This window comes from Marmota flaviventris, chromosome 6 (assembly GCF_047511675.1).
Source record: "Marmota flaviventris isolate mMarFla1 chromosome 6, mMarFla1.hap1, whole genome shotgun sequence".
In the NCBI taxonomy this organism is placed as follows: domain Eukaryota; kingdom Metazoa; phylum Chordata; class Mammalia; order Rodentia; family Sciuridae; genus Marmota; species Marmota flaviventris.
Genome location: NC_092503.1, coordinates 129,514,445 through 129,586,533, shown reverse-complemented (window position 1 = coordinate 129,586,533; position 72,089 = coordinate 129,514,445). Strand labels below are relative to the sequence as shown.

General features: G+C 36.7%; 1 non-coding gene and 3 pseudogenes across 1 annotated transcript; 2 read left to right on the top strand and 2 right to left on the bottom strand.

Annotated features, from left to right (window-relative positions):
- Window positions 1-38,274: 38,274 nt before the first annotated feature.
- LOC114080561 (apoptosis-stimulating of p53 protein 2 pseudogene) lies at window positions 38,275-40,618 on the bottom strand (annotated as a pseudogene).
- Window positions 40,619-48,659: 8,041 nt separating this feature from the next.
- LOC114081995 (U6 spliceosomal RNA) lies at window positions 48,660-48,766 on the bottom strand. Its single transcript, XR_003580889.1, has one exon. It is a non-coding gene; the product is annotated as a U6 spliceosomal RNA (small nuclear RNA).
- A 12,513-nt stretch (window positions 48,767-61,279) lies between these two features.
- LOC114080560 (glucose-induced degradation protein 8 homolog pseudogene) lies at window positions 61,280-62,177 on the top strand (annotated as a pseudogene).
- A 3,733-nt stretch (window positions 62,178-65,910) lies between these two features.
- On the top strand, window positions 65,911-67,149 carry LOC114080551 (adiponectin receptor protein 1 pseudogene; annotated as a pseudogene).
- The last annotated feature ends 4,940 nt before the right edge of the window (window positions 67,150-72,089 follow it).

Below are 72,089 nucleotides of genomic sequence, written 5' to 3'. Positions count from 1 at the left end.
TGGGTGGTACATCCCAGGCCATCTGGAGTGGTGTTGAGAAGGAGGGTGGGATATGTGTCTCAGACAGTATTTGGGACATATTTGTGCTAAAAATCATTCCTTTTTGCTTATATTAACTATCACTGGGAATCCTATGGTTCTTTTGGCACCCTTGGCTGTGTTTCAGAGAGACATTGTGGGACTGAGGACTAAACACGTGTGGAGAAGTGATTGGCCAAACAGAAGCCACAAACCTGCAGGTGGATGAAAGCTCGAGGTTCTTTAGACTTTTTGTATGAACTTCACAGTCCCAAGTTCTCTAGAGGACAAGAAAGCTCCATAGCAAGGTAACTATTTTGGACAGGCTCACCTGGACAAGGTGGCCTATGCAAGGACTGTGGCTGTTAGAGTGCCTCCAAGAGGTGAGGCCAGGATGGAATGAGATAGAAAATAACAACTGGAGTTGGAGCTGAAGCTGACACTGATCCTTTTCATCCTAAGTTTCCCATTATAAGATGAGAAATTTCTTGCAAGACAGCACATTAGCAGTTGAGATTCTGGAAGATATTCACAGGACATGATGTTGAGCTCTCAGAAGATATCTAGACTCCTGGGACATGGCTGGGTCTGGCAGGGATAAGGAGAAAGTGAAGAAAATTTGGAGTGTGTCACAGGCCTTGAGACAGGAGGAAAGGATGAATGTGTACCCTGAAACTCAGTGCTAAAATTAAAAAGTTAAATCTTGGGATAACTTGTTGATTTTAGTAATACTTAATTTTTTTTTCATTATATTTGAGTATACATTTGGGCTCTATCTTCAGTTTCCATAAATTCTTTCATAAAAGAAGAATCAGTCAAGAAAAGGAACACAATAACTTAATATAGTTAATTGGGGAAAGCTTGAATTTAGTACAATTAATTTCTAATTTTTTTTTTTACAATTTGACATCTATGATCTTTGAAGTGTGCCACTTCTCAACTAAAACCTGAAAGAAAATATATGTGAGTTTGCATCTCTGTCTCTTTTTCTTATGTAAATATCTTTATACTTTAACCTTTCAGCTTTTGGAAGAAATAGAATGAAAGATGGGCTGTGGATCTCTCAGATATTGTCTGTATTAAACACACTGGTATTTGAATGTAAGTCTTAAACAACTGTCCTTCCCTCTGCAGAAATCCCAGACTCATCTCAGCTGTTGGGTGATTACATGCTTACATTGTCAATAAAAACAGTCTCAGCTTCCACACCTGCTCCTTCACATCAATGGAGTTCAGTCTGGAAAGACAAAAAGAGAAGAATTTGTAGATAAATATTAATTAAATGTTCCTAAGAGGTTGGAAGAGCCTGAAGCATCCACCTTCTGGAAGCTTAGCTGCTTCCCTGGGAGCTGGTTCTGCCCATGTGGGTACAGGGGAAAGAGCAGAGACTTGTTCCTTGGACATCCTCCTATCCTGAGACACTTCTTTAGAGGGATCTTGGAAAGCAAGACAAAACACCACCACATCACTCTACTTAAGAGTAGCTTTTCTTCTTCACTTTTTCATTCCTACATTAAGTATGAGCTAACCTTACTTTATAACAGGCAGTTATTCCTGAAAATTGTACTCAATTAACCAATGTGTATACTTCAAAAGTTTCCTCAGTAACCTCCATTATGATTGCATTCCAACAGTTCTTTTTTTTGGTTCAAATAATAAAAACTTGCATACATGGACACACTTATGTCACAGTTGTATTCATTTTGTAAATGAAAGAAGGTTTTTGCTGTTATTTCCTTTGGTTTGTGCTAACCTCAACTTCAGTGTTTCTATTTCCATCCAGGCAGGAAAAAGACCCCTCCTGGGTTCCCAGAGTTTCCTGGGTGCTGAAGGAGAATGCTGCAGCAGGAGTGCATGCATGGATGTGAACTCCCTGCACCCAGCACAGTATCTCACACATTCACTGTCTCTACATAAATATATGTCAAGTGAATAAGTCTGAGCATGAATATCCATAATCATCGGAGATTGAAAATACTAAATTAGAATATGATTGGGTTTTTTCCTCTTTTTTAAAGACTTATTTATGGATTAGAATTTTTGATAACTTTGTCAGCCTTTTAGTATTCCAGTCTCAGGTAATTGACATGTTAGGATGTGAAAGATTCAACATAGTATAAGGGGGCAGTGTTATTTTTTAACAGGTCTTTCTACACTTAACTTTAAATATTTTTTTTGATTTTTTTAAGTTGTCAATGAATCTTTTTAATTTTATTTTATTTATTTATTTGTTTGTTTGTTTGTTTATATTCAGCACTGAGGACCAAACCCTGGGTCTCACGCATGCCAGGCAAGTGCTGTACCACTGAGCCATGATTCCAGCCCTTAAGATTTAAATCTTAACTTCTGTAATCATTTTCTCTACTTAGGCCAATCTTACTATGTGATGACAAGCAGTTGCTCACCCAAGCTGATCTAGAAGATTTTTCCTCTACGGGTGAAGATTTGGTTTACCTTAGCCCAACATTTTTTTAAGGAAATATTGTTACTTTTGAGTCACAATTAATTTTATTAAAAGTTATTAATAACTTTTAATTTTTTAAAGTTCCATGAACATTTACAATAGATTTCCATATAAAAATAATTTATCTGAAATTAAAGAAAAGGAAGAGCTGGAATAAAAACAATGTGGCAATTTGTAGGAGCATACTTGTTCTCCATGAAAGCCATCTAAAGCAAAATAAAGGTTTCTTTCAGGATGTCTGAATTTTGCATACCATTTCTGACTTTGTTTAAAAAATATTTTATAGTTGGTATTTTCCACCTCTGTCACACTGGGTGGTGAATTTGCTGCCACCATCATTAAGCACCTTTCCCTATTGTAGGATGCCCTTTGTACTAACACTAGCAGCCATGCTGACTCCAACGTAGGGAGGCAACACAGGCCAAGCAGGCAAGGCCTTCCTTGGGCACAGCCCTTGGTTCAGGTTCACAGTAAAGTACAGGTAGAAGCTGGGGGTTGTTAGATGGCTTTCAGGTATGAGCTCCCCTGCCTCACCCAGGAAGGCATGAATGAAGAAATGTGTAACCTTTCTGGCTCCTGGCAGCCATTGTATGCCCAGAAGAAAGCTAGCCACTTATTTCAATGTGTGCACAACAAACCTGGTTCATGTTTTTGATTAAGCAATGAAAATATGAAGCTTCTTCTGTTTGTATATTCATGTTAAGACAGCACCTTCAGAGAAACCAGATAACCTTTCAAAACTTGACCTTTCTATATGCTTTAAACACAGTACATGTACATCTTTTTCCTAACATTGTCTATTACTTATAAGATCTTTGTGGAATTGGCAGAATTCATCAATACAATGATTCATCATTGTATTTGGTCCTAATGCATCAGTGTAGATCAACAGAGGAACAGTAAGAAAATAACTAGTATAAAACACTAAGGTGAAAGGCTTAATTGGCCTTGCTGGGTTCAATTTGCCACTCTGGTGACACTTTCTGTTGTCTGTGTAAACAGAGTTTCAAAGTACTTTCCCACTAAGCCTGCCACTCTGTTATTTATACAGTTGAACCACCAGGGAGGGAGGGATAAGTTTACCAGCTGTGAGGCCTTTTCTTCCTCCTTTTCTGCCCACTTCATGCTTTTTTCTCCAGCTGTTGCCTCCTTAATCATAATCTTTCCTTAGTTCTTATGATTTTTTTTTAAGTTTTTTTTTCCTCTTATACATGAATTCATGTGTATGGATATTATACCTGGTTCTACTGAACTGTATGTAATTATTTCTCACATCTATTCTAATTTTAATCAATTCATACCTCAAAACTTACTGAAACTCTGAAATATTTTTTCAAGTAACATTTTAAGGATCGAACCCATTGCCTCATGCATACTAGGCAAGCATTCTGCCGCTGAGCTACAGACCCAGCCCTACAAACTATATTTTATACTGTATATCTTAGTCTGCTCTGTGTTATGTGCCCAGAAGTGGATTATTCTGGATCATGGGCTACATAATATTTTTTTAGACACAGCCTACTTTTACAAGTGGCAATGCTAATTTATACTCTCCACATACTAATCACTATTTAATATTCTATTAGACTTTTACATTTTCTATATTCTTGAGAATATAACTTCTTTATACTAGAAAGTATTAAGACTTATCCAGTTGACAGATTAGTTCTTGAAAATCAAATGAAAGCTAGAGAAACTTTTACCACCATAAACTTTTCTAACATTTTTCTTTTCTTTCTTTCTTTTTTTTAACATAATAAGCACAAAACCCTGTGGTCTTGGTAATTACTAAAAACAATTTTATTAGTGTTTTACTATTTGTCTCAAAAAATTTTTAAAACAAAATATCAATATTTTCAGGTTCATAACATATTTGAGGAATACTGATATCCCTCAATATATGAATTTAATTAATTTCAGTAAAATTCTATCATACCTATTTCCTCTATTGTAGAAGAGCAGATGCTAGCCAAGTGCTAGGAAATATTTCAGGACTTTGGTAAAACCACTATAGAATGAAAGAATCCCCATAATGGATAGAACATTAGAACATAATTTAGGTCTAATTGTTGTTGGTTATCTATTTTTGGCTCACATTTCTTTGATAATGGAGATATACTCATTTCCTTTAGGTTGTTAGTGGTTATTAAAATTTAACCATATACTTATTAGTTTCATTCATTTGTGCTATATGTGTCCTCATAAGTAATGTAGGAAAGACTATTCCTTTAATTATGACAGCTCAACTAAAGATTCTTCATTAGTTGTGGGAATTTTGATTTTTACAATAACAAGTAGCCCTATTAATTGGGTAGTGTGCATATAAATATATACTGTATATACTAATTTCATTTTTGGACTTAATACTTCCTTAAGGCTTATTCTGTAAGTTGCCCATAAATAACCACACTAAATCTTAATATCTTAAATAATTAAGCCATCCTAAATCTTAATATCTTAAATAATTAACAAATAATAAAACACAAACACTCAGAAATATATTTACAAAAGCAAAGCTCCTGATATATCTAGCCCATAAGGGTTCTTGAACTAGACCAAGACACATTGGCTCCAGTGGTTTATTTAAAGAGGTACATAAAAGGCAGTGGGGTAAGTTTTCAAGGGCAGAGTCTTGCTTTGTGATGTCTTGCAGGTAGCAGGTTGACTGATATCTTGTCAGGTCACACCCATCTCAGGTGCTGTGTAGGATCTTAGGCAGAGCTTGAGGGGGAAGTTCACCTGCATCAGGCAGTCAATCCCTTTGGGAATGCCCCAGGGAGTTCCCAGTGCCAGACTTGTCCCCTCAGGAGGCTACTATGTGCAACATAGTTGACACACAGCCCACCGATGGCTCAGCAACTGAATTTATTTTAGACTTAAAACTTAAAACAAAAACTTAGAGCATATTTAACACTTGAATAAAGCTTTAACTACTAATTCTTAATTAGGGTATTTTTAATAAATGTTCTTTCTTAGTCTCTATTGGAGAAACATTGTTCAAAGTGTGATCTCTCTGGACTGGTGCAGGTTTGGAAATTGTAACTTGTTTGCAATGATACAGAAATTGAGAGTAAGAATTTAAAACATTTTATATTAGCTTGGCAGTTATTTTATAACTATTGAATCTAACAATAACAAAATTTGAAGATATGTCTAGTTTCTTCATTTCAGTGTCCTAATAATTCACTTGTAACTTACAAATTCTCCCTGAAAAGAAAACAAAGACTAGGTAGGTCACTCCCCACATTAGTGAACCACAACAGAACACAATTCTTAATTTCACAAAAAAATAGCATAAAATAAAGAACATATAAGGGAAAATGGTGTTAAAATTGTGGTTTTTAATTCCTAAAAGTTTTCCATAGAACCGGAATTTTTTTGTATCAAAATCTCCTATTTTCATAATATGTTCAGTTGTATTTTCTTGTTTACTCCTAATATGCTCTATAGTTATTCTTTTTATGGAAAATAGCTGATTTTTATTATTATCATGAATGCCAAACAAGACTTTAAGTCAATTAAAATATTTCATTAAGCATAAAGTTCCTTTCACATTTGCTACAATCATAGTAATTACATTTCTTTGTATAAAGGCATAGCCTTTGTTTGGAGTTTAAAATATCACCAACTGCAAGATTATGTACATAAAACTCCCATTGTTAATTATGTAATAGTGCATTAATCAAATTAAAATTTATCCTATCCTATCTAGAATAAAATTACACAAAAATAATTTACTCATAAAATTCATATTTAAACAATCTTTATTTACAAAACACTATCCTAAGAATTATAATTCCATTGAGCTTCAATTGGAGTAAAAGTATAATCACTGAAGTAAAAGCAGTTTCTTAAACTAAGTCCAGCCTCTGGATTGTGTGTTGTGTTTCTTTTCATCCAGGGTATGCTTGTTCTGTAATTACCACCTGGGGTGTGATCCCTGCACATAGCATTTGTCCCCCAAAGTCCTGGCACTCTGAATGGAGTGAACTTCCCATCATTCAGACTCAGGCACCATGTTACTCTGGAAGTCCTTCCCTGGCCCCCTCCTGCTCTAACACTCTCCTGTTTCATGTTCCTTTGCTTCGTCTTGCTGATGGCCTGCTTGCTAAAGTAACATTGCTGGCACAGGACCCTCTGCTCTACAAGGGCTCACAGTGTCTCCTCAGGGTTTGGCAGGTGGTACGGCTTGCATTAGGGATCTTTTAAATAGCCCATGAATTAATGAGTGAGCCATCCTTATCCTGCCATCTAGAAGCCTGAAGTCCAATAAAAGAAGATAGAAAAAGCAGACACAATGAGTGCTATGAATTTGCAAGTGTTTTTACAGTCACAAATAGCCAAAAGAAGAGTTTATTTTTTTCTTGAGAGTTTATTTAAGAATATGTAGTATCCAGTTATTCTATAATGTATGCACATCTTAGCTTTATGGTTTATGAAAATTCTTAAGGAACTTACAATGAAAACAAAATAACATGTGATTAATGACCCTTCAGATGACAAGATCATTAAATTCCAGCAAGAATAATCCTTTCAGTTCAAAGAACTAACCATCACAAAATGTTTCTCATTTGTGGTCTCTTTTCATTTTCTAGTTTTATGATAAATTTTTCAATGTCCTAGTAAGGCACTGAATCCTCTGGACTGCTGAGGGAACACAGAGAGTTTTGAGCAGTGTATTGAGTCCAGGAGGGGTGGCTGGGTTTCCATGCTCCAACACAGGGACTTCCAGGAGTATTCTCAAAGCTGCATTTTGTATGAAATGATCATCATTTTAGGACTTCTGGTTTAGTCTTACAGCAACCCTAGAACTCAGCCCATGACATCATTAATCTACCATATATGCCACTATTAGCTGCAGGAATGTTGAATAAGATACCTACCTATATGTTTAATATGAAGTAAGACTATTTTTAAATTTTCATGCTTTTCCCCCAGGCAAGTTTCTGATTTAAACTAGTGCACCATAATCTTACTGTTATATTTTTAAAGGTTTTAAAAGTAAATAGTAAAACAGAGAATACTTTCAATGGCTCCCTCTCCCTGATTCATACATTAGTAAACTGGGTTTCCATTGACAGTTCTGACATTCATTCCACAAGCCACTCATGCATTTAAATGGTGACTGTCATCCCATTGTAGGAGATACTAGAGAATTAGTCTATGTTTATATTGTCCCTAGTGATATTCAGAGTGTGCTTGCTTGTTGGGTAGAAAAGGAAAATAATATGATGTAATGAGAATCTGATGTAATGTAATCTGAGGATTAGTGCCTATCTGAGAATTAAATGTGCCTTCACTTCGAGCATTTAATGGTTCAGTTATGCACACACAGTCTGCTACTAATTGCTGGTCATTGTTATTCCATAATTGGAGGATCATTAAGATTTTTCTGTTATTTAAAATTTGCTAGTCCTGTAACAAAGACAAGAGTATTTTAGATTTAACTTGTTAAATCTATGGGTCAGGGAGAGAAAAATAATCCTATAGAGAAAATAATTCTTAATAGAAGCATATAAGTTTAGAAACATTGGAATCAAACACTTATAATAAAAGTAGCATCAAAAGATAGTATTAAAACAGTATAAATATTTGCTTTTCTTTCCTCTGAACATAAAATCATTGAAGAATTTTTTTACTTTGGACAAATGAATATAATACTTAATTATCTAAATTCTCAGCTTAAGTGATTCTGTCTAAATTAGAAAACCAATAATTTTACTCTTATCTGTATCACAGAATTCAGAAGTGATGATCATTGACAGTCTTCTCTCTATCCCCTCATAATTTTGGTAGAAATTTATATCTGCCAGCATAATTTTATTTCAATTACTAACAAGGGTTCTTCCAAGTTTACTCATCTCTTCAAAGAAGAGAATATAATGAGACACTATTTGAAGATTCATGTTAGAAAAATAGAGAGGAATAATTAGACAACTTCTATTGCTAGTTCCAGGGGAGGAAAAGTCAATGTTCTGAGAATCCTCACTACATCAGATGATGAGACTGCAGTGGTTCATGTCAGGTTGAACTTGAGACAGCTTGATCTGAGAACTCCTGAGTTACAGATATTTATATCAAAAAAAAAAATTAGGGATGAAAACAAGCCTACATTATTTATCTATGCTAATTTACATTATATATTTAACTTTGTTATTTTCCTTATTTAGTGAGTTCTACTATGAGAGTTGTTACATTGTCTCAGACCCAGTATTATCTATTGTTACTAGAATCAGGACTGAATTGTAATTTTAATTATGTACCGTATGTACTCACACATACACGTTTATACACATACACACAGTCTTAAACAGTCTTAAAAACATGGACAAACTTTTTAAAAGCACATAAGCAGTCACATAAGCTTAAATGCATGAAAACCCAGCCACCCCTCCTGACTCAATACACTGCTGAAGCTTATGTGAATGAGGGAGCTTCAACACCCCCAGGGGCTTTAAAGAACATCTTTTATTTAATGGGCACTGTTAAACTCAGCACAGAGCACAGACACTGACCATCTGAAATAACCCACAGTAGATCAGAGAGGACAGGACAGAGTGAACTGTGTGTTTTAGGAAGAGAATGAGGGACAGTTGCATAGGCTGTCACACAGCTTTGTCCCCTTCCTGATCAGGGCCCTCTCCTTCTCATTTTTTATATAGCATCTTTCTTACCTTCTATACTCTCAAACCCTGGAACTCTTTTCCTTCTGGACTTATCTGGTGAATTTCACTCAACCCCATGTTTTTTAAGATATCTCTTTCTAATGTCCAGATGTGTAGCTCCAGCTGGATCTTTTCCTTGCATTGCAGTTTTTTATCAACTGCCTATTCCAGGGCTCCTGCTGAGTCACTAATGCTTTACATATCCCAAGCAGGGGGCATCTCCCCACTCTGCTCCCCCCTCTCCTCCCTCCAGGGCATTATATGGTACCGACATTTGTCCAGTTGCTCAGGAAAAAGCCTGGGCATTATCCTTGACTACTTTTTCTCTCTCTTCACATTCAATCTGTAAACAAGTCTGCTATCTGTCCTTAAAGCCTTCACCACTAATACTCACATTGAAAAAATATATGCATATATATACACACATACACAAGAAATGTATGCACACACAGACAGGTATTCACATATATTTTGTGACTCAATTTGTATTTTATATATATACACATCTGCCCACATACACAAAAATAATTATACTTGTGACTTGAGATTCTATATATGTATATTCACACATGTAGACATATATACACATTGTGACTTGATCAAGATTTTGTAAATATGTATACACACAAACATCCACATATATACATAGAGTACAAATACATAAACACACATGTATTTTGGGACTTTGTATTGTGTCACATGTTGATTTTGGGCTTAATTGTTCCTTATCTATACTTCCATTAAATCCAAGATGATGAGGACTGTATTTTGTTTATTACTGAAAGTTTAAGAATACCTGGTATTTAAAAAGTTAAGGGCTGCAGCATAAGTCCTAGGTTTGGCATCTGCCAATACATAGGGAGATAACAAATTCTGCCTTCCTGCGCATTTTTCTTTATTTCTCTCATTTCTTCTAGAAATTCTGAGATTTGAGTCACAGAGTAAATGAGACATTTTCTTAAGGAACTCAAAGTCTCAGTAGTAAATATCTTTTTTATATTTCCGTCATATTGCTAAATCATGTCACTAAACTGGCTTACTCTTTTTTTTTGTATCATTATTAATTTCCACCTGCATTTCAATCATTTTACTTTAGGATTATTTTTGTCTGAAGAACATAACACATTCAAATGTTATTAAAATTTCAAATAGAAGTTGTCACACTCAGGACCCAAAGGTGTGTGTGTGTGTGTGTGTGTGTGTGTGTATGTGTGTAAGAGATGAAAGTAGAAAAGGAGCAGCTAATGATGTCAACTATATTTTAGCAGTCAAATTACTTTGTTTCTTTGGATTCATCATTTTATTTATTTACTTTTTAGTATACCTACCACAAAGCAAAATATATGCAATGTTTGTATCACTCCTAGTTCTGTACTCCTGATAAAATAGTCAGAATACAGGAACTCCATTACTTACTGGAAGAATCAGTCCCATTTCAAATATATGATAGGATGATTACTTAACTTTTTCAACCTCTTTTGTTGTTTATGAAATGACTTGGTACTTACTTTTTGCCAAAAACCAACAGAATTCAAACAAACCATCTTCAATCAAATTCAGACATATTAATGCTTCTTAAGACAATTGAATGAATAAGAAAGCAGAGACACCTGGGTCATTAACACAATTAGAATGTTAAACTTTTAGCCCATCTCATTTCCTAAAGATATGAGCTAACTTTAAAATTTCACATACAATATGACTTAAAATTAGCTAGCATGGGGAGGGAACATTCTGGAAGAATTCAGTCAAAACCCTTTCAGCTTTTTGCAGTGCTTGAATGTTTCTGAGCATATTGGCTATTTGATGAGATATGCTTTGTTCTTTCTTACTTACATTTGCATAACCACTTTTAAGCAGAAAAACTGCATGATTTTAAACTGGATGATTAAAGTCTTCAGTTGAGTTTTAATAGTGAGTTGTGCCATTTTTTGCAGTACAAAAATTGATAGGAAGTGGGGAAATTTCTCAGGGCAAATCATACAGTGTCTCATTTCTTCCCCTTTAGGAAGTGATGCAAGTCAGTCATCAACTGTCTCCATATCTGGAGTCAGACATCGGATGCAAGGTAAATGGACACAATTTTATCTAAATAAATCCATATAATAATGGTATATAAGAATGTTGAAATGGACTTAGGGTCTTGATTTTATTCTTTGGAATTGTAATAAAGACTTTAGATAAGGAGAAAGATTTTTGTCAATTACTAATACAGTAGTAGACTGTATTAATACAGACTGACTCAGATTATTTAAATTTCAAGTAATTTCTGTAGCAGCATGGATTGTAACTGAAGGTCATCCTGGGAATGTAAAATGAGGAAAAAATGGTGGTCTCATGATAGTAGAGGCCTCTGAGCCTCTAGACATGGTACTTGTGCTTAATATTTATAGCAACATTTGGTTTTATGGAAAATAGGATAGTTTTATTTTCTATTTGCAAATGAGTAAGTGCTGCTTCAGATTGCACATAAGCACTTGGGTAGATAAACAACCATGTCCCTGTGCTTTCTACCCTGCCCTTCCTCAACTTGACCAAAATCCAGCATGTGGACCAAATGTAGCACCTGTTTATTTAGCATTATAGAGCCTGCTGTTCAGCCATGCATTTAATTCATATATCAGCCCAGATAGATCTAAAAAAGTTGCTAAATTTTTCTGGCAGAGAACATTCCATGGTAGCCTTTGCTTATCCATTCTGATGTTTCAGGTCTTACTTGAGATATTTTCTGTAGTGAATAAAGAAAGGAGACACCCTATGCAATCCACTCCCTATTAAAAATGGTACCATTAGGGTGTCACCTGTGTACCAAGGTGAAAAGACTCCATTGCTAACCCTGAAATCACAAAATATTTATTGTATATGACTTAGCTGGCTCTAATGTTTCTTCCACACTCGTTGCCTCAGGTTTTGTTCTCCTTACTTCATTACAACACTAAATCTTCCTGAGAGAGAGCAGGTAAGGCAAGGACCTATGCAGTGCTTGAGAAGAGAAACAAAACTTGACATCATTTATGGTTTTCCTACAGCAGTTCTCAGTGGGCCCTTTTATTGAGAGTCTCCACTGCTCTTTGTTCTGAAGGGCTGGTAGTTGGCATTATAGTGTTTTTTGTTTTGTTTTTGTTTTTGATACTAAATACTCTTTCCCTCATGTTCCTGAAAGAAAAATATGTTTAATTGCTCCCAAGTAAATGAGTCACAGACAAATCAATACCCTCAAGAATAAGACCAAGTGATCAGCAAATATAGAAAATATACATCAATCTGATTTCCAGTCCAGGTATCTCTTGTAGTCAATTGACAGGGGCTAACTTACTCCTCACATCTCTGGATTTGTGCCTTTTGTTATCCCTTGTTATCCGTCATTCACTAGATATGTCTAAATCATCAGGATCATTTTATTCCATGTGGGATTTTCAAATAGTTTAGTTTAACTTTGATCATTGAAAAAGCTGAAAAACATAAATTTAAAACAATTGGTCATCACACTTAATTTGTATGCATAGCCCTAAGACTCAGGTGCCTGGGTGTACAGGGTGAATACTAGCTGTCCACACATATGTTTCTGGCTTCATTGTTGACATTCACTTGGGAAAATATGATGATTTGCCCAGTTGAAAAGCCTTCAACAAGTATTAGTCAGGATGTCAGTGACTGGTCTTTAAGAATATAATTGGAATTATTAACACAAATTTGAATTGAGTTGGATAAGCAAATAAAGTGGGTACTAGATATTCTAGCCAGTGCCTTAAATCAATCAAAGCACAATTCTCAAAGCATGGACATTACACAAATGCCCTCTCATAGGATTTTCTTCTGTTTGATTTCTAAGTCTGATAAAGTCTATGGTGTCTGGGTTGTTTCCTATTAGCCCTAAAAAGTTCTCAAAAGGTGGCAAGGGCCACTTGCTGTTTGCAAACACTCACTTCTTTCTTCAGGCACTGTTTCTCTGTAGTTGATGTGTGTTAATGGGAGCTGCTGGCTACTTATACTGATTTTATAGTGGATCTCATGAAATAAAGAGTCTTTTAATGAATTGCATACTGTTATAATTTTCTTATTATAATAGTGGCAGATAAAGCTAAAGATAAATTTGTTGCATGTGCTTTGTAATATTTTCCATGTAACTTCTACAATACGTCTGTAATTAGCAAGAAAAAGTTAATTAATCCTCTGTGTAAACACATAAAACATTGTCTCATTAAGACTTTTTGATACCTTAACACTTTTCCTATGAATCAAGCAGGAAGTAATGTATTATCTCTGAACAGATAAGAAAATATACAAGGCAGGTAATTCATTGCTTAGTTTCTATAACAAATCATCTACATAACTAAGTAGAGGAATTGGTTCATCTTTTAGTCAGCTTGTAGACAAAGAATTTTGTGATTTGAATGGGGGTAGGTAGAGGAGATGTGATAGAAAGCTGAATGAGATTTGATGCTTTCCCTCAGGGAGTTTTTCCTTGCAGTAGAGGCAGAGAGAGTGGTGAATGTGATAGAATGGGGAAATAGGATTGGGTACATAAAAAAACAGTTTTATTTGTGAACAGCTAAAAAACTTCACATAGTGGATTCAGGATGACTTTTAAGATTAGGAAGACTGAAACTCTGTTACATTGGCAAAACCTCAAGCATTTTGGCTTGGCTGGAGACAGGTTTGAGGAGAAAAAGAGTGAAGGATGAAGGTAAGAGAGCAAAGTCACAAAGAAGTGGCCTGGCTTTTTGTCAGGAAAGGGGAGTAGACTGCACCAATGGTGAAGGATTCTTTTAGTACCCTTGAAAACAGAGTAACTTGAATAGACTTGCATTTTAAAATTCATCCTGACAGCAGTAAGGTGGATACCATGAGGCAGTTTTTAGAGAGCTATGGGGCTGGTTCAGAGGTAAGGCCATCAGGCAAGGCCCTTGGAGGGAGTAGACAAGGAAAGGAAGTCATGGGAGATTTGCTGGAGGTAGGATCATCTCCGGTGTGAGGCTGGGGTGCCTTGTAACCTGGAGGTTCTCCCAGGTTTGCAGACTCCCTGGCTGATTGGATGGTGTCCTCACTGCATCAGTGCATGCTCAAGAGGCAGGTTGGTGAGATAGTCAGATTTTGTCTGAAATACTTTATAAAGAACAAGGTAGAGGATGAACCATTTATTTTGGACTCATGGCTTTAAAGGTTCAGTCCATGGTTAGCCTACTTCATTGTTCTGGGCCTGAGGTGAGAGAGAATATCATGGGGGTGAGGACATGGCAGAGAAAAGCTGTATACCTCATGACTGCTAGGAAAGATAGAGAGAGAGGTGGGGGAGATGGGGAGGGAGGTAGTGATGAGGAACCCAGGGAAAAGATAGAATTCATAGGGTCATTCCCACAGTGACACACCTATGCACAGTTACCACCTATTCAAATCATTAATCCATCCAATGGATTAATCCACGGATTAGGTCACAGCTCTCATAATCCAGTCATTTCACCTCTGATTTTTCCCTCATTGTCTCACATGAGCTTTTGGGTGATACCTCTTATTCAAACCACAACAGTTGAAGAGGAAAGAAAGAGTTTAGATTTAAACCCAGTTTGTTTTGGTTTCTTTTGAGACATCCAGAAAAATAATTAAAGAAAACTGGCTCTGAGACTTATTAACTTGCAGGAAAGGCCCATAGAAGTGACAGGAATTACCTAGACAGACATGTATGCTGAAAAAGAGAAGAGAGCCAAAGATAAACCCTCAAAGAAACCACTATCTAAGAGTTCAGCAAGGAGAAGAGAGTGAGGAAAACACTGGCACAATTCAGAAAAGTCTGGGTCCATTGCCATTTAGGAAAAGGGAATTTGGTCAGCGGTGCACAATTCCTCTGAACAATGAGATAAGGGTTTTAGAGAATAAATTCTGTGAGTGGTGGAAAGTAGAAGCTACACTCAATGTGTATATGTTACTTTTTGGTGGAACTTCTTTTAATAATGACCTGTTCAAGTTTGGAACTCTTATTAACAACTCCTAGTGCTACTAAATAAGAGAGCGGTATTTTGTGGACAGACATGATAAAATGAAAAAATTCTTTGCAGTGTCATAATTACACAGCCAGAGGATATCTCTCTCCTAAAGAAAGGGATGGGAAACCTTTTCCATTTTGGGGACTTCTTCGTTTGAAAATAATTAATTCCCAAAGTTAAGGAGATTTTTCTTTCTATTCAAAATTAACTCAAACTTTTTTAAAAAAAACATAAGGACACATATTTAATTCAATTCAGTAATTTTGGGGGGTATCAGAGATTAAACCCCAGGGTGCTTAGCCAGCCCAGGTCACCAGCCCATTTTTATATTTTATTTGGGTACAGGGTGTCAGTAGCTTAGTGCTAAGTTGCTGAGGCTGAATTTGAGCACATGATCTTCCTGTCTCAGCCTCCAAAGTAATCATTTTTGAACATTAACTATGCAATTATATTTTGGACTAGAAAAAAGGCTGGAACCTGGGCTCTGATAGTCAGAAGCCAGATGCTCTAGCACCCTCTAGGAGGTAGGGTGTTTGGTTGTTCTCAGTTGTCATTACAATCCATCTTTGTGTGAATTCATGTTTGTAAAGAGCAGAATTCTGATGTCTGATTCCACAGTGTTTTTCCAGATGATTAAAGGAAAACCTCAGCTCTTGAAAACTCATTTCTTACTGCTGATGGAAAAACTCAAGAAAAAGGCTGCCATGGTGGTAACTGAGGAAGCTCACCTGAAAGCTGAGGCCAGAGGGGACATGTCAGAGGTCAAGCTCCTTGATCAGGGTAAGTTCACTATGCTGGCCAGAGATCTCTAGGCCTTCTACCCTCTCTTGATTAGATTTGTGAACTATAACAGATAGACTCATCCAAAGTAGCTGTTTCCCCGATCCATTCCTAACCCTCTCAGCTCACACAATCCTATGAGCTGCTTCTTCACAAACTGCTTGCCCAGGTGCTGCTTCATTGTTTTAGCAAAATCAAATATGTATAGATAGGTTAGCTTTCACCAGGCACCTAAAACTTAAAATCAGAAATCCTACTTTGAAGTATTCTGCTTTTTGATTGTGAAAGTTGGCAGTTGAACACTTATTTACATGTTTTTAAAAGTCACTGTTGTACTTGAGCCATCCTGGGTTCTGTAGTCAGCAGATTTAACTGTGGAAGGAGGATGACTTTTTTAAAAAATTAACTTGAAGAGTAACTGAGAAGCCACGGTATGTATTGTTGGATCCAGGATCAAGTGGCTGAAGGAACCCAATCTAGAAGCAGAGGAGCTTTTCCACTTGGTGGCCCAAGTCTTCATCTACTTGTTGAAGTCCCACATAAGTGTGATGCTGTTGACAGACAGTGTCTATTGCTGGAATGCAATGGCTCTTTAAACATAATCCAGTCCTCTCAGAAAATATCTGGGGGATTATTCCTCAAACCTGTACTCTAGGTTCATTTGACAGCTGGGGAGAGATAGTTGGTGCCCCTGGGGACCTTGAAGGAACAAAAGCCTACTTTTGAGCTTTGTAATTTATCTTTGAAAGGTGACAGATTTTTAATGGCATTGCATAAAAACATTTTTAAAATTTGTCCCTAAATATGAGTGTGATATTGGCATTACCAAGGACTGTGCCATTTTCCTTTAGTTTTCCCTGTCTCTGGGTGTTTCACTGCCTCCCCAGGAGTACTGGTGTCTGAGTAAGTGCCAAGACAGGCTGGTCTCGAAGGGACCAAAGCCTTCCCCTTGTTGGTCTCATCACATACTCATTTCTGTCATAGTTTAGCTTTTCTCACATTTTACAATCAAGCTTTCCTAGGAAATTCTGAAGTACATCTATAGTGAAATTTCATTTTATTTTGAATGCTATAGAATCTATAGTTTTACATCTGAAAAAGGATCTTAATCATAGGAAGAATTTTAGGGCATTATGTCAATTATTTCCAGTAACTTGCAGTGTAAATATGGGCATTTATCGTGGTCCTGAATTGCTTAAATGCCTAGAATTTTTGTATCAGTTATGATTCTGTGCCACTTTGTAAGTGAAAGATTGTGAAAGTAAAACTAAAAAGTTCAGTCTGTTTCATCAGCTGAGAGATCTTTCTATTGCATTATTGGATTGTTGGACAAAGCAAATAATTTTGAACATGTAATATTTAAAAATTCCTACTTAATGATAGGACAATGAATATTGTTGCCTACATCTAAGGAGCCTTATCAAATTTAATACTGAACTTTATAAAAACATGTCACACAGAAATGTTATATAAAATAATGGTTCTGCTTATACATAAATTTGTGTGTCCACATTGACATTCTTTATCTGTCTTGTCATAACAAATTATTTTAGATTCTTTATGGTCCTTTAGGTAAAAGCCAGTGACCTCTTATGTTCTGTGTAACTCATTTAAATGGATGTGTTAGATAACTCCAGGTATCCATCTTCAGTTGCCAAAGTGCAATATGGTTTGGGTCTTTGGTCCTTCATTTCCTATGTTGAGTCACTCCACCTGTGATGACCAGTGGACAAATAGGAGTTTCCCAGGAATAAATCACTTAAAACAGCATTTTTTCCCCTCAGGGAATAGAGAATACTCAACTATATCAATCACTAACATCTCAAAGATGCCTCTTTAAGTTTATATCCAAGACAGAATTTTGGAACTTATAATCAGCAGGTTTATAGATGGATGCCTAGAAAAAAATCAGAATCTCATATAATATTTAAAACACAAGCCTATTAGTATCTAGTGTATTCTTTCCCAAATATTTAAAGACAAATTGACTTTTCCATTTTTTATATTTTCAATTTATGTAAATAAAATAACATAATGATATTTTTAAAGTGGGTGAAGTATTTGACAATAGAAAGTTGTGCTGATGTTGTAGGTGTCCTAGAAAGCCCTGTTTACCTTGGGAGGCACTGCATATGGCTCACCAGCTAAACTCAGGCTGCAGTACCCATCATGTCACTGGGTGACATGTGGCCAGTGACTTAAGCTTTCTAAATCGGGCTGTCCCATCTTGAAGCCACACACATCTGCCTGTGGTTCCTCTAATTGTTAGCCTTAGCCACACCCCCTCATTACACACTCAACAAATACTTGCTCCCTTTCTTTATAGGTCATGTATGAAATTAATATCTGTTCACGAGAAAGTTTTGGCTCTTGTGTAACCTTGAAGTACACACTTCTTACCTAAGTGGTATAAACTGGAATTTTCTTTGCAATTTCTTAGAATTTCAAGAGAGAAGAGCAGAACTTTGTTGTGCAGAATGAAATAATCAAAGTTTTATTCCTCATTGCTGACACCAACTCAAAGGTGTCCAGGTTATTATTGCAATCTATTTCATTGCTCTCTCATGGATGGATATTTCTTAGATTTTTTTTGAAGATTTATAAGTGGATCTAATGGGTTTGATAATGTTATTCACTGATGAAATCACACATAATGTTTTAGAGTTCCCAGAACTCTTTTGAGTCAGATCTGATAAGATATACAAACATAGACATAACTCACAGGAAGGACAAAGTTTCTACTCACAGGTCCCTAGAAACATGGAGCAAACCTTGCAGAGGAATTATGCAGACTGCAGACTAACCATCTGGGAGAGGGTGGTCTGGAGCCCTGACTGAAGTTTCCAATGGAGACAGGGAAAGCAGCTGTAGGACTGGCTCATTGCTGTAATTTTCACAGGCCCTGGGGCATCTAGGCATCTCTAGTTCTCTGGTACCTGGCCCTGGCATGACTTGAGCAAGTGGATAGTTACCCAGAGAATAAGAGCTTGCTATAGGAAGAGCTGTTGAAATGTAGTAAATTGCCTTGGTCATTTAAAACCAGGCTCCCTTTTGTAATTAGAACATTTACCATACATTTTTTTAAAAGTCTCCTTTTTGTCAGGCTGTTTCAGTGTCAGAATATCAAAAAACTCTTTATAAATCACCACTGAAAGTTTATGTGATCAATACAACAGAGTAAAAATGTACTCCTGTTTACAGTGTGGTATAGAAAAAGACTCAGCTTTGAGAGGAGGTTAACTTGAGTGCCCACCCTGCCGCCTTATAACTGCAGAGGCTCAGCTAACCCTAAACATTCCCATCCATTTTGGGAAAATGATTGTCAAGTTAATTCCTAGTCAGCTGGTTGTAAGGATCTCAGTGGTGTCTGTGGACTGCTTCAGAGATGGCAGGTACCCAAATGAATCAATATTGCTATCCTCACAAAACAAAGGAGTTAAATAGAAGTGAATGACTACCGCTCATAGAGATGATAAGCACTGAGAAAATTCACTAGAGCAGGGAGTGGACAGAATGGTCTAGGATTGAAATGATAAATGAGGGCTTGAATTTAGTATTAGAAAGTGGGTAGTGTCTAAGTGGCCCACAAGGAGAGGTTAGAAGAAGACATTGATGTCCAACTTCATGCCAGGTGATTGTTAAGCCTGTCATTTTGGGACAATCCTCAAATGATAAAGGAAAATTGCATGAGAACAGAGTTGCCACTGAAGTGGAGGATTTCAGCTTTTCATGTTCTGCACTAAAACTGTGCATAAGAGTGTCCTCAGGCAAGTTTTGAACACTTACAAGTGTAGGCTCACCTCTGAAAATCTAGATAAAGTAAATGTAATAAGGCTTGGATATTCCTATTAATATATGTATTATATATTCCTAATAATTGTAGAAATATTATATATTCCTATTAATATATATAATGTTACATATATAATATACATTCTTATTTATATATATGAAATATATATATGTATATGTGTGTGTGTGTGTGTGTGTGTATATATATATATATATATATATATATATATATATATATACACACACAAACTTCAAAGAGATTCTGATAGGACTCCTAGATAAGAGGCTCTAAACAAATTCGAGTCATATATGAATCCTAGTTATCCAAAGGTGATGAAATCTCTAGAAGTGTGGGATATTGTCAGGTACTCCTTCCTTAAAACCTCTCCATACCAATAATGGTAATCTAACTTTCACCTGCCTTTTGCCAGTTCTGTGATTGGTAATTTGAAAGAAGTGTTTTAGGCTTTATCTATTGACCTGCAGAAGAGCATTCTTTTCCTTCCAATCGTTAATCATCACTGCCATTCAGAAGATCCTTAGAAATGGGTTTATAGATGCTCTCATAATAAGTAGAGAATGAGGATTTAAGTATTGTATACCTCCTTGTTGTCTTCTAGGTCATTTTGACAACAAATGTTGTGCATGCTGTTTTTTCCAATAGAATAGTAGAAAATCATGAACCCCTGTTCAGTGGGAGTTGTGCAGTAGAATGTCTCAGGAGGTCTGTTGAGTTCCCAGAGTCCTGGCATTACCAACCTAGCATTGTTCAATACTTCAAACCCTGAAGTGAATGAGAATACCGATGTGGATCCCATTGATACTTCATTTTCAGTAGTTCTAGCAAACTAGTTATTAATTTAATTAACAGTGAGTATTGGATACAAATTGAGTATAAATTAATACTTGAGGAAAAATTCTTTTTTTAAAAAAAAAGCAACTTTATTGAGATATGAGTTACATGTAGTTTCATTCATTTTTTATTATTGGTTGTTCAAAACATTACATAGCTCTTGACATATCATATTTCATACATTTGATTCAAGTGGGTTATGAACTCCCATTTTTACCCCATATACAGATTTCAGAATCACATCGGTTACACATCCATGTTTTTACATAGTGCCATACTAGTGACTGTTGTATTCTGCTGCCTTTCCTATCCTCTACTATCCACCCTCCCCTCCACTCCCCTCCCATCTTCTCTCTTTACCCCATCTACTGTAATTAATTTCTCTCCCTTGTTTTTTTCCCTTTCCCCTCACTTCCTCTTATATGTAATTTTGTATAACAAAGAAGGTCTCCTTCCATTTCCATGCAATTTCCTTTTCTCTCTCCCTTTAAATGAAGTATTTGCATTCCTTCACAGAATGTTTTTGGGACTGTTTTTTATGGTAACACAAGATATTACAGAGATCATATTTTGCTTGCCAAAATGTGGCTTTGTACACAGTACATGTGATAAAAACAGCAAATACAGCCTCATCCACACACTGAGTCTATGAAACAAACATGCCTATGCATACATTTAGCTTTCCTCTGTGAATTGGGTCAACATGAAAGTCGAGGAGTCTCACACAGAATGTGGCTATTAAGCCCACTGAAAGAATTGAATCTGTTCACTTTTGAGCTCATACAATTATATGGTGGGTGTTGCTGAGTGAGCTCCTTTGTCTTAGGTCTATTGAGTTCTCCAGTTTGTTATTGATCCTCATAGGTATTTCTTCAAGTAAGCACTTTGTCTGTAGAATAGTTTGAGTTTATAGCTCCTATTTGTTAATGTATTTTGGTAAGAATTTAGTGTCTTTAAAATTGCTGACTTTATTTGACAAAAAAACATAGTTCATTGATTTTATTAATCTCTTTGAAATTGAATCACATTTTAGAATCAAAGTTGGTATTTTACATATTTTCTTCTTTGAAAGAATGTATCTATATTGTGATGTGATTGCATACAAGCCTTAGTAGCTTAATTATGATTACTATTGGTAGGTTATGGGTATTGCCAGCTCTATGATGTCTTTTTCTTCAGCACTGTCTGTAAAATGTCAAGTGATTTAGTGAATTTTATTATGATTAAAAACAGTCCATATAGATTTAATTAGAATTAATTGCTTTTGATAAACCAGTGATTTTTATATTTCCAATTTATATTTCTCCTAAAATGAATAAGGACTTGAAGTGGCAATTAAAATGGCATCTCCATGATAATGATTCAAAAACTAGATGTGCATAAGTGTCCCTGAGTTATACTTACAAGTAGCAATATAATTTTTTTATTGAGATTTAGAGCAGTTCATGTGGAAATCATTTCACTAATAATAGGAGAATGCCCACGGATCTTTTGCTCATAAGTAACCAAAATTCATCTGTCCCTTTAAATTCAAGACCTATTTCTTAATTTAATTCTTAATAGTATATTCTTGTCAACACCATTAAGTGATACTCCTATGACCAGTATTGTTAAGACTATTATTACAGTAATATTGTAATAAGAATACTCTCATTATTCTTCTAATCATTATCAATGTATTAAGACTATCATTGCCATTTCAATTTTAATCCTAAAAATTGGTTTTATTTCTTAGATTTTAAGCTGCCTAGAAATTAAAGTATAACACTGTATCCTAGGAAAATAGTAGAGAATCATTCTCTTCAATTCTTTCCTATTTCAAATTTCAGCATAGTCTACCAAAGGACATTACATTAGTAAATTCTACACTGCATGAACTGAGTGGGTCAAGGTACTTCCTGTATTCTCCTTTTATCCTTGGAGCTCTTATACATAGATGAACCCTCAAGCTCTCTAGAGGTTTCGTCTGTTGAGATGTGCAAATGGTCAATGTTATAGGGACAGACAAGATATGGAACTGGTAGAATAGATCAGGTGAGCTTTTTGAATAACCTCATTGGGAATCCTGAGGTAAAATTATCTGCTATTTTAGAACATCCCTTATGCTTGCTGCAAAATATGAATGCAAAGGCATAGTCAGGTTTCTTCTTCAGCAAGATGTTAATATCTTATGTGAAGATTGCGGGAGTTGGACTGTGTTATCTTATTCTATTGACAGTGGTGATCCCAAGTAAATGTTTACATGAATGCTAGCTAATATTGAAAGCAAGTTCAAAATCATTAAAACAATTACATCTTCTACATCAGGTGAGATTTCAGCTGAGTTCTAGAGATGTGATAATTTGGAAAAGCAGCCATGAAACCAAGAGTGCTAGAAAAAGTTCAAGAAGTCAGATGTTGCAAAAGTGGTAGATTTCTTTCAGGACTTTGTTCATCCAAACAACTTGCATTTGACACTAGAGACACAGGCATATAGGCAGGTGCTCTCTTACTGTGCAAATGACCAAGCCCTACTTCAGGACCTGGAAGATCTTATCCTTATGAATCCCAGCATCATCCATTTCATTTCAAGTAGAACACCAGTGCATGGGATTCCAAGAGTGTCACATGTTTGATGTTTCAAATTAGTTAAATAATTTCAAATAATTAGTTGAATTTAACAGGAAATCTTATGAATTTTCTGTTAAAGGAAATTAATTTCCTGTTAATAGCAGGTACCTTCAACCACACCCTCGTAATTTTTTTCTAGAAACTAAGGCTATCCTTTAGTCAAGGAAAACAATCCTCTTTCACAAGTAGAGTAGAGGAAAAAGACATCATTATCACTCCTATGACACTGCTGTTACAATGATGCTCTTGAAATTTTCTCTTGCAGTCAGGTAATTATTAACGTTTACTCCCAGTTTGCCCTAACTGATCCAGACCCCTCACTGTTCATGATAATACATGCATAGTTAAACATGCATATTCTTTAATGCTCAGCCACTGTTGTCAAAGTGGGATCCTGTACTATGGCACATGGACCTCCTTGTTTTATCCACATATATAGTGAACAAACTGACCCTTCCCACTTACTGTCAACCTTATCAGAGCTGACCAATTATTTGAGTCTTTCATGATGTGTTATGCTATGAGGCATCATTCTAAACCTTCAGAGAGGTTCAAAAAATGTTGCGGGAAGTGATCATCGTGTTTCTTTTATGCCCCCATATCTGCACCCAAAGGACCTTTCCATGTGTATAGACCTTTTTCTTTAGTCATGGGAGGAGAAATATCTTCTTTCCCTGGGATGGGTTCCATCTTTCCATTGGCCCTCAAGTGATTCTTTTCCTGTAGTAATGAAAATCCCCCAATGATATGTATCCCTCAAATTTTTCAAATATTTTTAAATTAGCCTTAGGAAGAGTAATTTGAACATAATTTTCATAAATCAAAGAGCTCTTTGATTTAAGAGAGCCAAACTTCATCATAATTCAGTATTATTTCCATATAATACAGGGTTTTGTGTTCCAAGTCACTGGAGGCAAATGTGAAGATTAGCCATCATTCTAACAAAGAGCTCCTGGTTCTGAGTTTCAATAGGTAGGGATTGGGAGGCAAGGCTGGTTCAATATATGGAAATCAATAAATGTTATTCACCACATCAATACACTTAAAGATAAGAACCATATGATCATCTCGATAGACACAGAAAAAGCATTCGACAAAGTACAGCATCCCTTTTATGTTCAAAACACTAGAAAAACTAGGGATAACAGGAACTTACCTCAACATTGTAAAAGCTATCTATGCTAAGCCTCAGGCTAGCATCATTCTAAATGGAGAAAAACTGAAGGCATTCCCTCTAAAATCTGGAACAAGTCAGGGATGCCCTCTCTCACCACTTCTATTCAATATAGTTCTTGAAATACTGGCCAGAGCAATTAGAGAGACAAAAGAAATTAAAGGCACAAAAATAGGAAAAGAAGAACTTAAATTATCACTATTTGCAAATGACATGATTCTATACCTAGCAGACCCAAAAGGGTCTACAAAGAAACTACTAGAGCTAATAAATGAATTCAGCAAAGTGGCAGGATATAAAATCAACACACATAAATCAAAGGCATTCCTGTATATCGGTGACAAATCTTCTGAAATGGAAATGAGGACAACCACCCCATTCACAATATCCTCAAAAAAAAAATAAATAAATAAATAAAATACTTGGGAATCAACCTAACAAAAGAGGTGAAAGGTTCATACAATGAAAACTACAGAACCCTAAAGAGAGAAATAGAAGAAGATCTTAGAAGATGGAAAAATATACCCTGTTCATGGATAGGCAGAACTAACATCATCAAAAAGGCAATTTTACCAAAAGTTCTCTATAGGTTTAATGCAATGCCAATCAAAATCCCAATGGCATTTCTTGTAGAAATAGAGAAAGCAATCATGAAATTCATATGGAAAAAAAGACCTAGAATAGCAAAAGCAATTCTAAGCAGGAGGAGTGAATCAGGTGGTATAGTGATACCAGACTTCAAACTATACTACAGAGCAATAGTAACAAAAACAGCATGGTACTGGTACCAAAACAGGTGAGTGGACCAATGGTACAGAATAGAGGACACAGAGACCAATCCACAAAATTACAACTATCTTATTTTTGACAAAGGGGCTAAAAGCATGCAATGGAGGAAGGATAGCATCTTCAACAAATGGTGCTGGGAAAACTGGAAATCCATATGCAACAAAATGAAACTGAATCCCTTTCTCTCACCATGCACAAAAGTTAACTCAAAATGCATCAAGGAGCTTTATATCAAATCAGAGACTTTTCATCTGATAGAAGAAAAAGTTGGCTCTGATCTACATGTTGTGGGGTCGGGCTCCAAATTCCTTAATAGGACACTCATAGCACAAGAGTTAAAAACAAGAATCAACAAATGGGACTTACTTAAACTAAAAAGTTTTTTCTCAGCAAGAGAAACAATAAGAGAGGTAAATAGGGAGCCTACATCCTGGGAAGAAATTTTTACTCCTCACACTTCAGATAGAGCCCTAATATCCAGAGTATAAAAAGAACTCAAAAAATTAAACAATAACAAATAACCCAATCAATAAATGGGCCAAGGACCTGAACAGACACTTCTCAGAGGAGGACATACAAACAAACAACAAGTACATGGAAAAACGCTCACCATCCCTAGCAGTCAGAGAAATGCAAATCAAAACCACCCTAAGATACCATCTCACTCCAGTAAGATTGGCAGCCATTATGAAGTCAAACAAACAACAAATGCTGGCGAGTATGTGGGGAAAAGGGTACACTTGTACATTGCTGGTGGGACTGCAAATTGGTGCGGCCAATTTGGAAAGCAGTATGGAGATTCCTGGGAAAGCTGGGAATGGAACCACCATTTGACCCAGCTATTCCCCTTCTTGGACCATTCCCTAAAGACCTTAAAAGAGTGTACTAAAGGGATACTGCTACATCGATGTTCATAGCAGCACAATTCACAATAGCTAGACTGTGGAACCAACCTAGATGCCCTTCAGTAGATGAATGGATTAAAAAATGTGGCATTTATACACAATGGAGTATTACTCAGCACTAAAAAATGACAAAATCATGGCATTTGCAGGGAAATGGATGGCACTGGAGCAGATTATGCTAAGTGAAGCCAGCCAATCCCTAAAAAACAAATGCCAAGTGTCTTCTTTGATATAAGGAGAGCAAGAACAGAGCAGGGAGGAAGAGCATGAGAAGAAGATTAACATTAAACAGGGATGAGAGGTGGGAGGGAAAGGGAGAGAGAAGGGAAATTGCATGGAAATGGAAGGAGATCCTCATCATTATACAAAATTACATATAAGAGGAAGTGAGGGGAAAGGGGAAAAGAACAAGGGAGAGAAATGAATTACAGTATATGGAGTAGAGAGAGAAGATGGGAGGGGAGGGGAGGGGGGATAGTAGAGGATAGGAAAGGCAGAAGAATACAACAGTCACTAGTATGGCACTATGTAAAAACGTGGATGTGTAACCGATGTGATTCTGCAATCAGTATAAGGGGAAAAAATGGGAGTTTATAACCCACTTGAATCAAATGTATGAAATATGATATGTCAAGAGCTATGTAATGTTTTGAACAACTAATAATAAAAGTAAATAAATAAATAAATAAATAGGTAGGTAGGGATTAAGTAGAAATAGCCGAAGTAATGTCTCAACCTTTAATATTTTTCTGTGTGGATGGGATTGATTGGTTAAATCATAGTTGACAATTATATCATTTAACTTAATGGGTTGAGTATATTTATAAATAAATCCGTTTACCAGCCTTTACATAGCTGACTTTTCTGAAATTCTAGATTCAAAGAACAGCTGACAACCCAAGTTAGGACTTGCTCTTTTATGAATACTTCAATATTGGAACCTGAGGAAAAACACAACTTGATTCATATTTGAAATTTGTGTATACTTTAGAATAGAAAACAAATTATTTCATAGCTTTTCTCTTTCTCCTAGCATGTTTCTATAATATCCCTTAAATCTCTAACCTGGTGAACTGAAGCAGTAACATTCATATTGCTAAAAAACACTTTGATTCTTAGGGAAATGACTTGTTTAACAACAATATGAGGTTGTTTAGAAGTTGGAACTTCTTCAAAGTTCAAGGTACTCTCCAGGAGGTCATGGAAAGCATGACTTCATTGAAAGTACCAGAATCATGTGCCAAACCTTAAGGTCTTTGATTTACATCTAGCTCACTTTCCCCTTTCCTCCTTTCATTACTATCTTTAAAATTTGTTTTAGAAACTTTAAGCGTGTGTGATAAAGTTCTGTTAATAGATCTGACTGTGTGATCCAGTCTTAAGAATTTGATAAATTTGGTAAATTTTTCCAGATCAGTATTAAAATAGTAATTTTACTTATTACTTTTTAATACATGTAAGTAAATAAATAGTTCTTGAATATGAAACAAAGAAATGTAAAATGTTTCAAAATAAATACCCAGGTAAGACCCTGATCATGAATTACTCATTTTAATAACTTTTATTGTGTGTGTATGTGTGTGTGTAGAAAAAGAGCCATGTGATGCTGAGAAGAAAGTACATTTGCTTGTTGATTGATGAAATATTCTATATATGTCTGTTAAGTCAAAATTATTGATTGTATTATTTAGCTCTATAGTTTCCTTATTTAGTTTTTGTTTGGAAGATCTGTCCAGTAGTGAGAGAGATGTGTTAAAGTCACCCAGTATTATTGTATTCATGTTCAAAACACTAGAAAAACTAGGGATAGTAGTAACATACCTCAACATTGTTAAAGGTATATATTCTAAACCCAAGGCCAGCATCATTCTAAATGGAGAAAAATTGAAAGAATTCCTGCTAAAAACTGGAACAAGACAAAGATGTCCTCTTTTACCACTTCTATTCAACATCATCCTTGAAATTCTAGCCAGAGCAATTAGACAAAAGAAAGAAATTAAAGGGATACAAATAGGTGAAGAAGAACTCAAACTATCACTGTTTGCTGATGATATGATTCTATATCTAAAAGATCCAGGATAGGAAATGTAGCAGAATACAACAGTTACTAATAGGGCATTATGTAAAAATGTGGATGTGTAACCGATGTGATTCTGCAATCTGTATTTGGGGTAAAATTGGGAGTTCATAACCAACTTGAATCTATTGTATGAAATATGATATGTCAATAGCTTTATAATGTTTTGAACAACAAATAAAAAATAAATTTAAAAAAAGATCCAAAAAATTCAACCAAAAAACCTCTAGAACTAATAAGTGAATTTAGCAAAGTAGCAGGATATAAAATCAACACCCATAAAACAAATGCATTCCTATATATCAGCGATGAATCCATTGAAAGATAAATTAGGAAAACTACTCTATTCACAATAACCTCAAAAATGGGAATAAATCTAAAAAAAAGAGGTGAAAGACTTCTACAGTGAAAAGTACAGAACCCTAAAGAAAAAAATTCAAGAAAACCTCCAAAGATAAAAAGATCTCCCATGCTCCTAGATAGGCAGAATTGATATTGTCAAAATGGACATACTCCCAAATTTTTACCAAATTGTACAGATTTAATACAATTCCTATTAAATCACAATGACATTCTTCATAAGAAGTAGAAAAAGCAATCATGAAATTTATTTGGAAAAATAAGAGACAGAAAAATAAGAGACACAAAAGTAGCAAAAGCAATCATGAAATTTTTTGGAAAAATAATAAGACATAGAAAAATAACAGACATATATAGAATATTTCATCCTCAGCAAGAAAAGTGAAGCAGGAGACATCACAATACCAGCCTTTAAACTATACTACAGAGCTATAGTAACAAAACCAGCATGTTATTGGCACCAGAATAGACTTGTAGACAAATGGTACAAGATAGAGGACACAGAGACAAACCCACATAAATACGGTTATCTCATACTAGACAAGGGTGCCAAAAACATTCACTGGAGAAAAGATACCCTATTCAACAAATGGTTCTGGAAAACTGGAAATCCATATGTAGCAAAATGAAATTAACCTCTCTCTCTTACCCTGCATAAAAATTAACTCAAAGTAGATCAAAGATTTAGGCACTAGAACAAAGACCATGCACCTAATAGAAGAAAATTATGTCTCTTATGCAAAGTGACTTTCCAAGCCTCTTGCCTGCTTTTCTTTTGGGTCTCTCTAAACATTTCATGGTGTATTTGATTAAATGTGAGGAAATGAATTTCTTTGACTCTCTGACTTGTCCTTGTACCCTTTATTGGTATCATTCGATGAATACAATTTTTATTTATATTATATATTTATGAAATTTTGAAAAGTATTGTTTTGTGTAAGTTTGCAAAGAAACAGCTCTCTTTTATATTTGTTGTTACTTGTTCCCCTCCCTTTGTGATATTAGGGATAGAAGCCAGGGTATCCTATCACTGAGTTGCATCCTGAACCCTTTGAAAATTTTTATTTTGCCTCAGGATGTTGCTCAGTTGCTGGGGCTGGCCTCACAATTGTGATCCTGCCTTAGCCTCCAGAGAACCTGATATTGCATGTGTGCATCATAAAATGCACCCTAGCCCACCTTTCTTATACTGACTTTCCACTGCTTTATATTCTCTTTTTATTTCAGAACTTACTGCATTTGAAAATGACTTCTTATGTGGTATTAGTGAAGGGTACAATAGCATTTTTATTTTCACATAGGTGTCTCATTATTTCATTTTTTGGGGACAAGAATTTCATTTTTTCTTATTCTCTTTAAGGAGTAAATTACACTTACTAATTTTTCTAATGTCAAACTACTGCATCTCTGGAAGAACGGTCACTTGAACATGTATTCTATTCTTAATATGCTTTTGAATGCATTTTGCATTCAAAATATTATGGATTTTTGCATTTATATTTTCATCAGGGATTTGGATCTGTAGTGGTCTTTCCTTGGTGCATCTGTTGGTTTTGGGTATGAGGGCTATGGATTCATGGAATGATCCCTTTGATTTCATAGCATAATTTGAGAAAGACCAATGTTATTACTCCTTTAAAGATTTGGTAAAATTTATCTGAGAATCCTTTGGTCCTGTCTTTTCTTTGTTGGTAGGCCTTTAAATAGGGTTTCCAGCTCATTTAGATGATATTGGTCTGTTTAGGTTTTCTGCCTTTCTCTGGCTCAGCATGGGAAGGTCATATCTGTCTAGAATTTTTTTAATATCTTCTAGATTTTCCAGTTTGGTAGAGTCAACATTTTCACAGTAGTTTCAAATGATCCTTTGAATTTCAAAAGTGTTTGCACTAATATCCCCTTTCTCAGTTCTGTCTTTGTGGATTTGATCTTCTCTCTTTCCTTTAGTTAGTTTGGCTATGTGTTTTCCAATCCTTATTATTTCAAATATCAAATTCCCTGGTTGTTGTTGTTGTTGTTTGTTTCTTTGTATTTTTTCTCACTTTCACTAATTTTTGCTCCCCCTCCCCATCTTCTACTGGTTTTCGAGCTAGTTGCTTGTTCTTATCCTAAGGCCTTGAGATGTATGTATAATTTCACTTATTTGGAGTTATTGTTTTTTAAATGCATATATTCAATGGTAAACATTTTCCACTGGTTGTTTTCATACTGACTCAGATGTATTGATTGGGTTTTTTTCTTTGCTCCTATTTGTTTAAAGAATATCTTTATTCTGCTATTGTTCATTTGAAAGAATATTCTTCAATATCCATATGTTCATGTGGTTTTAATTATTTTTCTTGCTGTTGAATTCTATTTTAATTTCAGTATGGTCTGATGGGATTGTGAGATTATATTGCCTTTTTTCTATTAGCTAGGACTTATATTGTGAGATATGAAGGAGAGTTTGTTAGATATAGAAATCTTGTCTGGGAATTGTTTTCTTTTAAGTCTCGAAATGTCTCATTCTAAGTCTTCCTTCATTTTAGAGTTTAAATTGAGAAGTTAGAAGGGAGACTCGTTGGCTTGCCTATAAATATGATCAGGTTTTTTTTTCCTTTTATTTTTTTTTTAATTTTTATTGTTTGTTGTTCAAAACATTACATATTTCTTGATATATCATATTTCACACTTTGATTCAAGTGGGTTATGAACTCCCATTTTTACCCCATATACAGATTGCAGAATCACATCAGTTACACATACATTGATTTACATGTTGCCATACTAGTGTCTGTTGTATTCTCCTGCCTTTCCTATCCTCTACTATCCCCCCTCCCCTCCCCTCCCCTCCCCTCTTCTCTCTCTACCCCCTCTACTGTCATTCATTTCTCCCCCTTGTATTATTTTTCCCTTTCCCCTCACTTCCTCTTGTATATAATTTTGTATAACCCTGAGGGTCTCCTTCCATTTCCATGCAATTTCCCTTCTCTCTCCCTTTCCCTCCCACCTCTCATCCCTGTTTAATGTTAATCTTCTTCTCATGCTCTTCATCCCTACTCTGTTCTTAGTTACTCTCCTTATATCAAAGAAGACATTTGGCATTTGTTGTTTAGGGATTGGCTGGCTTCACTTAGCATAATCTGCTCTAATGCCATCCATTTCCCTGCAAATTCTATGATTTTGTCATTTTTTAATGCAGAGTAATACTCCATTGTGTATAAATGCCACATTTTTTTTATCCATTCGTCTATTGAAGGGCATCTAGGTTGGTTCCACAGTCTTGCTATTGTGAATTGTGCTGCTATGAACATCGATGTAGCAGTGTCCCTGTAGCATGCTCTTTTTAGGTCTTTAGGGAATAGACCAAGAAGGGGAATAGCTGGGTCAAATGGTGGTTCCATTCCCAGCTTTCCAAGAAATCTCCATACTGCTTTCCAAATTGGCTGCACCAATTTGCAGTCCAACCAGCAATGTACAAGTGTACCCTTTTCCCCACATCCTCACCAGCACTTGTTTTTCCCCTGAGGATTGGATCCACTGAGCCACATTCCCAGCACTTCTTAGTTTGGTCTCACTAAGTTGCTTAGGACCTCGCTGAATGGCTGAGGCTGGTCTGGAACTTGCAATTTTCCAGGCTCAGCCTTCCAATTTGCTAAGATTAAAGGTGTGTGCCACCACATCTGGCAGGATATCCTAGTTTAGAAGAGTCTTTTGAAGTATTTTCTTTCTACTGATGATAGTTAGGGGGAGATTTTTTTTAAATGCTGACTTAAATTTTGTGACTTCTTTTGGGAAATATTAATGAGGAGAATGAAAGGAATATAGTGGAAGAGATTCTACACAATCTACTTTTCTATGAAAAGGAGGTGAGTATAGCAATAGAGAAAATGAATTCTCAGATATGTTCTCTATTCCTCTTCAAATATTTGAAAGTATGTATTTGTATGAACACATATTTTGAAATTTCAGCATATATGTCAGGCAAAGTATAAAAGAGAATAGTTTTACTATATGTAGGTATGTATTCCATATTTTAATATACTAGTGAGATTGTGTGTGCAAGCATTGGGGAGTAGTGGTGGCATTTTATAAATAAAATTGGAATTACCAATGAGAAGTCCTTTCCAGTGATATTGCTTATTGAATTATTTGACCTTCTGTTTATCATGGAAGGTTTTCATTTCATACTCAATTATGTAGGATCATTTGGGTGGGTGGATACAATAAGCTTGGTTGGTAACTTAGTTTTTTTTCAGGACATGAGAGATATGTTTTGAAGCCCTTCTGTTTTTTAATGTCACCACTAAAAAAAATTAGTTAAAATTCTAATTGGCTACCTCAAAATATGCCTTCCTGTTTTTTTCCAGGATTTCAAACTTCCATCCTCATTGCATATGGTAGACGTTTTGATTATAATGTGTTTTAGAGAACATCTTTTTTGCTCTTGTCTCTTTGGGGTTCTAAGTGTGTCTTGCATGGAGATTTATAACTCATTCCTAAGGTTTAGAAAATTTTCTGCTATCATTTCATTAAAAACCTTGTGCTTTCCTTTAGTTTGTGCTTAGGTGCCTTTGTCTACACCAAGTATTCTTAGATGTATTCTCTTAATGTTATCCCGAATTTCTATAATATTCTGTGCATGGTATCTTAATGTCTTTTCTTTGTTAAAAATGTTACTTTGAACATTATAAACTTTCTCTTCAAGGCTTGAGAATGTGTCTGCCCTGTGGATTAATCTTCCTTTCCTAAGATTTATGTTTTCTTCTTTCATAGCATCTCTCTCTATTTATTGAAATTATATTTCTCATTCCATATTTCCCTCTAGTTCATTACTTAATTCTTATAGTTCATTGATCATTATAAATATAAATTTTCTAAATTCCTTCTTCAACATTTCATGTCAATGAGATCAGTTGTTGAAATTTGTGGGCTGTTTGGAGTGGCTTTCTCCTTTTTCTTTATTGTTTGTATGTCTACCCATGTGCTGGGATGATTCTTATAATTTCATGCAAAGGATTATTTAGTGTGTTGTTTTTTTTTTATCTTAAGTTTCCTGGATAGGGCAAATCCCATACTATGTACACTTAGCTCTTCCCAGTATGAGCACCCATTCGAGATCAGATACTGAACTCTTGCTACTGCAGTCACTTCAGATCAAAGCAATCTATCAGCAAAACCTGGTGGTGGGGTGGCATGGAGAAGATGCCTTCCTTAGTTCCTTTCATCCAGGTATGAAAATTGTAGTAATATTTTGCTCTGTAAGTCCAGTGCTGTCAAATCCAGTATGGGCTACCCATGCTTATTTTGGTATGTGTGGGGGGTATGGTGGTCTCAGAGGCATGGTGCTACATGTCTCATGGTGGGTGCATAAGGGTCTGCTGCCTTCAGGTCACAGGACAGTGGAAAACTATTAGGGTAAACTGGGTAGTAGGTAACATATGTGGTGTTCTTCTTTATAAGTCACTTTGTGGCTTTGGGGAACAATGTATGCCCAAGGTTCTGTGCTGGCTGCTTGGCATTTTCCTCAAGAGCTGTCTTCTGAAAGTCTGAATGAGAGTTGAGTTAACTAACTCCTCTGAGACTTAGAACTTTGCATCTCCTCATGCTGGTGGGGCACAGGTATTACTTTCTAGGTTGCTATGGTTTTCTCACCAGATTTTTTGTTGTTGTTCACTCCAGGGTCCTGAATTGCAGCAAGAATACCTCAGAGTATGTTATACTGCATCTTTTGGCTGGTTCTTTTGGGAGCAGAAACACAGGATGCAGGAGTCGTGGCTGTTACTGATGGTTGTAGAATGCTGAGCATGCACTCCTCTGCACCGGGTCTTATTTCAAATGGCACAGAACTTTGTGGCTGTCTTCAAGAGTGGGACCTGTGATTGAAGACTGTGTGGGATCTTTGGCACAGTGGGCTCCATTCTGGCTGGTATACAACACAGGGGTATCATCCCTGAGTCTGGGGTGGAGCATCAATTTGTCTGCTTGTGTCTGAGCTCCTGTTGTTGCTGGTGGTGATTTTTTGAAGCCAAGTCTCCTCTGCTGGAACTTCTGTAGAGTGGCTCTGTGTACTTTCTGCCTCCGTGTACCCCCTGACTATGGGATCTCTGTGGGCTGTGGGTGTCATAGAAGCCACTACCTTAGCTAGTGCATCCTTCCAGGGATTTTCCAGTACCATGTTTGAGGGTAGATGCCAGTTGCTCTGCATATACTGAGCTGCTGCAGAGTCTGTGGAGAGTTCTGGGTTAGGGTTAGTAATCATTTGTGTTTACTTCTTGAGATTTATTGGTCTGTATAAGTAAATCAGTGCCTTCACCAATATATTGGAATGTGAAACTCATATATTCTTCTAGCAGTTGCAAAGTTTCTTTCTTTGATCCACTTTAAGTTGAATTTTGTGTAGGATAAAAGATCTAATTTCATTCTTTTTTTTTTTTTTTTGAGTGGACAAATACAGTATAATCATTACAATGGAATACTACATAATTCCACAAGGGAGCAAACACTTGATATGTCAACATCAATAAGTCTACAAGCATTATTGATGGAAAAAATAAAAGTTATAAAGCTATGGGCAGAATAATATAAACATATATAAAGAATAATTTTATCTCTAAAACATCCAAATGTATAAATTTAGAATTACATGCTTTTATACTATATATGAAAAAACGTATATGTTAATGTGCAAAATATATATGAAGACATAGACATAAGATTCATAACCATCAGTAGTAGTCAGTAAGTCTGTGTGGGGAAGAAGGGAATTCACTCACAGGAGATAGAAAAGGGACGTAAAAATGTTTTAAGCCAGCTCAATAGAAGGTGAATAGAAGGACTCTTTTTGTTATTATTATTTAAATGTACATGAGATATATTCACTTCTGCATATGTTAATTAGAAATGTAAAACAAAAGGAAAGTGGGTGCTCACTCAAGACAAAAAAATTGCTTTTCACCCAGATAAATATACAAAAATGAGCAGCAGCACAATTCACAATCCCCCAAAGGTAGAATAATATAAATACAGTTATACTAAAAATTACCAACAATAACATGGATAATTAATGTTTGACAGGTGATACACAAAAATATTCTAAGGAAAAGAGTCCCTTCACCTGAAGCGTATTCTGTTGTATCCTAATTGATAGCATTAACTGAATAAATTGAGATATTAATTAAGAGAACTCATCCACTCAAATGTCCATTGTCTTTGCCTTAAAGCTGTATTTCTCATAATAGAATATTTTTATGAGTACTTTATTGTCTTTAAAATATAACTTCTTTTTGAATTTGATTTACACATAATAAATTTTTCATATTCTAAGTACAATTCAGAGTTTTGCAAAATATATATGCCATATAACTGTCACCTCAAAATATACAACATTCTCCTCACTTCTCACAGTTTTCACCTGTTTATTTGCCATCAGTTCTCAGATTTCCTTTTAGTCTCAGGCCAGCCTTGCTTTTTATTTTTACAAATACAGTTTTTTCTTGTTCAAGAATATATTAATAAGTCATAAAGTATATATGCTCTGTATCTGATTTCTTTTGTTTGGAACATTTTTAAGAGTCATCATGGGCTGGGGATGTGGCTCAAGCGGTAGCGCGCTCGAGTGGGGTGCGTGCGGCCTGGGTTTGATCCTCAGCACCATGTACAAACAAAGATGTTGTGTCCGCCAATAACTGAAAAATAAAATGTTAAAGTTCTCTCTCTCTCCCTCTCTCTCTGCCTCTCTCTCTCTCTCTAAAAAAAAAAAAAAAAAAGAGTCATCACTGTTGTTGCAGTTTATCAGTGGTTAATTTCTTTTCCTTACTGTTCATAATTTGCTTATATGGATATACCAAAATTTGGTTATTCTTATATTTATTGACATTTGAGCTATTTTCAGTTTGTGCTCTTATACAGAAAGCCACAAACATTTGTGTACCAGTTTCTGTATCCATAAATGTTTTCAGATCCCTAGGGTAAATGCCTTGAGTAGCTGCACATTTAACTGTGTGTGTCTGTTTTCTAAAATGGTTGCACTGGGGTTGGGGATGTGGCTCAAGTGGTAGTGTGCTCGCCTGGCATGCGTGCAGCCCGGGTTCGATCCTCAGCACCACATACAAACAAAGATGCTGTGTCCGCCAAAAACTAAAAAATAAATATTACAAAAAAAATCTCTCTCTCTCTCTCTCCTCTCTCTCTCTCTCTCTCTCTCTCTCTCTCTCTTAAAAAAATAAAATGGCCATACTATTTTTCAGTCTCATGAGGAATAGCAGGAAGGAATTCTATTGGCTCTACACTTTTTTCTATACTTGATACTGTCTTTTTAATTTTAGTCATTCTCCTTGTAATTTTAATTTGCATTTCCCTAATGATTACTAACGCAATTATATTTTCAATAGCCATTCATGTATCTGTGACTGTCTATTCAAATCCTTTGTCTTTCTTTGTTGGGTTGTCTTATTAAAAGTTATTTTTCTTGATGTGACTCCGTTGTCAAACATAGGCTACATAAGGATTGTCTCCTAGTCTGGCCTTATTTTTTTCTTTTCATTATACTGTGTCCCAAAGAAAGTTTTTTATTTGTCACTTTTAGATAGACATGACAATAGAGTATATTTTGACATATTGTACATACATGGAATACAACCCATTTGAATTACATCCCATTCTTGTGGTTGTATGTAATGTGGAGTTACACTGGCCATGTAACCGTTTATGAGCAAAGGAAAGTACTGTCCAATTTACTCTACTGTCTTTCCTGTTTGCAACTCCTGCCCTTCCCTTTATCCCCCATGTCTAATCTAATGAATTTCTAATATTTCCCTTCCTACCCTCCCTTGTTGTGGCTTAGCATCCACATACAGGTAGAACACTCAACCTTTGGCAAAGCATCATAGTATAAGGGGGCGGCATGTTCTGGAAGCCCAGATAGCCTAGGCCAGGTGGATTAGGGCCTGGCACTGGGTCCTGTGGGCCTGCAGCAAAGCTGTGTGCTGGGTCAGTGGGTCTGAGGGCAAGGCTGGGTTTCAGCAAGCTGGGTTGTGGGTGGGTGGCTGAGGAGTAATGTATGAAAGGTTTGAGCACAGTCATAAGGAGGCAACTTCTCACAAGCTGCAATAAGATGATCAGCTATAGCATTGCCCATTGTTGAGGGGCCTGGAAGTTTGGAATGAATTCTGATATGTCCAATTAAACAAGGATGCTGACTTGAATTGTTTTTTGTAAAGTATTAAATTGCTCTTCTGATGACATATATCCAATGGTGGCTGATTCAATATGCATAGTGACTCCTACTTCATAGGTACTATCACTGTAGGTATTAACTGGCTGGTTAGAAAAATAAAGTAAAGCCCAAATGAGAGCTTTAAGGTCTGCTTATTGAGCAGAAGTCTGCACCACTTTAGTATAAACAAGGCTATATTAACCAGCCTTAACTAAATTGGAGCCATCAGTAATATTGTGACTGCCTTAGCCACCAGCTGATTGCCTACAACTTGGGGGAAATTAGATGAGGTTATAGTAGTAAATTGAATAGCTCATCATGAGAATAGTAATTTTCTATTTGTCCAGGAAAATTATCAAAATCTACCTGTCAAGCATGCAAAGATTAACAAAGCCAATTTTGTTGTTGAACTGAAAAAGGTACCACAATAAAAGAAGGCTCAGTTCTCACCAATTGTATGACTCAAATTCTACCTCTAATAACAAGCTGTGTGAAAAAAATCATGAAATGGGGTTAAAGATTTTGAAGAGTTTTCTCTACATTTCTTCTCTTCTTTCTCAAGCTTTTTGTTCACAGTAGAGATTGGGATCGACACCTCTGGTTTGAGCTTTAGTCATTTAAACTGTGGTTCCAGATCCTCCATAGTGATGATGAACTGCATGCTCAGGAACCCAGATAGGATGTGGTGCACTTTCTGGAAAGACACAGGCATAGCTTTTACCCCATATTATTGTTGGATATGGTCCATTACATTGTCCTGTTTGTAATTCTCTCCACCAGATTAGGAGGACTATAAGGAATAATTGGTGATCAATATGATATTGATCACAACACTGTCAAAAAGAACTAGTATAGCTGAACATTATCAGTTTTAATTTGTAGAAAGTGGCCCAGCACTGCAAAAGCAGCTAAGCAATGAGCATTTTTTTCATGTTCAAGCAGTGGCAAAAATGAAATGAGAACAAGTATCAATAAAAACATGAGTATAGCACTGTGTGCCAAATTCAGGGTGTGAGTTATATCCAACTACCACAACTGATTTGGCCACAAACTGCATGGATTAACCCCAGTAGGTAAAACTGGAGTGTGTATTACAAAATGAGAACATTGACCTACAATTTTGCAAGCTTGTTCTTAGGTGATATGAAATTCTTTTCATAACTAAGAGCACTCTGATGGTGATTAGGAGGATCTGTGGTTCTCTACCACTCAATTTTATCTTTGTTTTTTTCTTGTGAATTACTGTCACACAGACCCCTATTTTCATGGGAAGTAAATCATCTTTCTGAAGCTCATAATCCCAAAGTGCATAAGTGACTCTTGTATTCATTATGCCATTGTCTCCTGAAATACATAAAGAAATTGAGAGCACTATATGTAGTCATCCTCTATCTCCTTAAGCTTATGTGCAGCAGTCTGCATGTCACTGTAGGTCATGGTAAACATAGTTGCTCCTGACTACCAAAAGCTTACACTTTGTTACATGAGGTAGTATTTTGTTACATAAGGTAGTACAATGCAATTGGGTCCATCCATCACTGTCAGAAACATTTATATATTCACACCAAACTGCACCAGGAACTTAATGATTTCTGTGTGGCCTGCACACACAGAATTGTGGAGAGCTGTGATGCCTTCATCATTGGGCAGTCTTGGGTCATCAACCTTATAAATAATTCTCTGTATGAAGTCAAAACTCTCCTGCCAAAGATAAATGTAGGAGTAAAGCAAGAACATTGAATTTCACCCTCATTCTAATTTTCACCCTCTGAGCCAGTTTTAAACAAGTTTCTACTTCTGCCAGGAGGCAGGGAGTCCTGCCCAGTGGTCTCAGGTGGCTACATGCTCATTGCATCTTCTCCAGCACTTCAGACTCCCCACATGGGTAGTATAGAGGCAGATATGGGGGGCACTCCTCCAGATACACTGCAAGCAGATGGGGAGCCTCTGAGATTGGTTCCTCTGCATTGTTCTGGAGATTTGGGCTGCTATCTAGGACTCCTTTTGGCACATAATCAAGGCTATGAGAAGAAGCTGGCATGTCAGTGTTCTGTGAACTGGCACTGCCCACATTCTCTGGGGAAAGTGGCTTAGGATCTAAAGAGACCACCTCCTTCTCTGGCTCCGTATATAAATATGAATTCAGAATTCATGTGGATCCTTCTGAGCCAGCAGCCACTGAGTTTGATGACTTAGATGGGTAGAATGGGACAGAAATGCTCTCCATTGCAGCTATTGTGGGCTCTGATACAAATTTTCTAAATATTTTGTCCATTAGGACCTTCTGGCTCTGTAATAAAGCTACATTTCTTTACTGGTCTGAGTGCATTAGACAGTTTTTTTTTTTTTTTCATAAGGCTTCTAAGTCAGCATCACTATGGTTTTGGTAATGGTTAAGTGAGAAAGGCAATAATTTGATTAGGCTGAGTAGTCAAGGAATTCTTTCATTTTCATGGTTCTCTTGAACTGAAGAAACAGGTTCTGTTTCAGGTTCTGAACTTCCATGCTTGCCCTGGCTGTTGGAGTAAATGTTCTCTGGGTGCTGCTGTGAATTTAGGAAGTAGCAATCACAGACATTCAGAGGTTCACCACACTTCAGCCAAACATCAGTCACTCTAGCCAGCCTCTGTGCACAGATCTACCACATCTCTGCATGTTGTCTCTTGAATAACTGGAACTTCTGTGCAGTGCTGCTGGTTGTTACTAAGGTACACTCTTAGAAATATCGGTATCATTTTGGATCCAAACTGCATCAAAGGGGGTGGTGAAACAGTGCTCCCAATAGAGCCAAAGCTCCCTGGGTGTCCAGGATGCACTAGGGCTGAGCAGAGGGCTAGGCTGCCTGTGATTTGGTGCACCTGTTGTGAGGCAGGGCAGGTGACACCTATGATGCTGGGGTACCACAGAAGCACTAGCCCATCCCCTGCTGGCCTGGGACTGGGATTTATCTCCTCCATGCTTACGGAGGCTCAGGCTCCCTCATCAGTTCCAAAGACAACTAACTAATGCCAGCCCTGGCCTGGCTTTGGAACCTGCACTGGCCCTGTTCCCAATCTCATCCTGCCCAAGAAGTCCAATCACATCCTGCCCAAGAGGTCCAGACTGCTCTTGGGAAGGGAGTTGTGGGGCTGTAGACTGCAATTTTTAACTAGTAAAATTTAATCAAATGCCAAGCATATGAGAAGCACTCTCAATGATCTTTTGTTTGCATCAATTTGACTTAATGTAAGGCACCATGGGTTGTGAAATGATCCTATGAGTATGAAGAATATCTAATCAATGCTTCCAATTACCACTGTGGAACATCATGAATTGTAAGTGTCATTTCAACACTGGGGATGGTCAAATGTAAGAAGATCCTCTTGTACTGATTGTATTTCATAATCCTTTATCAAACTTATCTGCCCATTAGGTATACTTGTGTTATTTTATTTCATGGAAATGTTATCATTGTGAAGTGATAGTGATGGCCACATAGTGATGGCCACAGTAGAGGGAAAATATTGAACTGTTGTTTTTACTGGAATTTCTACATCCACTTTATAGAAGCTCTCTTAGGCATCACTGTGTTATCCTATTAGGTAACTACTACTTCATTCCCAGTTTATGAGTGAGGAAAGGGACACATACAAAGACTAGGCAATATCTAGTAAGTAATATAGGTTAAAGTAAGACTCCAAGTGTGGTTGTGCTAACTGTGACATCCATGTTCCTTCTTTTCTACTAGGCTGCTCTGAGCAGGGCATGTACCTCGAGTGTACCATGCTTGCCTAGCATGAGTGAGGTCCTGGCTTGCAACCCCAGGATAACAGCCTCATCCCCACTCCCAGAACTTCCAATAGGTAATTGATATTTTCAGTAGTTAGGCCTAAGAAAGATCATACTTTCTGCAGAAAATAATTAAGCATTTGTTTGGAAAAAGGAGGAAATATGTGATATTAAACATTTGCAGTTTTATAACTTATTTTTGATTTGGACATAGTGTTCTATACTTTCCTGAAAATCCTTTCATTTTCATAGGACTGCTCTGCATTACATCTGTGCCTGTGGCTATCCAGAAGTGGTGACACTCCTGATACAGAAGAAATGACACATTAACTTCTATGATAGTGACAACAGCACAGCTCTGATTAAGATGAATTTGATTAGAATTCCTAGAACCAATGCATTTTTTTTTTCATTCAAGTGTGGCTAGTTGGTGAAACCTGTCTCATATTAAATGTGAATTCCTGGAGATGATAGTCCCTTTCTTGGTGCAGTCCTGACACACTGCACAATTCCAGGAGGGAGAATGTGCTGATTTTGCTGAAATCTGGTGCAGATCCAAATGTGATAGACGCCAGGGGCAGTACTGCTCTGCACTTCGCCATGACAGTGAGAATACAGGCACAGCAGCAGACCTGATGATGGACATGGCAATCATTGAAGCAAAAAACAAGGTGTATTTAGATCAACTTTATTTACAATTATTCGACATATTTTTTAACAGTTATACATTCAGGAGAATTTCAACATTCATCCTTTTAAAGAAATACTGGAAGTCACAGGTTTTTTTTAAGGTCTTTAAAGTAAATATTAGTTCACAGAAGAGAAATCTAGTCATCAGTTTATTTTTTTCAAGCAATTTTTTCTAACAATTATTTTTTCTAATTAGAGTAAACAATGCAATACAGCACAAATATGCTTGTGAATTAAGCATTTGTGTGTGTTGTATATGTGTATAGTTATTTGTGTGTGTGTATGTGTGTGCACACACATGTATATGTGTCTGTGTAGTACTGAGAATAGAACTCAGGGATGTTCTACCTCTGCCTACATTACCAGTTCTTTTAAAATTTTATTTTGATACAGGGTTTTACTAAAATGCCCAGACAGGTTTTGCAGTTGTTACCCTCACACCCAAACTGCCTCAGTATCTGATATTTCAGGAGTGTGCCAATGAATCCAGCCTGTAAACAGGCTTGATCTTTAAAAATGCAAACCAAAACAAAAATGCCTTTGATGAGCCAGAGGAATTTAGTTACTGTTGACAAGTTCTATAAAAGGGACTTATTTCTCAGTGATGAGGCTCAATTAGGGGAAAAGGAAAAGGTAAGCTATATACAGAACTATAGGCAAGTACAAGGAAAAAAGAGACTTGTGATGTAGAAAACCATTTTCTTTCGGTTTGTGTATAGACAAGGTTCTTTTCACATTGGGGAAAATAAAAATGTTTGTGACTGAAACTTAAAGACTTGCAAACATACACAGGAATCAGATTAGGAGGACTCATGTGTTGGTTGAAAAGGTGCTAAACAAGGGGGATAAATAGGTAATTGATGTCAAATTATCTGTCTCTGACAGAGGGAGCCACCTGTATGAATCTAAACCCTTTTCTGAAATGTATAATGTTTTGGTGGGAGTGGGAGATATTTTCATTTTTGTGTGGACAAAAGGAAACATAATCACATTATTATTTGACTAGTCTCCATCCTTCCCCTACCTTGGAAAATGGTATAGGACTTTTGTACATGAATTTTGTACACTTTCTTCCTTTTGGCCCACTCTCCAAATGATAAAGGGTATATGTCTCTGAACAGAGTTGACCATGTAGTAGTGATTTTCTGTCAGGTTGTGCACTAAAATTGTGCATCAGCATGTTCTGGAGAATGTTTTGAAAACTTACAAGTATAGGATTACCCCTGCAGATCTAGATTCAGTAAACGTAATAAGGCCTGGACATGTACATTTAAATTTATTTCATGGAGATTCTGATAGGATTCCTAGATAAGAGCCATTATATACATTCAAGTCATATATGAATCCCAGTTGTCCAGAGCTGATGAAATTTCTGGAAGAGTGGGATATTGGTCATGCACTCCTTCTTTACACCTCTCCATTTCAATAATGGTAATCTAACTTTTAACCCACCTTTAACCACTTCTATGATTGATAATTTGAAAGGAGTGTTTGAGCATTATCTATTGACTTGCACAATAGCATCTTTTTTCTTTCCAACCATTAATCATTCACTGCCATTCAGGAGGCATTAGAAATGGGCTTATGGATCCCCTTTTAATAAAGAGAAAATGATGCTTTAAGTAATTTATGCCTCCTGGTTGTCTTCAAAGTCATTTTGACCACCAATATTTTTGCATGCAGAGTTTTCCCATTATAATAGAAGCAAATCATGAACACTTATTCAGCGGGAGTTGTACAATAGACTGTCTCAGGAGGTCCGTTGGGTTCCTAAAGCCCTGGCATGACCTGGGAGTGTTCAACACTGCAAACCATGAAGTGTGTGAGAATACAGATGGGGAAACTTTTAATAAATATTTTTAAGAAGTTATTAAAAATAATTATTTATTAACAGAGAGTATTTTTTTTACAAATATAGTATCAATTAAAAATAGAGGAAAAATTCTTAAATGAGGTATTCTCAGTCTTCTTTAGAATATTTTGGACCGGATTTTTATGGTATCACAAGATACAACAAGAGAGAATGTTTATCTGACAAAATGTGGCTTTGAACACAGTCCATTTGATAAAATCCCACAGCAAATATACCCTCATCTACACACCAGGTCTATGGACCAAACATGGTCTATGCATATATACAGCTTCCCACTGTGAACTGAGTCAACATGAAAATTAAGGAGTTCCACGCAGAACCTGGCTATTAGGCCCACTGCAAGAATTGAATCTGTTCTCCTATGAGTCCATACTACACTCTTGTGAGTGTTGTGGAGTGAGGTCCTTTATCTGAGGACTATGAGTTCTCCAGTTCACTACTAATCCACATAGGTATTTCAACAAGTAAGCCCTTGCCTCAAGAAGTATTTGAGTTTATTTTTTTTCTTTTTTTATTGGTTGTTCAAAACATTACAAAGCTCTTGACATATCATATTTCATATATTAGATTCAAGTGGGTTATGAACTCCCATTTTTACCCCAAATACAGATTGCAGAATCACATCGGTTACACATCCACATTTTTACATAATGGCATATTAGTAACTGTTGTATTCTGCTACCTTTCCTATCCTCTACTATCCCCCCTCCCCTCCCCTCCCCTCCCCTCCCCTCCCATCTTCTCTCACTACCCCATCCACTGTAATTCATTTCTCTCCTTGTTTATTTTCCCATTCCCCTCACAACCTCTTATATGTAATTTTGTATACTAATGAGGGTCTCCTTCCATTTCCATGCAATTTCCCTTTTCTCTCCCTTTCCCTCCCACCTCATGTCTCTGTTTAATATTAATCATTTCCTCCTGCTCTTCCTCCCTGCTCTGTTCTTAGTTGCTCTCATTATATCAAAGAAGACATTTGGCATTTGTTTTTTAGGGATTGGCTAGCTTCACTTAGCATAATATGCTCTAGTGCCATCCATTTCCCTGCAAATTCCATGATTTTGTCATTTTTTAGTGCTGTGTAATACTCCATGGTGTATAAATGCCACATTTTTTTTTATCCATTCATCTATTGAAGGGCATCAGGGTTGGTTCCACAGTCTAGCTATTGTGAATTGTGCTGCTATGAACATTGATGTGGCAGTATCCCTGTAGTACGCTCTTTTAAGGTCTTCAGGGAATAGTCCGAGAATGGCAATAGCTGGGTCAAATGGTGGTTCCATTCCCAGCTTTCCCAGGAATCTCCATACTGCTTTCCAAATTGGCCGCACCAATTTGCAGTCCCACCAGCAATGTACAAGAGTACCCTTTTCCCCACATCCTCACCAGCACTTGTTGTTGTTTGACTTCATAATGGCTGCCAATCTTACTGGAGTGAGATGGTATCTTAGGGTGGTTTTGATTTGCATTTCTCTGACTGCTAGAGATGGTGAGCATTTTTTCATGTACTTGTTGATTGATTGCATGTCCTCCTCTGAGAAGTGTCTGTTCAGGTCCTTGGCCCATTTGTTGATTGGGTTATTTGTTATCATATTGTCTAATTTTTTGAGTTCTTTGTATACTCTAGATATTAGGGCTCTATCTGAAGTGTGAGGAGTAAAAATTTGTTCCCATGATGTAGGCTCCCTATTTACCTCTCTTACTGTTTCTCTTGCTGAGAAAAGAACTTTTTAGTTTAAGTAAGTCCCATTTGTTGATTCTTGTTATTAACTCTTGTACTATGGGTGTCCTATTAAGGAATTTGGAGCCCGACCCCACAATATGTAGATCGGAGCCAACTTTTTCTTCTATCAGACGCAGAGTCTCTGATTTGATATCAAGCTCCTTGATCCATTTTGAGTTAACATTTGTGCATGGCGAGAGGAGGGGATTCAGTTTCATTTTGTTGCATATGTATTTCCAGTTTTCCCAACACCATTTGTTGAAGATGCTATCCTTCCTCCATTGCATGCTTTTAGCCCCTTTATCAAATATAAGATAGTTGTAACTTTGTGGATTAGTTTCTGTGTCCTCTATTCTGTACAATTGGTCCACCCGCCTGTTTTGGTACCAGTACCATGCTGTTTTTGTCACTATTGCTCTGTAGTATAGTTTGAAACCTGGTATCGCTATACCGCCTGATTCACACTTCCTGCTTAGAGTTGCTTTTGCTATTCTGGTTCTTTTATTTTTCCATATGAATTTCATGATTGCTTTATCTATTTCTACAAGAAATGCCATTGGGATTTTGATTGGTATTGCATTAAACCTATAGAGAACTTTTGGTAATATTGCCATTTTGATGATATTAGTTCTGCCTATCCATGAACAGGGTATATTTTTCCATCTTCTAAGATCTTCTTCTATTTCTCTCTTTAGGGTTCTGTAGTTTTCATTGTATAAATCTTTCACCTTTTTTGTTAGGTTGATTCCCAAATATTTTATTTTTTTGTGTGTGGATATTGTGAATGGGGTGTTTTTCCTCATTTCCGCTTCAGAAGTTTTGTCGCTGATATACAAAAATGCCTTTGATTAATGCGTTTTGATTTTATATACTGCCACTTTGCTGAATTCATTTATTAGTTCTAGTAGTGTTTTTTTTTTTTTTTTTTTGTAGACCCTTTTGGGTCTTCTAGGTATAGAATCATGTCATCTTCAAATAGTGATAATTTAAGTTCTTCTTTTCCTATTTTTATGCCTTTAATTTCTTTCATCTCTCTAATTGCTCTGGCCAGTGTTTTGAGAACTATATTGAATAGAAGTGGTGATAGAGGGCATCCCTGTCTTGTTCCAGATTTTAGAGGGAATGCCTTCAATTTTTCTCCATTCAGAATGATGCTAGCCTGAGGCTTAGCATAGATAGCTTTTACAATGTGGAGGTAAGTTCCTGTTATCCCTAGCTTTTCTAGTGTTTTGAACATAAAGGGATGCTGTACTTTGTTGAATGCTTTTTCTGCATCTATTGAGATGATCATATGGTTCTTATCTTTAAGTCTATTGATGTGGTGAATAACATTTATTGATTTCCGTATATTGAACCATCCTTGCATCCCAGGGATGAATCCTACTTGATCATGGTGCACAGTTTTTTTGATGTGTTTTTGTATCCGATTCGCCAGAATTTTATTGAGGATTTTTGCATCTAGGTTCATTAGAGATATTGGTCTGTAGTTTTCTTTCTTTGAGGTGTCTTTGTCTGGTTTCAGAATCAGGGTGATGTTGGCCTCATAGAATGAATTTGGAAGAGCTCCCTCTTTTTCTATTTCCTGAAATAACTTAAAAAGTATTGGTATTAATTCTTCTTTAAAGGTTTTGTAAAACTCCACTGTATACCCATCCGATCCTGGGCTTTTCTTGGTTGGTAGTCTTTTGATTGCTTCTTCTATTTCATCCATTGATATTGGTCTGTTCAAATTGTGTGTATCCTCCTGACTCAGTCTGGGCAAATCATATGACTTAAGAAATTTATCGATGTCTTCACTATCTTCTATTTTATTGGAATATAGGTTTTCAAAATAATTTCTAATTGTCTTCTGTATTTCTGTAGCATCTGTTGTGATATTGCCTTTTTCATCCCGTATGTTAGTAATTTGAGTTCTCTCTCTTCTTCTCTTCGTTAGCATGGCTAAGGGTCTGTCAATCTTATTTATTTTTTCGAAGAACCAACTTTTAGTTTTGTCAAGTTTTTTCAATAGTTTCTTTTGTTTAATTTCGTTGATTTCTGCTCTGATTTTAATTATTTCTTGCCTTCTACTACATTTGCTGTTGTTTTGCTCTTCCTTTTCTAGGGCTTTGAGATGAAGTGTGAGCTCATTTATTTGTTGTTTTTTTCTTTTTTTGAGGAATGACCTCCAGGCAATGAATTTCCCTCTTAAAACTGCTTTCATTGTGTCCCATAGATTCTGATATGTTGTGTCTGTATTTTCATTTATCTCTAAGAATTTTTGATTTCCTCCTTTATGTCTTCTGTAACCCATTGATCATTCAGTAACATATTGTTCATTTTCCATGTGATGTAGGATTTTTCCTTACTTCTTTTATCATTGATTTCCAGTTTCATTCCATTATGATCAGATAAAATGCATGGTATTATCTCCACCCCTTTATATTTACTGAGGGTTGCCCTATGGCATAATATATGGTCTATTTTTGAGAAGGATCCATGTGCTGCTGAGAAAAAAGTATATCCACTTGATGATGATTGATATATTCTATATATGTCAGTTAAGTCTAGGTTATTGATTGTGATATTGAGTTCTATAGTTTCTTTATTCAACTTTTATTTGGAGGATCTGTCCAATGGTGAGAGAGGTGTGTTGAAGTCACCCATAATTATTGTGTTATGGTCTATTTGATTCTTGAACTTGAGGAGAATTTGTTTTATGAACGTCGCAGCACCATTATTTGGTGCATAAATATTGATAATTGTTATGTCTTATTGGTGAATGGTTCCTTTTAACCGTATATAATGTCCTTCCTTATCCCTTTTGATTAACTTAGTCTTGAAGTCGATTTTATTTGATATGAGGATGGCCACCCCTGCTTGCTTCCAAGGACCGTGTGTGTGGTATATTTTTTCCCAACCTTTCACCTTCAGCTGTGTATGTCTTTTCCAATCAGATGTGTCTAAAAATATGGAACACTTCAAGAATTTGCATGTCATCCTTGCGCAGGGGCCATGCTAATCTTCTCTGTATCGTTCCAATTGTAGTATATGTGCTACCGAAGCGAGCACAGTATTTGAGTTTACATCTCCTGTTTGATAATGTATTTTCATAAAGATGTTTATGTCTTTAAAATTGCTTATTTTAGAAAAAAAAATAGGCCCAAATCTTCACCATGTTGGCTTAGTACCTGACTTCCTTAACAAAACTCCTAAAGCACAAGAAGTAAAATCAGAAATCATAAATGGAATGGATTCAAACTAAAAAGTTCTCAGCAAAGGAACCATCAATAACATGAAGAGAGAACGTACAAAATGGGAGAAAATCTTCACCACATACACCTAACATAGAGCACTAATCTACAGAATATGTAAAAAACTCAAAAAACTTAATTCCAAAAAATCAAATAATCCAATAAATAAGTGGGTTAGAACTGAACAGACACTTTACAGTAGAAGAAATACAACTGATCAATAAATATATTAAAAAGTTCAACATCTTTAGCAATTAGATAAATGCAAATCAAAACTACTCCAAGATTTCATCTCATTCCTATCAGAATAACAATTATCAAGAATACAAGCAACAAAAAAAATGGTAAAGACATGTGGAAAAATGTACACTCATACACTGCTGGTGGGACTGCAAATTGGAGTAACCATTATGGAAAGCATTATGAAGATACCTTAGAAAACTTGGAATTGAACCACCAATTGTCTCATTTATCCCATTCCTTCATTTATACCCAAAGAACTTAAAATCAGCATACTACAGTGACACAGCCACATCAATGTTTATAGTATCTCAATTCGCAGTAGCTAAACTATGGAACCAACCTAGGTGACTTTCAACAGATGAATGGATAAAGAAAATCTGGCAGATATACACAATGAAATATTACTCAGGCTCAAAAGAGAATGAAATTACAGTATTCTCTAGTAAATGGATAAAATTGGAGAATATTATGCTAACCAAAATAAACCAAACAAAGAACTAAAGGTTGAGTGTTTTTTCTGATATGTGGATGCTAATTCAAAATAAAGGAGGTGGAGAATAGAGATATTTTGGATGAGACAGAGAGGACTGAGGAGAAGGGATGGGATATGAAAGTAGGAGTGATATAGAATGAATTGGCATTATGATCATGTGTGCATATATAATTACATGACTTGTGTAACTCTACATTATGTACAACCCAGATTATGAGAAGTATACTCTATTTATACATGATGTGTCAAAATGCATTCTGCTGTCACATATAACTAATTAGAATAATGAACACATGCAAAAAGAAGAAATGAATATGAAATTCTAGCAATAAAAAAATAAATAAACCACTAAAGCAAAAGACTGTAAGTGCATATTTTTTTGCCTCTTGATGAAATAACTAGAACTATCCATATTATAAGGACAACATGGTATTGTTATTTTTGCCTAAAGGCATCTCTTTTTGGTAATAGCAAATTATTTTGAAACTTATTATCTTTTTTTTTTCAAAATACCTTTAATGGTTTTAAAATTATTTTATATGACCAAATTGAAAATTTTAAAGATCTTCACTTTTACTTTTTAATAAAAATTTATACTGATTTTTTCAGAATCAACAAAATGCCAGCACCTACTAATAAAGTTCATAAATATTTTTTACAGTGTAAGATAGAGACTCTTAACTGTGATGTTCAGCACCTTCAACCCCTGTACTATTCAAAAGTCAACTGTACTTGGTTCAGTGAATAAGTGATATTGCTTGTATAGCATACTTTTTGTTAAAAAGGTACACTAAAATAAATAATGAGTGAATAGATAAATGAAAAAAAATGATATTATTAGCCTTTTTAAATTTTAGGCATTGACATAGGTGTCCCTTAGTATCTCATTGTGGTTTTAATTTAAATTTCCACAAAGACTAAAGGTATTGAATATTATGTATATCATAATATGTATATTATTCTTTAATTACATATAATATATATTATTATTTAATCAAACATGTATAATATGTAAAGTTTATAAATGAATGAAAATAATATATATATATATATATATATATATATATATATATATATATATATATGATTTTTATACACAGACACACACACACACACACACACACAGGCTTTTGTAAAGTGTCCAAATATTTGGCTTTCCTATTTTTAAATTGGGTGGGTGCACTGTATTATTAGGTGAAATTTCCATTATTCTTGGTCTACTGAGAGTGTTTATCACACATGGGTGTTGAATATGGGCATATATTTTCTTTTCTTTTTTTTTCTTTTTCACTTTGATTCTGTCAATGCTATTCCAGTGCATAATTTTTCATATTCTAACAAACTTAATGTTTTAATAAACTTGCATTCCTGGAATAAACCCTGGTTCATCATGATGCAGTAACATTTTTCTATATTGGTGGATTTAATTGTTATTTTTTTTTTTGGGGGGGGGCACCATAGATTGAACTCAGGGCATGCAACCATTGAGCCACATTCTGAGCCCCATTTTCATTTTTTTTAGAGACAGGGTCTCACTGAGTTACTTAGCATCTCACTTTTGCTGAGGCTGGTTTTGAAACTGCAATCCTTCTGCTTCAGCCACCCAAGCTTCTGGGACTACAAGTGTGTTAAAATTTTGTAAAGGATTTTTGCATATATACCCATGTGGAACTTTATACTCAAGTTTTATTTTTAATTTGTGCATTATAATTTTTACAGCATTGGTATTCATTATGGCATATCCATACACACACATAACATAATTTAAACAGTACCCTTCCTTTCCCTCTTCTCCTCCCTCCTCCTGATCTACTTGCTCTACTCTACTGATCTCCATTCTATAATTATTTTAGTGCAACACACACACACACACACACACATATGATATATATATATATATATATATATATATATATATATATATATATATATAGTGAACATTACATAATTTGGAAGATTTTATTCCCCAGGGCTTCTCTATAGTCTCCCTTCCTCCCCCACTCTCAATTCCTTTTCTGTACACTATTAATCTCCCTTTTATTTTCATGAGACTATTTTTAATCCTTTTTTTTTCTATCTGCAAATATGAGAGAACATATTTTACCCTTAACTTCTGATAGACTCAATTTTTCTTTTAATGTCTTGCTCTTTTAGAAAAAAATTTAGTTGTAGATGGGCACAATATCTTTATTTTATTTATTTACTTTTATGTGGTGCTGAGGTTTGAACCCAGTGCTTCACATGTGCTAAGCAAGCACTCTACCATGAGCTAAAACACCAGCCTAATATCTTGTCTTCTTTTGTCAGCATAATACTGACCTCTTAAAATGAGGGAACCAAACTAATTATTTATTTCTTCAGTATTTCACAGGATTCTTGTTTCCAAAAGGGTAAAGAACTCATGGATCTATTCTCCAGTTAAAAAATTATAAACAGTGAAAATTAGAAAAACAATGTAAAGACTTTAGAAATTGTCATAGAGGGCATTTAGCAAATGAATTCACATTCAAGGTCATAACACTCTCAGTAAAAACAGCAAGAGTCTGTAGCACTAGGTTCCACCCTCCCCCCACATCCCCAACCAGCAAAGTATGGCATTCATTATAGGTGGATGTCATGGATGTCACCAACCTTCTTGCCTGCTCCCCACAGTTCTCACCCAAGGTATATTCATCAGAGGAGCAGACAATGAGCATTTCTCACACACTTCCCAACTCTACATTGCAGAGGCTAAATTCCAGGAAAATGCAAGGGATTCCCTTCTTCCACTCATCTCCTCATTTATGGGATAGAGGTTTTAATTTAGGTGTAGCAGTGTGTCTGAGAATAATGAAATTCAAATCACTTGTACCCTAGCTTGTTCATTAGGCATAGGTAGACCACATATAGGGGGAGAGGGAGGCCATAACAACAGAAAGTTCCAAAGCACTCCCCAACATCCATGACTTTATTTGAGAAGAACTTGAAGGAAATTCAAGCCCCAAAAGACTCCTGAAAACAGCAGAGATTTGCTAACTACAAAGGAGAAGATAACTCTATGGGGGCAACAGTTAACCACAGACCAGCTAGGTCAGGAGACTGACTCAAAGAAATACCTAAGAACTCTCCTGGGGGCAGAACAAACCTCAAAGACTAGGCATAAAAATTACTCCTGAAAGGAGTGTGCATTTAATTGGATCAAATTGTGAACAGATTCATGCCCTAGGTCATTGCTGAAAACAATAAAGGAACCATCAAGCAAGTGGTGAAGTCTAATAGTTGACTGTAATTCCAACAAAGGCAAGACTGGCTTAATAGAAAGATCAAAACTAGATACAAGGAGAGCCCTGTTAAAATCACTGTGGTTCCAGGATGACTGTGTATGCTCCCTATCCTGTGCCCTCTGAGGAGTGACACAAGAGGTTTCATATTGTATGGGAAACAAATTGCTCTAAAGTATTCCAACCAAATTACTGAACAAACAAATTAGCAAACAAGTCCACCACTCACTTTCCAGAATGGATCAGTATCCAGAATTCTGACAACAGAATTAACTAAAACGTCTAGTTCTCAACCAAAACAAACAAAAACTAATAAAAAAAATAAAAAAGAACATGGAAAGAAATAAGAAAATATCATCCATAAAATGGAAAAATAAAAAGTAGCCAAAATAAATTTCATGTGAAAGGGTTCAGATATTAGAGATAACAAAGATTGCCAAAAAGGATTATAAATATGTCCAAATTACTAAAGGAAATGATGCTTAAAGAAGTAAATAAAAGTTTGATAGGAATGTCTTATCAAATAGAGGACATCAATAGAGATGGAATCCATAACAAGAATCAACAAATGGGACTTACTTAAACTGAAAAGTTTTCTCTCAGCAAGAGAAACAATAAAAGAGGTAAATAGGAAGCCTACATCATGGGAACAAATTTTTACTCCTCACACTTCAGATAGAGCCCTAATATCCAGAGTATACAAAGAACTCAAAAAATTAAACAATAAGAAAACAAATAACCCAATCAACAAATGGGCCAAAGACCTGAACAGACACTTCTCAGAGGAGGACATACAATCAATCAACAAGTACATGAAAAAATGCTCACCATCTCTAGCAGTCAGAGAAATGCAAATCAAAACCACCCTAAGATACCATCTCACTCCAGTAAGATTGGCAGCCATTATGAAGTCAAACAACAACAAGTGCTGGAGAGGATGTGGGGAAAAGGGAACTCTGGTACATTGCTGGTGGGACTGCAAACTGGTGCGGCCAATCTGGAAAGCAGTATGGAGATTCCTGGGAAAGCTGGGAATGGAACCACCATTTGACCCAGCTATTGCCCTTCTTGGACTATTCCCTGAAGACCTTAAAAGAGCGTACTACAGGGATACTGCTACATCGATGTTCATAGCAGCACAATTCACAATTGCTAGACTGTGGAACCAACCCAGATGCCCTTCAATAGATGAATGGATAAAAAAAAATGTGGCATTTATACACCATGGAGTACTACGCAGCACTAAAAAATGACAAAATCATAGAATTTGCAGGGAAATGGATGGCACTAGAGCAGATCATGCTTAGTGAAGCTAGCCAATCCCTAAAAAACAAATACCAAATGTCTTCTTTGATATAATGAGAGCAACTAAGAACAGAGCAGGGAGGAAGAGCAGGAAGAAAAGATTAACATTAAACAGATACATGAGGTGGGATGGAAAGGGAGAGAAAGGGAAATTGCATGGTAATGGAGGGAGACCCTCATTTTTATACAAAATTACATATAAGAGGTTGTGAGGGGAATGGGAAAATAAACAAGGAGAGAAATGAATTACAGTGGATGGGGTAGTGAGAGAAGATGGGAGGGGAGGGAGGGGGGATAGTAGAGGATAGTAAAGGTAGCAGAATACAACAGTTACTAATAGGGCATTATGTAAAAATGTGGATGTGTAACCGATGTGATTCTGCAATCTGTATTTGGGGTAAAATTGGGAGTTCATAACCAACTTGAATCTATTGTATGAAATATGATATGTCAATAGCTTTATAATGTTTTGAACAACCAATAAAAAAATAAATTAAAAAAAAAAGAAATGTCAATAATGGTGTTGAAAACTCAAAAATGGCAAGAAAAAGCTCATTAGAGGGACTCAGTAGTAGTTCTGAACTGGCATAAGAAATAATTAGCAAACTTGAAGACAGATTGATAAAATAAGAGAGAAGAAAGAATGAAAATAAATTAAAGTCTCAGAGAAACATAAGCATATTAGCATACATGTAATGGCAGCACCAGAATAAAGGAGAGAAAATGAGCAGATATTAGATACATGTAATGGCTGAAATTTCACAAATTTGATGAAACAATCTGTACATCCAAAAAGTTCAATGAATTCAAGCAGGATAAAAGGTAGAAATCCATGATTAGTTACATAATAGTAAGAGTGTTGACAGTTCAATACAAAAGGAAAACCTTTAAACTAATAGGAATAAAACAAATTGTCAGGTACATAGGACTGTAATAAGATTAACAGCTGACTCCTCATCAGAAACAATGTAGGCTAAAAGCTAGAAGGATGGCATGTTTAATGTGCTAAGAGCAAAGACATTGAGCACTAAGACTCCTTTACTCAGCAAAAGTATCTTTCAAAAAAGAAAAGGAAATAAAGACATCCCTTATTAAACAAATCTCAGAGAAACCATTGCTAGCAGACCCACCTTATCAGATTTGTTTTTTTTTTTTTTTTTTTTTTTGGAGGGGGGGTTGGGGCTGGGGAATGTACCTCAGTGGTAGAGTACTCCTGAGTACTCAAGCTTTCTGTATTTCTAATACCTTTCTACTTACTCTTTAAATTATTAAGGAAATAATTTTTAAATTGCCATTTGTTATGGTTTCAATCTGGAACGTTCCCCAGAGTCTTACATGTTGAAAACTTCATTCTTAATGCAGAAAACTTCAGACATAAGCTTTTGGGAAACACTTGGATCATAAGGTCCCTGACCTCATTAGTGAGTCAATATATTGATAGCTGTTTTAGTTAGCTTTTGCATTTCTGTAACCAAAATACCTTACAAGAACAATTTAGAGAAGGGAAAGTTTATTTTGGCTCATGATTTCAGAGGTTAAGTCCATGGTTAGCAGACTCCAAAGCAAGGGGCCTGAGATGAGGCAGCACATCAGGACGAAAATGCATGGTAGAGGAAAGCAATTCAGAACATGGCAACCAGGAAGCAGAGAAAGAGCGTCACTCACCAAAGACACTCCTCCAATAAGCTATTTCATTCAGCTAATCCCTACCTGGTGACATTTACATCCAATTAATACACATCAGTGTATATTCACCAATGAAGTTGCAGTTCTCATTACCTAATCATTTTACCTCTGAACATTGTTGGGTTCTCACATACATGAGCTTTTGAGGGGCACCTCATACTTTCTCCACCACAAGAACTGAATGGACTATGCGGAGGTGGTGAAAACTGTGGGCGGTATGGCATGGTTGGAGAAGTAGGTCCTTGGGAGCATGTCCTGGAAGGGTTTTTCTTGCCCCTAGCCCTGGTCCCCCTTTCTGACTCCTGGCTGCCATGAATGAGCAGGGTTTCCTCTGCCACATTCTTCTGCCATGGTGTTCTGCCTCACCTTGGGCCCAAACTAGTGAAACCAGCTGGGTGATCGATTGTGGATGAAACCAGGAGCCCAAGGAAATCCTTCCTCCAGAAGTTATTCATTTCAGGTATTTTGGTCACAGGGCGGGGAAAAAAGCTAACACATTATTTAATATTGTGGATATTTCTTTTTCTTTTTTGCTTTCTTTTCTCTTTCTTTTTTTATTTTTATTTTTATTTTTTGTTTGTTTGTTTGTTTCTGTCAGTTTTTTGCCTCATACATCTTAAAACTTTGTTATTGAATATACACAAATTTAGGGCATTGTATCCTCTTCTGCGCTGGATCACCACGACTTCACAACAAACCTAGTCCTCCTTAAATAGAGAAAGATTCAAGTTCAAGAGGCCTGCTAAATTTCCTGGGGTGAAATCCAATCTACACTTTTAACCCTTTTGCAGTCTGAGCGAGCTGGCCTTGCTCACCGCGCCTATGCAGCCTGTGTCAGCTGCTTTTTGCCTGGGTTTGGGGGTTTGTTTTCTGTTTTGCAGTTGTTATTGCTGTTGTTGCGGGATTGGGGGTGCGCGAAGGTTCGGTGTGGGTTGGGTTGGGGTGGTGGTTGATGGTGCAATGCATTTTTTAAAAAGGCGGGGAAGGGGGCGCAGAAGGGCGGGCGGCTGGGAATGAGAGAATGTGTCTTCGCGCTGGGAAAGTTCAAGGGTACAGCCCCTGAACACTTCCGCAGGAGTGAGGAGTGGTGATCCTTTGCAGGGAGCTGAGCTGACCCTGTGGGAGCAAGGGGGAGGGCCAGGGCTTTAGAGGCTACAGACCTGGGCTCAAACTCGTGATCGAGTGAGGGGGGCCGTGAGCAAGTACTCGGGGTGGCGGGGCGAGCGGGGGAGAGGGCCTGGTGGGGGCGGTGTGGGTGGGGGGAATGGAGAGCCAGGGATGAGGGAGGGGGCGCGAGCTCAGATCTCCTGGGCAGAAGCCACCTCCACCTATGCCTGCGCTGGCCCCACAGTGCCAGTCTGCCCGCCCAAGTCTGACCCGGATGAGCGAAGAGGCAGCAGAGGTGGCTGCTGCTGCTGCTGCTACCGCCCTAGCTTACAGCCCAGGGGGATCAAAAGAACCTCCAGAAAAATCCCAAATGGTAAATCCCGCTCTCCCACTTGGCTCCAAGCTCCTCTCTTTTCTGCTCTGGGCTCTTTTTCCCCCTCCCTCTCTTGCTTTCTGTTTTGCAAAACTTGGAAGTTGGAAAATTCACCGATTCCACCCTCTGGGCCCCGCTAGAGCTAAAGAAATATTATAATCTTAGTGCACTTTTTCGGGATATGAATAATAAAATACCCAAACTGAAATTTTCATCGGGTGTGACAGCAAACTTGAGCCAGGAGAAAAATCAATGAACTTAAAAGCAAGTCATTTGATATTATATCCTTAGAAGGAAAAAGAAAAAGAGTGAAAAAAACTGAACAGAGAGGATAAAGCACTTTTGAAACACCATCAAGCAGGTCACTAGATGCATTATAAGCATTCAAGAAGAAGGAGGGACAGAGAAAGGAAGAAATATTGGCTAAAATCTTCTCAAATTTAAGAAAAGGCATGGCTCTGTAAATCCAAGGGCTCAGTAAAGGGTGTGTTAAACCCTAAGAAACTCATATATCAAGACACATTATTATCAAAGTGTCAAAAGACAAAGAGGGAATCCAAAAGTAGCAAGAGAAAAGCAACTCATTACATACAAAGGACTCCTAATAAGTTTATCAGTAGATATCCCCAATAATAAGAAGAAATCTTGCAAGCCAGAGACAATGGGATAATATATTTGATGTACTGGAAGAAAAACTGTCAACTGAGAATTCTGTACCTGGCAAAACTGTCTTTCAAAAATGAGAAAGAAATTAAAACATTGTCAGATATACAAAAGTGGAAGGAGTTCATTACCATTTTATCTTTCCTATAAGAAATTATAAAAGAAGCCTGTTAGGTAGAAATATGAAAGGATGCTAGGCAGTAACTTGAAAGAAAAATGTAAAGTTGTCCAGTAAAAGTAATAATTATATGGACAAATATGAAAATCAGCCTTTTTGTTATTTTAGTTTATAACTAACTCCACTTTTTAAAAATTTCCACAGGATTTGAAACATAAAATGCATACATATACTTATAAATCTATGTTGATAAATACACAATATATAAAGATGTAATTTGTGACACCCATAACTTAAAGTTTGGGAACAAAGCTAGAAAATGGAAGTGTTAAATTAAATATATATATATATATATATATATATATATATATATATATATATATATATATATATATATATATAAAATATATGTACACACACACACAGAGATTGAAACACATACATGTCACTGCAAAAACACTAAATATAAAAGATTATGGAACTGGAAGAAAAGAGTGATTAAAAAGCTATAACAGATACAAAAACATTCTTAAAGGCAATAGTAAATCCTTCCCTATCAATATTTCAATTGTAAATGGATTAAATTCTCCAAATAAAGACAGAGCCAACACTTGTTTGCATTCATAATAGCTGCCATTCTGACTAAAGTGATTTAAATTGCATTAAATCACTATACAAATTTAATGCAATTCTGGTCAAAATCCCAGTAACATTCCTCATAGAAATAGAAAAAGCAGTCACAAAATACACCTAGAAAAATAAGAGACCCAGAATAGCTAAAGCAATCCTTAGCAAGAAAAGTGAAGCAGGTGAAATCATTATTCCAGAACTTAAACTATACTACAGAGCAATAGTAACCAAAACAGCATGGTATTGGCACCAAAACAGACTGGTAGACCAATGGTACAGAATAGAGGACACAGAGACTAACCCACAAAATTACAATTATCTTATACTAGACAAAGCACCAAAAACATGCATTAGAGAAAAGATAGCCTCTTCAACAAATGGTGCTGGGAAATCTGGAAATCCACGTGCAATAAACTGAAATTAAATCCCTATCTCTCACCATGCACAAAACTCAACTCAAAAATGGATCAAGGTCCTAGGAATAAAGCCAGAGACCCTGCATCTAATAGAAGAAAAAGTAGGTCCTAATCTCCATCATGTGGGATTAAGCCCCAAAACAAAACAAAACAACAACAACAACAAAAAAAGACAGAGGTTGGCAGAATGGGAAGAAAACTGGATCCAGCTATATGCTGTCTACAAGAGACATATTTTAGATTTAAGGACAAGAATAGATTGAAAGAGAAAAGACAGAAAAAGGTATTCCGTACAAATAGCAACAAAAATGGAGTAGGGGTAGCTGTGCTAATATCAGACAAAGTAGACTGTATTCAAAAATGATTAATAAGATACCAAGGAAATCATATAATGATTAAATTGTGAATTTACCAAAAGATATAACAATTATAAACATATATGCATCAAACATTAGTGCTCCAATATATATGAACATTAATTAAACTAAAAGGAGAAATTGACTGTTCTGCAATAACACCCAAACAAACAAACAGAATATATATTTTTCTCAATTGCATAAGGAACAAACCATATGTGAGGCTGCAAAACATGCCCTAAAACTTTTTTTAAAAAGACTGAAAATATGGAAAGTATCTTTTCTGATCAAAATGGAAGGCAGCTAGGAGTTGACATTAGAAATACTGAAAATCTACAAAAATTTAGAAATTAAATAGTATATGATAAAACAACCAATAAGCCATAGACAAAAAATATCAGAGAAATTAGAAAATGAATTGGGACAATGAAAATACAACATAGAAAAACTTACAGGATGAGGCAAAAACAGTTTTGAGAGAAACTTATAGCTATCAACAGTAAATTTTTAAAAGGAGGGAAAATAGCAAATCAGTAACATAGCTGTACAATTAAGTAATTTTAAGAATTTAAGAAGAGAAACATAAGCCCAAAGGCAGCAAAAGGAAAAAAAAAATAAAGATGAAAGTGGAAATAAATAAAATATATAACAAAAAAGAAAGAGAAATCCATAACCAAGAGTCAATTCTTGAAAAAGATAAATTAAAAAAAATTAACAAATCATTAGGTAAATTTACTGAGAGAAATATAGAAGACATAAATAACTAAACCTGGAAATACAAAGAAGAAATTATTACTGATTTCAGAGAAATAAGAAGGATCACAAGAGAGTATTATAAATAATCATACACCAAAAATTGGATAAACTAGATGAAATGGACAAATACATAGAAATGTAAAAACTAACAAGATTAAAACATGAAGAAGCAGAAAGATCTTAGTAGGTATAAATAGTAAGGACATGAATCAGTAACTGAAAATCCCTCAAAAACAATAACAACAACAAAAACCTTCTAGACTAGATCACTTCACTGGTGAATTACTACCAAGTATTTAAAGAAATAACACCAGTCCTCCACAAATACTTTCAAAAATTTTAACAAGAAGGAATATTTACTAACACATTTGTGAAGCCTGCATTATCATTACCATGACACCAAAGCCAAATACACACACAAAAAGAAAGAAAGAGAGAGAGAAGAAAAAATGGAAGAAAACTGCAAACCAATATCCCAATGGACACTGACGCAAAAATCCTCAATGAAACAGTAGGAATCTAATTTTTAAAAGCATATTAAAATTACCATATGCCATAGGTGATATGCTCATGATATACAAGTCTAGTTCAACATATGAAAATCAACCAATGAAAAACACCATATTAAAAGAAAACCCTAGAGCGCACACCACACGCGCATGCATGTCCAAGCTATTCCATCCCCAGCACCAAAATGTGGGGGGGAAAATGTCAGAATGAATTGAGCAAAGTTTCAGGAAATAAAATTAGTAAGCAAAAATCAGTTGCATTGGTTCCCTGCCTGGCCTCTGCCTCCGCCTTGGCCTCCACCTCCCTCTGCTGGGCGATTGCTGCAACTGCCCCTCCCTGGAGCAGAAGCTGAGGCGCTGTGGCCACCCACCAGACTGGTTGCGCGGGAGGCTGGATCCGAAAGAAATAAACCAGAATGAGTTATGTAGAAAAGCCTGATGAAATCAGGAAAGATGAGTGGATGGAAAAGCTCAACAACTGACATATCCGGAGGGTGGACATGAATCGCCTCATCCTTAACTACTTGGTCACAGATGGCTTTAAGAAAGCAGCAGAGAACTGGGATTGAACCTAGCATAGATCCGGATACTCTTGATGAGACAATCAAGATTCAGGAGATGATTCTGGAGGCCACCGCAAGCTCTTGGACACAAACCTGTACCTTTACTTTCATCTGCAGCAACAACATGTAATTGAGCTGATCCGCCAGTGACAGATCTAGGCTGTTCTAGAGGACAGCAGGGCGAGGAGAGCAGAGTGCCTCACGGAGATGGAGCCCCTGCTGGCTCTCTATAGCCCTGAGGAGTCAAGCTTCAGAGACCTCCTTCACAAGATGCAAAAGCAAAAGGTTTGGAGTGAGGTTAACCAAGCTTTTCTACATTATAAAAATCAAGAGTCAACACCTAAGATGACAAAATTACAGAAACTGTTATTTTGGGCTCAGAATGTGCTGGACCAGAAGAAAGTAAAGTATCCCAAAATGACAGACGTTAGCAAAGGTGTGATCCAGAAGCCCAAGGAGAGCCTTGCAAGCCAACCCCGCGCACAGGACTCACCTTCTTTGCACAGGAACCAAAGACTTCCACTGCAGCAGAAACATTTTTCCCCTCTTACAGGTTTGCTTGTTTGTTTGTTTGACTCAGCATCTTTCTTAAAAGGAAAATGGCCCTTTTAAATGCTGGAAGCCCCACAGTGAAGGGAGCCTTCTGGGAAGGCTGTCTGTCTGTGCACTTGGTATGTCTTGAGGACCTCCACACATTGGGTCACTGTCCTGCAGCTCCTGTGTCTGGCTATCATAGGGGCTGGGTTCCTAGGGCTGCTGTTATAACCAGCCCTCCCTGGAGGGACAAAAAGAGCACCCATCACTCTTACTTTCTGCTGGCTTCTAGGCAGACAATTCCTTTGTTAAATTTCCTAAGTCTTATCAGGCCTTCACCTTCCAGTTTTTCCTCACACCATGCTTTCCATTTGTTTTTGGTTTTGTCTTCTCTAGGAAAAACTATATATAAATTTATAAATCCTAAAAAAAAAAAAAATATCAGTTGCATTCCATACATTAACAATGAACAATCAAAAAAGAAACAAGAAATTAAGAAAACAATTCTATTTACAGTAACAACAAAGAGAATAAAATACTTGGGTATAAACTAAATTGAGGATTTGAGAAACTTATACACTGAAAACTATAAAAGATTATTGAAATTAAAGAACACACAAATAAATGGAAAAACATAAAGAATTTAATACTGGTAAGATTTCAATATTGACCAAAGTGATCTACAAATTCAATACAATTGCTATCAAAACCTCAACATTTTTTATTATTTAGTTATAGTTATACTTAATATTGGGATCCATATTGTTATAATCTTATGAGACTGGAATATAATTTGCTCCAATTCCATCCCCCATACTTCCCCTTGCCCTCCCCTCCTACCATTCCCATTCATTACCCTTTACTGGCCTTTAATTTATTTACAGTTCTTTTTAAATTAATGGTTTATAGATTACACATAAGGATGAAATTCACTGTGGTTTATTCACATATGCACATAGAATTGTTTGGTCAATTACATTCCACCATTCCTCCCTTTTTCCTATCCCTGCTCCCTCCACTCCAGTGCCTTCCTGTACACCCTTCCTGCACTCCACTGATCTCTTTTCTATTTTCATGGGATTCCCCTTCCCTCTTTTTTTTCCTTATTTTGGTATAGCTTCTGCATATGAGACGAAATATTTAACTCTTGATTTACTGAGTTGGAATTATTTCATTTAGCACTATGCTTTTAAGTTCCATCCTTTTATCATCAAATGCCATAATTTCTTTTTTTTTCTTAATGGCTGAGTAAAACACCATTGTGTATATGCTACATTTTCTGTATCCATTGCTCTGTCAATGGGCACCTGGGCTGTTTCCATAACTTGGCTATTATGAGTTGTGTTGCTGTAAACATTGATGTGGCTGTATCAATCTAGTATGCTAATTTTATTTCTTATCATAAGTACTCAGGAGTGGGATAGGTGGGTTACATGTAGAAAATGGTATGCTAGTTCCTTAAACAATTGAGCAGAACTATCTATCATATGACCCAGCAATTCTGTTTCTCCAAAATACCTCTAAAGAATTAAAAATATGAGCTCAAACAGACCCTTGTACCTCCATGTTTACAGCAGTGAAATGACATATGTGTCCACTGATGGATAAAGAGACAAACAAAGTGTGTTATATCTGTATAGTGAAATATTTTTCAGCCTTGAAAAGGAAAAAAAAATTCAATGCATACTACAACATGGATGAGCCTATAAAAAATGCTAAGTGAAATAATCCAGTAACAAAAGAGAAATGAGGTGTCTAGAATAGTCAAATGCAAAGATAGAAAGTAGAATTATAGGGGGAAGAGGAATGGGATTATTTTTGTATGGGTTCAGTGAACTTAATTATCAGTGAACTGCACACAAAAATGGTTAGAAGGATATGTTTTATTCAGTATTGGTTTTACCAAAACAAGGAAAAAAATACCCAGAATACAATATAAGGGGACAAGACAATAGAAAATATAAAAGCCAAGTTAAAAGATATGGAGAGAATTAAATGACTAGCTTGTTCACAGAATAATTCATGATTACTTTTTACCTGAATCTTTGAGGCTAACATCTTGAAATTATATTCTCCATACTAGTTGCCCTACTGGCTTCAGAAACTAGAGGATAGGAGAAAGGGAGATACCAGGATATTTCTCCTCTCTCTTTGAGTTTTGTGGTAGTGTCTCCATCAATGACTGTGTGTCCTCTATCATACCTTTTCTTATAGGACAGAAACATAGTGATTTTAGATACCCTCCACTTCTAAGTTCTGATAAGACTATTTTCTCATTGTATCCCTAAAGTCCTAGGAAAGTCAATAGTTTTTTTGCTATTTCTAAATTTTAACTTGTCTCATTATTTCCTATTTGGCATTTAGATGCACCAAAATATTTGTAACTAGTTCCCTGTATTGAATTCCTTTTGTCAAATTGCCTGGCTTTAACTCTCTTTTCCTGACTGCTTAAGTCAAGCACACATCTCATCTAAGTTTGAGAGGAGAGAGAATAGAGAATGGGAAAAAAGCCATCAGTGATGGCTGAGTTTTCCCAAATAAGTTCAAGGTGTAAACACTCAAATTAAGAAGTTCAAATAGTATTATTAAAAGGAAATCCCCCCGGGGCGGGGAATGAAATATGACTATGAGTAGATCTTAACACCAACTCATCAATGCAAAAAAAACCCAGAAATTATTAGCCATAGATGATTTACGAGAGATCCACATAAAACCTACAGACAGAGAAATATTGGAAATAAAATAAGAGTATCATAGAAATACTAACAAAAGAAAGTGGTGTGTCCTAGATTAATATTGGACAAGATATGTTTTAAGACAGAAATATTTATTAGCAGTAAAAAGAGTCACTACATTTAATGAAGACTTAATCCACCAAAAAATGTAAAAGTCCCAAACCATTGCAAAATATATAAAATAAAAAATGAAAAAAGGTAAATTGGAGAAATTCAGTTTTATTGGAAATGTTTATTGTACTTTCTCATTGATGTCATTCAGGTGGTGGCAAGGATACTGTAGGCCAAGTTTGTTGTGATAATCAGGAGCAGAAAGTAGGCAGAAAGATATGAAAAACTTGCAGTTTGGCCAGAAAATTGGGAGGAAAACTGGGACTAAGAAGGTGTGGTTGTTAAAGGGAATATGGTTGTTAAAGATAATTCACACTAAAAAATAATGCTAATTACTTCACCCAGAAACAATTGGAAAGAGGGCATCTCATGCTTAAGGACTAAAGTAAAAATTTCTTTGAAATGACACCATGGGGGAACTTGGCTTGCACAGGGGAGACCTAGGAAGTTGTTATGCCTTGCTCAGCCACCCATGCACTCAAAGACTGTTGCAACCATGGTCCCAGGTGGCTTGACTACTGCTCCAGATGGTGGTAGACCTTGGTGTCAATCATGTGGTGCTGATTCTGCAGGAATGTAGGATGCTGGAGTTAGGGGTCATGGAGGCTTTCACTGAGATTTCAAAGCAAGACTTTAGAGGCCAGGCAAAGTACAGCAAGAACAGAGTCTTTATGGGCCAATCTTGCAAGGGCAATGTGTGAAGATGTGAGAAGAAAAACAAAGCTGCAGTAGAGACTCCCAAGATTAAGATATGCCAGTAACATGGAACATCTGCCTAGGAAAGTTGAGAAAATCCAGTGGACATAAGCCAAGTGAGAGGCCATGTGGGCTGCAACCAGCAAAGCCATAGGGACAGAGCTACGCAGGCCATTTGGAGAGAACATCATGGTGTAATGTGCTCCAGATGTTGGACCTGGAGCTACAGGACTTGAACTAGTGATCTTCCTGTCTCAGGAGGTTATCATTTCAGAGAAATTTTCTCCATATTTAAAAAATAGCATTATAGAAAATTTAAAAATTGGAGGGCGCTGAAGATACCAGGCCGCTAGGCGGCAGGCTGCCTCCAGTGCCGCGGGATGTAGCTGAGGGACCATGGCTCCCAGCAGAGCCTGCCCACCCAGCCTGTTTGCCATCACAGGGAGATCTCTGCCCCCTGGGGCTGAGAGACCCCAGCCTTTTCCCAAGGTGAAGCTGCAGGGTACTGAGGTACCAGCCAGATGTCTTCCCACAAGGGATCTGTGGTGGCACAGGGCAACGGGGCTCCTGCCAGTAACAGGAAAACTGACTCGGTGGAACTGGCTGAACTGGGACACCTGCTAGAAGAGAAGGGCAAGCAGGTAATTGCCAACCCAAACAAGATTGAAGAATAGCAAATATGCCCATGGCCCCAGGAAGAAAAAGAGGAGGAACGGGTACTGACACTTCCCCTGCAGGCCCACCATGCTATGGAGAAGATGGAGGAGTTCCTATATAAGGTCTGGGAGGGGCGTTGGAGGGTCATCCCATATTATGTACTTCCTGACTGGCTGAAGGACAATGACTATCTGCTACATGGCCACAGACCACCCATCCCCTCCTTTCATGCTTGCTTCAAGAGCATCTTCCGCATCTACACAGAAACTGGCAACATCTGGACCCATCTGCTTGGTTTTGAGCTATCTCTCTTTTTGGGAATCTTGACCATGCTTAGGCCAAATTTGTACTTCATGGCCCCTCTTCAGGAGAAAGTGCCTTTTGGCATATTCTTTTTTGGTTCAGTGCTCTGCCTCAGCTTCTCCTGGCTCTTCCACACCGTCTATTGTCATTCAGAGAAAGTCTCCGGGATTTTTTCCAAACTGGACTATTCAGGGATTGCTCTACTGATTATGGGGAGCTTTGTCCCCTGGCGCTATTACTCCTTCTACTGCTCCCCATAGCCTCGGCTCATCTACCTCTCCATCATCTGTGTTCTGGGCAACTCTGCCATCATTGGCACAGTGGGACTGGTTTGCCACTCCTAAGCACTGGCCAACAAGAGCAGGAGTGTTCCTGGGACTTGGCTTGAATGGTGTTGTGCCCACCATGCACTTTAGTATCTCTGAGGGCTCTGTCAAGGCCAACACAGTGGGCCAGATTGGCTGGTTCTTCCTCATGACTGTGATGTACATCACCGGAGCTGGCCTTTATGCTGCTTGGATTCCTGAGCATTTCTTTCTGGGAAAGTTTGACATATGGTTCCAGTTCCATCAGATTTTCCACATCCTGGTGGTGGCCGCAGCCTTTGTCCACTTCAATGGGGTCTCCAACCTTAAGGAATTCCGTTATGGCCTAGAAAGTGGCTGTACTAATGACTCCCTTATCTGAGCCTTTCCACCTGGAGATGGAGGAGGAACTTCCCAAATACTTTTAAAGATAACTTCTTTAGTGAAGTGAGAGGAAGTTCTGAGTTGTCTGTTTCTAGAAGAAACCTCTTAGAGAATTCAGTACCAGTTAAGTTTCAGCTCACTTTCACAGACACTGGGCAATAAACTTTTCACTCCCTTTCCCCTAGCTGGGGAGGGTGGGGATGGTCAACACCATCCCCTCCTTGGCAGTTACCATCCTCAGCAAGACAACTACTATTCCCTTGCAGAGATAGTACTTTGAAGCTCATTTTGAGATCTTACCCCCTCCTTCAACCATTTTGGGAAAAAATTATGGCTGGGATTCTTCAGAAATTGTTTCCTTTTTTTCTGGAAGAAAATGTCTCTCTCTTACCCCTGTCCTTACTTTGTAACCTGGCTTATAACAGGCCATCTATTTTTGTAGCAGACTTTTCAAAAACAATTATAACCTCGTCCCATCTTTCTGGGGCTTAGGTCTGCTTACATAGCAGGAATAATAAGACACCAACTTTTACATAGCCCGGCTAATCATGGAAGTGTGTCCAGGCTTCAAATAACTTGAGTTTTATTTTTTTTTCTTGGCAGAGTAATGTAAAATTAAACTGGGAAAATGTATTTAATATTTAATACTAAGCTTTAAAAAGAAATCTTCTATCATTGCTATGTATCTTGATACAAAGATTATGATGATAATAAAAGAAAGTACAGCAAACACTTGGCATTCGAAGACTTTTTTAAAAAAAGAAAATTTAAAAATTGAAAGATGCCTTTTAAATCATTAGATCAATATTTTAAGTGCTAGAATAAAAGTAGGAGTAAATGTTATAGCTGTAAAATGGAATAATAATGCATGACCAAGCAAATTTTTAGACTTGATATAAGTATCACCTAAATTTTATGAGGAAGTGCTTTGTAAATTGTAATACAGGATTATTTTCCTCCACATTTTAAAGGATGGCTTATAGTTTGGACCACATAATTAACTGTTCAATTTAGTAAGGGATATTTCCAGAGTTAAAAAAATACAAATGCAGATGTATAAAGGTACAAGGGAGGTGAAACACATGAGTGAAACAGGTTTTGATGAAATAATTCAGGGAGTGGCAGCCTTGTGGCAAAGTGGAGAGTGTATGCCCCATAAAAAGTGGGCAACACAGGGTTTTAAAGAAAAGCTTGGACTCTGGGAATTTATGCAAGTTTCACTGATTTGAAAATGTTGATAGGTAAACTGATTCCCATGTAAACATGTTTTAAGTTCAAATTCAGCTCTTAAACTATAAACCTATGATTTTTACATGAGGCTTTGTATCCTTATTAAATAATGTCCAAAAAACAAACTTATCTATGTTTAATTACCCTCAGATATAGGAACAATGGATAAAGACAATGGCCAGCATTGTTCTGTTGGCTTACTGTATTCCAAGTACCCATGTGCTTACAGTTCTGTATCCATTATGCCATTTGATACTTATAAGAAAATTTTAAGGAAAGTTATTATTGTAACCTATAATTTCAGAAAGAAGACAGAGGATTGGAAAGTACTTAAGGTCATAATACTGTAAATGAGTCAAGACACAAACCAGGTCAAAGTCCACAGTAAATCTTAGGTGTTTAGTAATAGATGATTGCAGTTTAGTTTAAAAGAGCAATGCTTCCCATTCTGAGGTTCCTAATTCCCTATCTGTCCTCAAATTGATAAATAGACTTATGTGACTTAGTTTAAAAGCCTAATAGAAAACTATTTCCAGGGAAAGGGAATTGCTAGAATCACCTTTCAAATTATCAAATTATATAAACTAATTAAGGGATCATTGTAAGAAGAAAAGTTAGAAAATACAATGCAGAATTATTTTTTAATATTTATTTTTAGTTATAGTTGGACACAATATCTTTATTTTATTTATTTATTTTTATGTGGTGCTGAGGATCAAACCCAGAGCCTCGCATGTGCTAGGTAAGCACTCTACCGCTGAGTCACAACCCCAGCTCCAATGCAGAAATTATTAAAATGACAAATATTTTACATCAAACCTTTATATGTTACACAAAGAACTACATATCCTAAAGTATATTTAAGCTTTAAAATATTTGTTTGACAAAACTATTAGTAGCAATTTATGAACCTTCAAGTATTTTAGATTTAACAGATAAAAGATATTTTTCAAAGAATGTAAGCCCAAAAATATTATGCTGAAAAGACCGTTGAAAAAGGAATTGCAGGATGAGGCTATTACATTTTGCGATGTGACCAAAATCTCTTCCAATAGATACGTGTACTAAAATCATATTAAAGATCATCAAATTGAATCTCTTACTTTGCATTTTTGTCCCCAAGAATAATAATAAAAAGGGACCAATTAAGATGAGAGTAATTTTTCACAAGCTAGACATCACATCAATATATTCATAAAGAATATACATTGAAAGCTTATACATTACTAAATCTTCTCATTTTAAAACAACTCTTTAATAATGTATTAAAATCAATACAGCATCAACAACATACACCCATATTCATCTGTCAAAACTTAGCACTTAGGCTCTGCCAAATCCAGAAAATGTGTCAACCTTATCACCTACCTTTAGCAAAGCTTGAAAATATAATGTTCAGATACCAAGACACAGAATACACATCTAAGGCTGCAGCTGGGGTCCTGGGTCTGTAACACACAACAACTACAAAAAAATATGCCATTATAAGGATAAATATTCAGTATCTGAACTTAAACACGTTAGGCAAGAACAGCAAGACTGTAACTCATTCTTCGGGTTGAGCACTTTTACACAAGGAACACAAAGTTCCTAATTCACCTAAAATAACTCTAAAGCTACTGGACTAATATGAGTTACAAAAATTCTTGAGAGTTTGGACTCCTGGACAATCAGTTAATTCACCAAACTACAGAAACCACACGAAAAACCCATGAAAATACTTTGGATTTTCACACACATGCCCTTTTTTAAAGTTAATATCATTAAAACAGCTATGTCAAGGTTTACAGGTCCATTTCCATTCTAACAATAACAACGGCTTTTAAAAAAATCTCAAAGGGGGATTTTATGATGGTGCAAATACAAAGCCCTGGAGAAGAGAACAGGACAGCTGGTGAGCAAGCAGAGATGGATTCCATTTCAGGCAAGATTTCTCTGTTTCTTTATAAGAATCGCACTTCTCTGCTTTCTCTATTCTTAAAAGGAAAATTCCTTTATAGATGCTTTGATGGGACAGGGACCTAAGCTCCTAGAGGAATCAAATTTCAATACAATTTGGGGACTCAGGGTGAACTGTAGGCACCAGCGCATGCCACAGGACCTCACCAAGCAGACCAGGCCAGGGGCGCATTGTTAGTGTGTGCAAACAAGTCAAGATGGCGCCTGGCATTTTGCCAGGGGGAGTGGTTTGTGAAGTAATGCCAGCAAGCCATTAAGTGTGGAGATTCCTTATTGGTTGACTGCTGTATGTAGTTTTTGTTAATTAAGATAAGCTGTGTGTAATGTATATATACCCCTCCTGTCCTACAATAAAGGGCTCTCACTCCTGCTGTATCAATCTACACAAGTTGCTCCTTCACCCCTGATTATTTTGCTGCAGCCAGAGTATGGCAATGCATTAGCTCTCCAGTTCACCCCTCCAGTCTCGCTCAATTGCTCCCTCTTATTCTCTCCTTAAAGTCAGCTCTCATAGCCCTCTGTATCCTAAAAAACGTTCTTGGCCTCTATGTTGGCAGCTAGGCGGCCTCCTGCTCTCTGAGCCCAAGTCCTCAGCGCCTGAGGTTCAGCGCTACGTTCCTGCCACCGCCCCTCGGGAGTCTCAGGTGCTTCCCCAACCCTTACTTGGGCATGAAGCTGGGAGCTCCTTAGTCCCTACTGCTCGCTGGCTGCAGGCGCTCCTGGAGGCAGATGGAGGGGTGGCCCAAAGCGCCTTTGTCTTGGTAGAAATGGGACCGAGAGGGGTGGGGCGGAGGTGGGCAGTAAGAGTGGATAGGAGTCACCTATGTGAAAGGCACCTGGTAGGTCTCTGTACCACCGCCCCATCCCGTGGAGGTTCTGCTCTTCCTCCTGCAGCGCGCACCACAGCCTCTGATTAACAGCCATTAGCAGTGGCTACTGACAGGACTCTGGGCTGAACAAAAAGGGGCTTCAGGGCTCCTCTGACTTGGCGTTGGAAGCGAAGGGAGCCCAGCGTCAACCCTGGAGCGACCTGGTTTGCAGGATCTCCCCTAGTCAAGGCCAAGTGCCTCAAGGGAAGTCTCTTTCCTGCTCTGAAAGGTGTCCAAACCCCAAGGAACTTCCCCCAAATACGTGAGTGCTGGGACCACGAGGATGCAGTCTTCTGGCAGTCAAGCTCTGATCCTGGTAAAGAACCCTGGTTTCATTCCTGAGAGAGCAAGTGGCAAATAAGATCACCCCAGGCATCAGTTCACTTTGACAGCCTGCTAAGGAAGCTAGGGCCTGATAATCACCAGCCCTTTCTGGCCTGCGAAGTCCAGTGGGCTGGACACACTGGGATACTCGGTGGGAGGGGGGTGCAGGGATGAGATCCAAGCAGGCAGATTCCTTGAAAAGCATCATGGAACATTTTAGGTTATGCCTTTTTACCTTCAAAAGGCAAAGATAAAAATGTTCTTTAATTCTGTTAATAATCTAAATGGGTCTGTGGATTATATCAAAGGAGAATTATAAACGAGACCAAAAGAGACCATCTAGCTGGAGACTGCATCTGTCTTAAATGGGGGGGGGGATATATATATATATATAGTTTCTTAGTGTTTATATAATTTATCAATATATAGCTTCTATGTATAAATTTTATATACATATAAAATTTCTCAATAATCCTGCATTTTCTTATTTTTCTCACATTTCTGCTACATTTTTCATTTTTAAAATCATTCCTGGCTATTTCATGTTCTTTCTTAC